Here is a 69,480-nt window from a genome sequence, read left to right as displayed (position 1 = left end):
AACAGGAGTGCATCCAAACAAGATAAGATCATCGTCCAAACGAGATAAAATTTTCACACATCACCAAATCGTTGGAATGATATAGCCTCTGACATGAGCTCTTCCGAATGAGCAAAATAATGTTGGGATCTTGTGCATCATATGTGTAGCTTCAAGAAAGCAAGTCCAGATCATGCATTAAAATAAAAATAAAATAAAATAAAATAAAAAATAAAAAATTGCACAACAAGAGTACACTTCCATGGTAAATTCATCTTCTCATAGGCTTTTGGGGCAATTTGATTTTTCTTCCTTTTTGCCTTTGTGTAGAACCTGACAGTCTGTGGGGGTTATGAAACCTTCAAGTCTTCTCCTTATTGACTGAAGATGACCAAGAGAGTAGGTCTTGAAGGCCTTTACTCAATTTCTTGAGAATAATAGAATTCTATTGTGTGTGTAAGTGCAATGAGTCACGCAAGTCTATTGTATTGTATCTCCTCTATTTCACCTTAGAGACTCCTTTTGTTTATAGGCTTGGGTTACTTGGAAAGGAGGAGAAAATTAGTCTCGTAGTCCCTGTAGGAGACGGCCAAGGGGAGCTTATTCCCTTGGCACGCAAGGTTAGGGGAGAGATAAATTGTAACGACCCAAGAAAAATGATTAGTCAATTTGGAGCTTCCGTAGAATTCATTATAAAAAGGATAATCATGTAATTAAATCAAGTTATCAAGAAAAAGAGGTAGTGAACAAACTTACAATGTATTGACTTTGATTCAACTACGTAATGATTCCATAAAAGGGTAATATGTAATAAATAAGTACGTCACAAAGATTAATTCATTAACTTCAAAAATACATATTAGAGTGCAATCACATTTGTTTAATAGAATCAATTGTGATTAATTATGTCGTGTGATATTGTCACAGACTTATTGAAGCTAATTGTATTTTTCTTTTATGTCCCTCTTTGAGCTTATGTAAATTGACCATATGATTTGGACCTCGGTTATGCATTTATTTATTTGGATTGTTTTATTTGATAAAGCATGGGCCAAAAGAATTTAATTCCTAAGTGGCTTATTACTTAGAGATGATTGGACTTATTAATTAATTTCCTAATGGATTAAGCCATTAAAGAGCTTTGGGCTTTTAGAATTTACTCCAATGGACTTAAGATGAGTTAAAGGAGCATTGGGCCTGCGGGATAAAACTCAAACCCATGCTTAAGACTAATTAGTAGTGGTATGCAAGGCCAAGATGAGTGTTTTTTCTCCTCTTGGCCATGCACCCTAGTAGATAGGGCTAGCTAGCATTCCTAGTTCTTTTATGACTCCAGTCTTAGTTCTACTATGGGTCCAGTCTTAGTTCTACTATAACTCTAGTCCTAGTTCTACTACAACTCCAGTTTATCTCCTATCCCAATCATGATTGTAAATCCAAGTTTATAAATAGAGAACCATAGTGAAGCATAAATAAGTTTCATAAATATGTTTGTTAAAGGTACAAGAACATGTAAGAGAGTCATGAGAAATATTCAAGAGAGAATATGTGGTTTTCTCAAGCTTATACTTCTACCTATTCTATTTATTTGAGAATAGTTTATGAGTCTACACTCACGGTCATATTCAGTGATAAAAAAGAAGATTCGAAATTTTAAATCGAGAACGCCAAAAGCGTGTTCTTGATCATTCAATATGCAAGAAGAATTTCAGCTAGAGTTATATAGCTCTACATGCCTAGGAGAGGCTGAATTCCAATGTAAGTACCACAAACTTGTATATTAATTAATTTTATCTAGTATTGTTTATCTTGAAGAAAAAATTTTCTTGGGATTAATTTTCGTTGCGTGTACTCTGTATTAGGGGTGAAAATAACTGCCCGCTAACCGCTAACCGTCCATAACCGTTAACCGGATAACTATTAAAACCGCCTAAAAATCGGTAACCGATAACCGCCTTTTTTTAAGGCGGTTAGCGGTTTTAAGAAAGCCGGTTACCGGTTATAATCGGTAACCGGCTTTCTTATTATATATATATTTTTTAAAAAAAATTTTATATATAAAACGACGTCGTTTTGGTGTTTAACACCAAAACGGTGCCGTTTCAATTCAGTCTAAGTCCACGCATTAAACCTAAAAACCGTAAACCAGCAATTGACTCATTGAGCAAACCAAACCCTACTGGACCTCTCATTCTCCCAACTCTCACTGCGCCGCCTCACTCCTCAGCCCTCAAACTCTCCGAATCTCCCTTCTCGCAACACTTCACCACTCGCCGATCTCTCTCTCTCTCTCTGCCCAGAAGCTCCAACGCCACCATTGGCCTCTCTCCGCCACTCTCCGTCCTCTCTATCTCGCTCTTTACGACTTTGCTAGTAAGTTTTCTTTCTTCTTCTGTCATTAGACTTAATAGGCTGTGTTTTGGGTTTCTGTTATAGTATTTGTTTGATTTGTTTGATTTATTTTAGTTTTGATTTGTTTGAGTTTCTGTTTTGGTTATTTCGTCACATTTACGGTTGTAGTGTGTTCATATTTTCTGATTTTTAGTGTGGATTTCGAATTTAGTTGAAGTCTGTTATTGGGTTTTTTTTTACTCTAGTGGCTGTGTGTAACTTCGATTAGTGGCGGAATGTTTGTTGTAGTGATTGGGTTTCTGTTTAAGGCTTGAGAATTTGCTCTATTGATGGCCAAGTTGCTTGACTGATGTGGGTGATTTGGGGTGGTCGATCATGGTGATGGTAATTTTGGGCGAGTTGTGGTTTGCTGTGATTTGTGATTGTGAGGGTGTTTGCTTCGTGTTAGCCGAATGGTGTTGTGGTGATTTCTGTGATGTATTTTCTGGGTTTTGTTGACCGAATTGGGAGGATGGTTTGAGGTTAATTATTATTATTATTATTTTAAGGTAATCAGAGAAATTTTATAAAAAGTGTAGGGGATTAGTGAGGGTAATTGTTTGAAGAAATTTGATGGTTTAGTTAACTGTGAAGAAGGAATTGTAAATTGATCTTTGTTGTGTGTTATAAATCATGGACAACTGGGGATGATTTCTTAAGGTTATTCATGTTGACATGTTGGACTAAGGTATTATAGATGGGTGTTTATTTGGATTGGTTGTTGTGATAATCACCGAATGGCCAATATGTAATTTAGTCTTGGAAGGCCCAATATTTTGTAATTAGATCAATGAAGAGTTATATTTTTTTAGCTTTTTATTTGAGATGATATTTCTTTTGTTTTGAGGTGTGATTCCTCTTCCTTTTGGTTGTTAAATAAATTTTATTGTTTATCTAATAACAAATGGCAGACACTTTGAGTGATGCAACCGCCCCTATTATGGTAGATGACAATTCTGAAATACCTTCCACTGCAAATATTGAAAGCCCCACACCTTCCCAACAGTCACAATGTAAAAAACCACATGTGAATCAATCCATTGTGTGGAAGCACTTTAAAAAAGTGGAACCGATCGATAAGGAAAACCCTAAAGCTATGTGCAGTCATTTCAATAGGTTAATAGGGTGTCACTATAAGAGAAATGGCACTTCAGCCATGATGCACCACCTTACCTATAATTGGCCAGACTCTCCACTTAAGAGATCAAAAGATTCAACACTACCCAAAAATTAAACAATGTTGCAAATGTCATTCAAGAAACCGGTAGAAGGTGGTAGTGATAACCAAATTGGATTCATGAAGTATGATTCAAGCAATATAAGAAATTTGATTGTTCGGTATTTCATCAAAAGTGAGCTGCCTTTTAGGCATGTGGAGAGTGATAGGTTTAGGGAATTGATAAATGGAATTGAACCTAGGTTCAAAGTGCCATGTTGTATCACTTTACAAAAAGATTGTTTGAAACTGTATGAAGAAGAAAAGCTTAGGTTGAGGCTTTTTTGAGCGGTAAAAGGGTATGCATCACTATCGATACATGGACATCCCTGCAAAATATAAACTACATGTGTGTTACCGCTAGCTTCATAGACTCTGATTGGACGATTCATAAAAAAATTCTCAAATTTAACCAAATTCTCAATCATAGGGGTGAAACTATTGGAAGAATGATAGAGTGCATTGACCCAGTGGGGGATTGATAGTGTGTTCACTATTACAGTCGATAATGCCTCAGCCAATGATGTGGGGATTGAGTATATGAGAAAGAGGATGAAGAACAAGAGTCATACTATTTTAGGAGGAGAATTCCTTCACATGCGTTGTGCCGCTCATATTTTAAACCTTGTTGTGCATGAAGGCTTGAAAGACTTAGGTGACTGTGTTACTAATATAAGGAACGCAGTGAGATATGTGAGGTCTTCACTGGAGAGGATGTCAAATTTTAAAGATTGTATAGAGCGGGAACAAATTAAATGTAAAAACATGGTGTGTCTAGATGTTCCAACTAGATGGAACTCTACATATTTGATGTTGACCACTGCTGAGAAGTACCAAAGAGCTTTTGACCTATTGGGGGAGGATGAACATAATAATTTTGTTGTTCCTCAACCTATTGATTGAGAAAATGCTAGGGCATTTGCGACATTTTTGCAAACTTTTTATGAAGCTACATTGAAGTTCTCTGGTTCAACTCATGTCACCTCCAATTCATATTTTTTACAACTTTGTATTATTCAAAATACCTTGAATGATGGTTGTCTCAGTGAAGATCAGGTCCTGAGTTATGTGAGTTTTAGTATGAAGCAAAATATGAAAAGTATTGGGGGACTATGGATATGATCAATTTAATGTTGTATGTTGGTTTTGTTCTTGATCCACGCAACAAGATAAAGGCATTGGTGTTTTGGTTAAGAAAATGTAATGGGCTTATGTGGGTGGATCAAATAGAGGCAAAAGTGAGAGACCTCCTGAATCGTTTAATTGAGCAATACAATAAGTTTCATGGGAGGGGAGTAGGGGAGTCATCTAACATTGTTGAAGATACAAAAAGAGCAGATGTCAATCCTATTCGTGGTGATGAAGATAAAGAGACACAATATAGGAATATGTTTTCCCAACACCTTGTCGCAAAGAATGACTTGGAATGTAGGTCGGAGGTGGATCAATATTTGTTGGATGGGTGTGAAGCAAATATTATAAATTTTGACATCTTAAATTGGTGGAAGGTTAATACACCAAAAAATATCCTACTCTCGCAGCGATAGCTCGTGATGTATTGGCCATCCCTATTTCCACCATTGCCTCTGAGTCCGCCTTTACCAACGGAGGACGTGTATTGGATACCTTTAGGAGTTCATTGTCTCCACTTACCGTTGAGGCCTTAATTTGCACACAAGACTAGTTAAAGAACCGCCCAATGATTTATGAGGAAGTGTTTCAGGACTTTATGGAAAGTTATGATGAACCTGGTAAATTTTTATGAATTAGTTATTTATAAATTCATTTCATTTACTTTTCATTATTTATTTATTTAACTCAAACTTTTTCTATTGTAGATGGGCCTAAGAATCAACATTCTCATTCAATGACAACTGACACATCTTATTCCTAGAGGAAGGTTATCATTTTTTGACTTGTCATTATATTTATATTACAATGCAATTGCTTAGTTTGTCAATTTTTTAAGTTTATAATATTTATTGTTGTTATCTCCACAGGATTTTGCTAGAAGACCGAATAGGAGTCGTGTTGTTATTTCCACAAGATTTTTTTATGTTGAGTGTGAACTTATGGACTATGGATATGGTTTGATAATTGATGGGTGTGGGTGTGTGGACTTATGGACTATTTGGATATGGTTTGTTTTTTTTATGTTGTGAATCAAACAATGTTGTGAGTGTGGGTGAGTGGACTTGTGGACTATGGACTATGGATTATTTGAATGTGGTTTGATTTTTTGATGTTGTGAATCAAACCATGTTGTGAGTGTGGGTGTGTGGACTTGTGGACTATGAACTATTTGAATATAGTTTGATTTTTTGATATTGTGAATGTAGGGGTCTAAGAGGTGTGTTGATAGTTGACTTGTGTTTTGAATATGGTGTGTTCACTTGTGTTTTGAATTTTAGATTTTATTTAAACGCATAATTACTTGCAAATTAGCAAGCATTTGGTTTCTAATTGGAAGAAGATTGTGGTTGTTCACTGATTTGGCCATTTGATTATGCTTGGCAACGTCTGTGGATGATATTGACTGAGTTTATGCTTGGCAACGTCTGCCATTTCAAATGAGACATAAGATTTGTAATTTTGTATTTTAAACTAGGCAATAGCCTAATTTAACAAATTGCATAAGAGAAAACTAGTAAAAAAAAAAAAAAGGTTCAAAACAAAATAGGTCCAATAGCTAAAAAAGAAAACAAAAGAAGAACAAAAAAAAAAAAAAAACGGTTCCGGGTTACCGGTTGGCGGTTAGCAATTTTTGCTAACCACCCAGCCGGTTACGGTTACCGGTTTTGTCTAAAAACCGCTAACCGTAACCGCATTTTCACCCTTACTCTGTATATGCACGATCACCAACACTTCCAACGTTTGTATGTTGCAAAAAATAATAATATACATTGTTTTTATTAGTATTTTGAAAAGCATTAGCTTATTAGGGAATTTGCAATTTGAAACTTGTAAAAATTGGTGTAAGGTCATTCTATTCTTTCATAAAAAGGTCATGTATTATTTGGGGTATTACACAAGGTATCACGACTGGATTCAATTTCGATTAGGCTAACTAGATTCAGAAGGCCAAACTATATCCTTACCACTTGGAGAAAGCTAGACATCCATGGTTAATTGGATCGATTAAGGCTTGATAGTAAAGGAGGCCCACGCTGGCCCATGTGTATCCAGGCCCAGTGTTTGAAGAGCAGCATGCGGGAAAGTGAATTAATAAAAAAATCAATGTCAACTAGTCTCGTTAAGACCTAAGGCACTTAGACAAAGTGTGAAGACTAGACCTAAGGCACTTAGCTAGACCTAAGGATTGTGGGATGAAGTCCCATCGGCATTCAAAAAGGTTACGTGATAACCTTCTCCACAAACCAGAGGCAGTTCATAGCATGAAGAAACAGAGTAGCAACCACCAACGACCAAATCCACCTCTCACCAGAGTCACGTGATGAATGTTAAATATTATATATTTAAACTTTTTTATTTGCATGAACTAAACTTTTAAATTTGTTATTTTTTGATTTTTTAGTTAGTTTTTGTATTTGAGATAAAATGACAATATTTTGTGTGAAATTGCAAAGAAGCGAAAAAATTATCTCAGTTTTGGCTCACTTTTATTGTGATTAATTTGAACCGACAATGATGAAAAAAAAAAGAAAGAAAAAAAAGAGGAGTACGTGTGGTACAAGATTGGAAGACATTTGTTTTGTCTAGACAAAAGTTACACGTGAACGTGTGGAGGCATTTTGAGTATGAGATGTGTTATTCTTACATTATATTATTCTACATCAATCTTATACCGAGTCACATTGGGTGTGGGCCGAACTCATGTATATGAGATTCACATATATGAAACCTAAGTGCACGAATTTCACACCCTTTTGAATATATTATTCCTAAACCTACATCAGACGGGCGTGAGAGCAAAGAGCTCTTCACGCGTTTCTCCAAGCCAGCAGCTAGAACACGACCGAATATTTGACAGGCGGATGCCTTTCTCCAGAATTTGCAAGGCAGCACTTGGAGGACCAATCACGCATTTCTTTTCACACGTTGTCTTCAAAACCCAGCAAGCCGTGCGTCGTCAGTTTTGGCAAGTCTAGATTTTTTTTCCATGCATGCACGTGAAGGCCGGACAGCAGCTACATGGGTTATTTCCAAAACCAGCAACCAAGAGACACGCATGCATGAGTCATTCCAAACAAAAGAAGAACATGTGCGGCGCAAGAGGACTTAACGAAGGCAATAATGAAGACACATCTTTCTCCAGTTTTGGCAAGGATTAGCACCGAACCAATTATGACCCAAGACACGTTCATTCCAAGCCTGGCAGCATCAAAAAGGAAAGCACCAAAAAGAGATACGTGGGTTATGTTTTGCATACTTTCCTTTCAACACGTCTTTTCTTTAGGAAGGAGCAGCTAGCAGCTAGCATCAAGACACGGCCGTGCGACTTCTTTCCATACCTGGGCACCCACCGAACTACATCAATTCTTTCCTTAAGAAGGAGAAGCCCACACACACGTAATCTCTCCTAAACTGATCTGCAGCACCGAATATTTGAGAGATATATACGCGTGTGATGCTGTCTATAGCAGGGAAGGCGGCAAGTCAGCATGTTTATAGATTTTCTTAGCCGTGCGTGAGTGCCAGATATACACGGTTTTGTTCCAAGACTTGAAGCACTGAGAGACACCTGTAGCGTGCGTGGGGGAGAGAGATACACGGACTCTTTCCGTGCGTGGGGCAGCCACACCGAGTGGGTGTGAGGGTCTTTCGCACGTTTACTTCTCGTACAATTTTTCCTTTTAGTCTTCTAATTTTTTTTTTTTTTTTTTTAATTCTTTCAATAAAAATTAGCATTTTATTTTTAGTTATGAAATATTAAATCTTCAATTAAGGTTGAAGATGAAGCATCGCCATTGATTAGATTTTATACTTTCATGCTTTGTTCATATAATCTGAATGTATGTTTATTTCAATTCAATTAAAGGATTAGAATTTTTTTAATTGATTGTTTCGATTAATATATGTATAAACGTTGGATATTCAATGTTTTTCATCCAACAGATACATTGAATCTTTTGATTTAATTTGGATATCCATTGTGATTTGGTAATCAAATGGATACATTGCATAGTTTTGAATTAAATTAGATATTCATTGTGATTTGTAGAAATTATGGATTCATTGAATTTTTCAATTAGTAATTCTATGAAAATTAGAACCTACATAAGATGTATGAACAAACATGAGAATATATGCTTTGATTTGTCGAGGTGAATTATAAAACCTTAGTAATTTTTTTTATTAATTGTTTTTAATTCAATTTTATGTAGTTATTTATTTTGCATAAAAAAATTCTAAAAATTCAGAACTAGGTTAAGATAGAATTAGTTTAAATAAAAATTAATTTTCGCAACACAATTCACTGTAGATTCGACCTCGCACTTGCACACACACTATATTGCAAATGATTCATATGCTTGTGAGTATTTTAAAACTCACAACAAGTTTTTGGATCCATTGCCGGGAAATTGAATTTTTTGTGGAAATTGATTTTTGTTTAAATTGGTTTTATTTTTCTACTAGTTTAGGTAGATTTTTGTTTTATTTTCTTTTTATTTATTTATGTGTTTTTATCAAAAAAAAAATTTGCTAGTGTGGGCTTATGGCATTATCCAAGAATGCAATGTCTAGGAAAGTCCTGGGATGTAAGAGTGTCCTTGTGACCCCCTCACTTTCTTGGGAACTAACCTGGTTGAACTTAGAATAAATTTGTTTACCCCACTTGCATTTTCTTTTTCTTTTTTCTTTTTTTCCTTTTTTTTTTTTGTTTTTTATTCAAAAAAAAAAAACGAAGGATGGTTGATATTTTATATGGGATATTTGCATGTTAAAGAGTGGGAGTGAAGCATGGAATTTCAATTTGATGATTTTAATAATTTTTTTGCACAACATGTTTCGCCTAGTGGTAAGACACCCGCTCCTACCAACTACACTCCTAATTTCACCCATATGGACCATGTTCATATTGCTCTAATCCTTATCATAGTTCGAGTAATTGTCCATCATGGGGACAACACTCCAGTTTTTCATATGAGCAAATGAACATAAATTTCTCCAGCCCGGGATTAACCAAATTTCAATTTTTACAACCCGGACTAGAGCAACCATTTTGATTTCGCGTGGCAAACTCAAGCCACGGGAAATTATGCTCCCCAATGCCATGAACTGCACCATCTTGAATATTCGCAATTCGATAGCCAAACTTCCCATCATTCATCCTACAATCAACTGGTACCACAGTCCACTCTTGAAGATACTCTCAAAGCCTTCCTGCAGATTACAGGCCAAGCGATTCCAAGCTGGAATGACAGTTTGATTATCTGGTTGCTGAATTCAACAGAATGGAGTATGAAGAGTTTCAAAGTCAGTTGATGGCTAAATGGAACTACATTATTGATGAAGATGAATCCAGCAACTCTTGTCATGAACATGTCCCGGCCACCACCATACTTGAGAGCGAGGAAATTGTGGATAACAATGAGGAGGAAGAGAAAGAGAAGCACTTAGAGCAAATTGAGCTCCCGTCAACTCCAAATTTGTCCAATGACAAGGAAATGAGTACTGAAGCTCATTTCTTCATCACAAGCCCATTTGAGACACTTCATGAGCCCCAAGCTTCAGTTCTTCAATGCCTCAAAGAGCCGTCTTATGATAAACTTGTCAAGGATCTCTGCATACAAGGTCACAAATCTAGGAATTATCTTCCTAAGAAGATCATTCGAAATAAGCAACTAGGCTACCTGAGATGATAAAACATTTTACCAGAAGGCTATCAAATTCTAAAGAAGAAAGAGTAGAAGGGATTAGTTGGACATCCCAATGATCGGGGAAAGTGCAGTAACTCTTCTTTTCCATTTTATTTTCCGCACATTTTCTTGTAGTCATTTTTCATTTCATTTGTGTCTTTTTTTCTTTTGTTTCTAATAGCAATTGACCTTGTGATCTGTGTTTCTGTGAGAAATATTGCTGTTAGTTTGTGACAGGTGTGCTCGTGTTTAAGTTTAGGGGAAACTTTGACCTTTTTCACACTTTGATGTTTCTTTACTTTTGGTAATGAATTTCTATACTACACATTGATGACAATGTGTAATTCAAGTTTGGGGGTATGGAAAAACACTCTGTCTGTTTGTTTATTTGTTTTTATTTGTCTTTTTGTTCAATAAATTTTTTTTTAAAAAAAATATATATATATATTGCGCTAGGTGATGAGTGCCAAAAAGTGTATATTTGGACCTCTTAATTTACATTAGTTAAACCTTTAGCTTTATTACTTTCTGATGTTTTGTTTAGTTTTGGTGATTTTACGTTTTTGTAGGACATAAAGAGAAAAATGGTTATTTTCAAGTGAAAATGCATAAAAGCTAGAGATTTGGAATTGCTGTGAAGTCGATCGATCGAATCTCAAGTTCAATCGATCGAAATTTTTCCGATGTCGATCGATCGAATTTATGCGGAGCTGGAATTTCAGAAACCCTAGCTAACTCTATAAATATCATTCTTTTCTCATTTTTAGAGGAGAGCCGCGGAGGAGGCCGCTTAGGAGTGCCCTAGGGGCCGATTTCACTGTATCTTAGGATTTTTGGGTCGATTTTGACCTAGAACTTCAATCTTTTGTAAGTTTATTCGTTTTTAATGCATTCTTGTAGTTTATTTATGCTTTATTTCTTCATGTCTAGCTAATACTTTCATCTAGGGTTGAGGATGAAACCTCACCAGTGAATAGAAACTGAGTTTCATGCTTGTTTATGCTATTTGAGTTTATGGGCTTGATTTCTCATTGTTCTATTTTGGTTTTTGAGATTATTTTTGGATATCTCTTGTGATTTCCGGATACAAGTGATGATTTGATATAGTTTCATTAAATTGATGGCTTGGGTTTTCATGTATGTTGGATATTCATTGTGTTTCATTCTATGGATACATTTGATGATTTAGTTGAAACTAGATATCTTTTGTGATTTGTGGAAGAATGGATTCATTAAATGATTTAAACTATTTTTGAAGCAAAAGTAGAACATACCTAAGATTTGCATATGAAAACCTCAAAATATGTGTGATGAGCATGAGATTAGGTTGTTGTGATTTGGTGAGTGTGGATTTCAAAACCCTAGACCCTTTTTTTTTTTTTTTCATTTATTTTGTTTATGTTTTCTTTTATTAAAAACCCTAAATTTGGAACTAGGTTAAAATATGATTAGTTTGAATAGAGATTAATTTTCGCAACACAATTCCTTGTGGGATCGACCTCGCACTTACATAACGCTATATTGCAAACGATTCGTGCACTTGCGAGTATATTATAATTTGCACAACACTAGGTTGTTGATTAAGCATGATTACAACGCAACTGTGGTTTGCATATCATTGGTTTGTTTAACATCTTGAACACTGCATGTCTATAGAAATCTAAATCTTTTAACTCATTTGTTATATTAGAGAGACTTTACTTGTTTGAATTGATTTTCACAAGCACATTCGCATAGGGTCTGTGAGGTTTGAAATTTGAATTGAGGAATGTGTATCTTGAAGTTTGTATGTTGATTTATTGATGAAACATTGGCTTAAATTAAAAAAAAAAAAAAAAATCATCAATTTCAGTTCTCATTGAGTAACCGGACTACTTGTCTTACTAAGCATTGAGCGTTCACGTAAAAAGATGAGAAATTCAATTTTGTTGATTGTATAAGGCTAGTTTGACTTCATAGTCTTTTTGACTTGAGTAATTAGGCCCTTAGGGATGTCTCTACATCTAGTGCCCTAAAACCATCTAATTTGGGAGTCCCGAGTCATTGGCCCAACACTCATTATATAAGTCAATTAGAAAGCTTAAGGGAGTTAAGCATTGTACAACCTACACACACACACACACACAAAAGCCAAAAAAAAAAAAAAAAAAAAGAGAGAGAGATTTAAGCCTTGGTTGTTTTCATCTAGCAAAATTTTTTATGAATTTTTTGGTACACAATCTTTGAGAAAAATTGGAACCTCATGAATCTATATTAATCACACCTTACACCTATTTAAACATGTGTTGTCTCAATTTTTCAGCTATGAGTTGATTGATTTTGGATATTTTGATGTTGATGTGATATTCATTTTGTTAAACCTACTCATGATATATATATGAACCATGTATTTGTGTGAAAATCATTGTTTATCAAACAACAAGTGCTCTAAAATGTTTGTGGGTATCATTTCTTACAAACTCTCATGAGACTTCATTCGTCCACTAGGGAGTCCTAGGGTTTAAAAGGCTTGTTGCATATGTTAAATGCAATCATCTCTCCCACGATAGCGGACTTATGTTTCTTGCTTTGATTTTATTTTTCATTTTCTTTTGCCAAGGGACTAGCAAAATGTAAGCTTGGGGTTAGGTCAAGCTACTCCAAGTTCGACACGGAGTTGGAATTCAGACGACACTATTTAGCATATGCAATAAGCCTTTCAAAAACTCTAGGACTCCCTAGTGGACGAGTGAAGTCTCATGAGAGTTTGCCAGAAATGATACCTACAAATTGTCATTACATCATATTATTGCACTTTGCGTATAAAACTATCATTACATCATATTATTGCATTGTGTGTATAAAACTGTCATTACATCATATTATTGCATTGTACATATAAAACTGTCATTACACACTATATTTGTACCCCTTAATTCACATTTGTTAAACCTTTAGCTTTTATTATTTTTTAATGTTTTTGGTTAGTTTTTGTATTTTGGTATTTTGTAGATCATTAAGAGAAAAATGACAGTTTTAAAGTGAAAAATGCAAAGTTTGGAACAAAGAACACTTTGAAAAGACCTAGCTAATATGGTTATGTTTAACCAAGTCAATGAAAAGATTAAATCAAATTTCTCTAATTCGAATCAAAATCGAATTGGATTAAATTTCAGCATCTGCACAAGTCATACTATTTTGATCATAACTTTTAGCTCAAGTATCGTATTAAGGTGAAATTAGTGGCGTTAGAAATATAATTCAGAATAATACAAATCATTGTGAAATATAATTTTCCTAATTCAAACGTCTTCTATGTTATAAGTGCCCCCACAATATAAGAACGCGAATTTTCTTACTCCGAGCAGCTGCAGTCACTCCAAATCCTAGCATTCTTTTCTTTTATTAGGGTTTTGAGGGGTAAATGTGCCATTTTTAAAATATGACTCCAAACCCTAGCATTCTTTTCTCTTATTAGGGTTTTGAGGGGTAGATGTGTCATTTTGAAAAATATGGGGTTTAACCTAATGTTTTGGTATAAAAACCCCATGATATGCACAACTTTTTCATCGATCATCGTATTATATCAATTTTCTTCAGGACATTGTTTTAGCTCTCGTCTTGTTCTTTCTTTTGTAAGTTTAAACTTGTTTTGTATTTCCTTTAATTTATTTTAAGTTATTTAGTCTCTATTCTTCCTTCTTTCTTCGTCATTTTACTTTATTTCTTTATGTTTTCATTTCAAAATTGTTCGGTGTTTTTAGTCATGAGAGGCTAAAATCCTCAACTAAGGTTGAGGATGAAACCTCATCAATGATAACACCTACATTCTTGTCATGATGTTCATAGATTTGATGTTTTTTTTATCATTTTATATTCGAGTTCTATTTCAATTTATGGATTTATTTCTTTAGATTGAGAATTTTATTTTAAGTGGATATTTGTTGTGTTTCAACCGATGGATACATCGATTGATTTCTTTGAGATTGAGATATCCATTGTGATTTGTCTGACAAACAGATACAATGGATGATTTCTACTCTAAGAGATAATCATTGTGATTTGTTTTTGAGTTGGATTCATCAAATGGTTTCACGCTTTGTTTAAGAAGTCGAATGTCAAGCTCTTTTAAATTGAATTTATGAATAAAATGCAAGAGTATGGTGTTTGATTTGATTTGGTGGATTCCGATACCTTAGTGTTTTTCTTCTTTGTGTTTGTTTACTCATTTTTATTTCTTTGTTCTTAAAAAAAATCTAAAACGCGGCTTTAGGTTAAAATAGAATTAATCTAAATAGAAATTGATTTTCATTTGTTTGCACACATTTTCCTGTGGATACGATCTCGCACTTGCATGCACTAAGCTACATACGACTCGTGCGCTTGCGAGTAAAATTTGCACATCATCATGGAAACCGTGAACCAAGCCAATAAGTTGTCTTATGGGGGAAGAAAGGATATAGAGGTTTGGTAGGTAAGGATTTGTGTAATGCCCGCAAAATATTTGACCCTTTTATATAATTTGGAATGCTACTACTATGCTTTATCGACATAATTGTGTGTGTGTGTGTCAACTAGCATCATCAAATGAATACCAACCAGAGCATCTAAATAATAGCCATCATATAATACCATAACATTACATGCGATTCATAAGTCGATAAGTGCAAACACATACCAAGTCTAAATCATATCTTAATATAAGTCCTTATTAAATAGTAAATAACTTCAGTATAATGCAAAAGGGTACTAAGTGCCATATATCCATTGTCAGCATAACCACATGAAGTCCCCCAAGCATAAATTAACACAGTAACCATAATGATATAAGTAGTTGCGATTACCTCCTGATCTGCTTGTCCATCCTCTAATCTTGGATCCTCTATAAAACATGGTTTTAAAGCTGAAAAAGGTAAGTCCACAACTTAGTAAGCAAATGCCACAAGGAATTCATTTACGAGATAAGCCATTGATATAAACACACTAGTTCAACACTTCCCACCAAGCCCTTAAAAGTACACATTTTTTTTTTTGAAAATACAAAGGGAACATAATTTATATGAACAAGGCAAGAACTAAGACATTTTTACTTTTTATGTATAAAATTCACAGACATAACAAAACATGCATATGCATATAATTTACATTGTCTTCATAACTCTTCCCTTTGGACGTACAAGTACAATTAAGCCTTGTGCAATCAAGGTTGGCACATTCCATAGAATGTCATGGTACACCCTTGTGGCCACGGGAAATGCACAACATACTGCATACCCTTATTGATCGACCAATGCTTGCCTTGGATCGCTCACTCAACCTAGGATACACGTGATGGTAGCCTCACACAGTACTGTTGTAGCACCGGCTATAAATGATACATACATACAAACATACATACCACACGAATCTAGTTTAAACATAATATGCCTTAGGGTCAAGCTCATATATCATAAAATTACACGTGTTCTCGCATAACATATCATAACATCATCATTCATATAGTATCGTAACATTTCACAACATAGTAAATATGCTATTTATTTTTGAAACATACCATAATCAAGTCTTTCATTTGCACATGAATTTTTTTTATCCAAAATAGGTGGTTCCAAACAAAGAATTTAGAAACATATGTATTCAATAAAGTATCTTGGGCTCACATCATATGAAAATACAACATTTCATGCTTTAGTAAAATTTCACAATTATCCTTTGTAAATATCCATGCAATAAGATTTGTATTTTTCACTTGCATGTTTTTACTTACCTTAAGCGTTGAACTCCTTAACAAATCTTGATCCATAATAATTGGTTTCTTTGTTTGCAAATTTTTCATATCTTTAGTTGATCTCTTAAGTATAAAACCTCAATTTACCCTATAGTATCTATCTTCTTAAAATTGCACTACGACTCATTTATGTAGTGCTTATGTCTTAAAAGCCCCTCCCATCCACTAAGGAGGCCCTCTCTTCCACTATTTCAACAAAAAAAAAAAACATATTCCACACACGCGATCGCACATGTCAAGATCTTAAAATACAACTCCATGCGTAGAAAAAACATTTCACACTTCATAAAAGTAAATAGAGAGAGCTTAGATACTTACCCTTAAAGCTTTATTTACACCTTCTTGCTCCAACAACACCTAAAGTTGTCACATTTTCCTCTATTTCTCTCATTTTCTCTCTGTCTAGGTGATTGGTGGAGTGAAAATGAGGGGAGAGGGGTGGCCACATGCCTTTAAAACCCTAGCTCCCTCATTTTTCACATTTTGGAAGCGTCTGATTTGAATGCACATTAAAATTTTGAACACGTAGACTTATCCATACAACGTTCAAAAGCAAGCTAGGGCATGTTTGGTGATTCATGGCATGTCGGATGAGCAAGAATCCCATTTTGAACGAGACTTCCTACTGTAAAATGTTTAAGTGTCCAACACGTTCATTGCTCCAATAATCCCTTGTCCAAACACCCATGTTAATTAATTATTGTCTTATTCCACTTACTTCTTCTAATCCTCGTATATACATCTACTAATTCCCAAGTTTTGAATTTAATTCTTATTATTTGAAGTGAGGTGTTACAATGTGACCAAACGAGACTATTGTTTCATCCATGGTGACCCCACACAGTGTGGCATGGCACAATGATGGGTCTCATAGAGGTTTGGCAGCAGAGATGGACAAAATAAAGCATCAAGCTAATCCCATCTTAATTTTGACTAAGGTGTTTTCGACCACTAATGCCTCATATAAGGTTTTAATCACCATTTCCTACACGTTGCACATATTAGAAAGAAATTCCAAAGGGGAGTAACCCTAAAGCATTACCAGTTTGTAGAAATCCATATTTTCTTCACCTATCTATCAAGTGGTCCACTGACTTAGGGTAATGGATGATATCATCAATCGTTTTTTGCACCACAGTTGGACGAGTGATTTATTCACCTATATAAGGTGAAACTATCCTCATAGCAAGGGCAAAGTCATCACATGAGAAACTCACAATCACAACCACAAATCCACAAAATGAGTAACACGTAACGAGCAATAAAGTGGAAAGTTGTAGTAGGAAAGTGAGAAAGTAAATATACGAGAGTAGCCTCATGGCCTTAAACACTTCCATACAACCCTAAAATAGGCTAAGCAAGTGTAGAAGTTCTTTAACCATAATCACCGACAGCACTCGAGAGGAGCCAACCTTACAAGAGGGAGGGGGATAAAGTTTACCCCACTAAAAGGCAACTGAGCCATCCATGCCACCGTTAGAAAATTGGTCATTCTATTTTGAACCAGGAAAAGGTTGTCCTTATGCCTAAACTACTTGGTCACATCCTTTCTCCCGTAGTCACTCCCTACTTTCTTTATTTCATATGTATTTGTTATGGTCACCCTCTTGAACATTATGATATTTGATGAAGTTCATGGAGTATTTGTCTTTCACTTATATCATTGTTGAACCATAATTTTGCTAAACACTTCAGTATAGAACCATAATATTATTGAACCATGTCATTTCCAAGGCATATCACTACTTGCTTGCAACAAAAATATTGTCAATATCACATGTGGGCCCTTTTGTCCCTTTTTATGAGAACTCATGTGATAACCTATTTGACTATAGGCCATAGTGCTCCGGTACCATCAATCAACCAAGTCAACATGAGTTTTGGGCTTGATTCTCCCTACTCATAATAAACCCGACCCCAATTCCAAAAAGGTCCTAACAAAACCAAGAGAAAATGATCATTTTTGGCCGGTTGATCTAACGATAGTCAATAATGAAAAAACATTTCCAACAAGGGTGCTTGACCTAACAAATCCATGCCATTCAGTTGATGGCGGGTTTCAAATCTCACATTGATCTAATAGCCCTACCACCAAACCTAGAGGCACAATGTAAGATCTTGTTATGATTTGGTGGTAAGGTGTAAGATCTTATATGAATTTTTAGTAGTCAACACCCATTGATTCAATTGTCTACAACCACCAACAACTAACTTGAGGGTTTAGTGACAACCCCTAGAAGGAACAAAGAAGTAATTTCTTTGACATTAAATACTATTCAAAATTTTCATTGCTCCAAATGTCTTACAATATTGTTAGAGTACACTAAAATGAGAACTTGATTGCTCCAATTCAAATGAAATTATTCTATTTGGTCTTTTTCTTAGCACCCTATTTTACCATTTATTTGGCAATCTATACTTATTTAACATAGAAAACTAGATCAACACAAATATATATATATATATCAATATGTTTGTTAACTAAAAGGGAAATAATGACAATTATGGGTTATGATAATGGTGCAAATTTCTTTGGAATTTCTTCAGGTACTGGAATTAAAAATTAAATATTTCACAAATTAATTACAAACGGTGTATGAATATAAGCTTTTAGTACACATTAAGATTCATATAAAAGAATAAATATATAATGTTTTATGGTGAATGAACAAATATAATTCATAATGAACCTTCTATTGCTATTTTGTAATTCCTAGGGTAATCTATCATGTAACTTTGTTTAAATTTCAACAAATATTTTCAAATTAAATGCTTTGGAACTTGTCCTATTAGCATTTATCACCTCTATCAACTCAACATTTATCATTTAGTATTTAGTATATTTTAAAAGAAATTTAACCAATATGATAAAATCAGGTTCATATAATTTGAAAACAATAATTGAGATTTGAGAAAATCCACATGGTAGAATAGCCTAAGATTTCAAAAGACATTTAACCAATATGATAAAATCTGGATTATATAATTTGAAAACAATAGTTGAGATTTGAGAAAATCCACATGGTAAAATAGCCTAAGAATCGTGGAGGATGTTTATGTGTATTGATTCAAATAAGAGAAAGACATAGAGAGAGTAGTTAGGAACTCTTTACCCGTAAGGCTTTCTCGAGATATTCTTTATAACATTCCAATAAACAACTCACGAATTGGACACTTCGAGTAACGATGGCTCCAATTATTGATTTTGGGAGGCAATCCTTTCTGATGCAAGATGAAATGACATGATACCCTAATCGGTCTTCATGAAAATACTTATGTAAGCAGTATTTAAAACTAAGAAAAATACAAGTTTCATATTCAAAGTCAGGAGATGGCCATGTGTTTTTAATTTTTGCGCAATTGTATTCAATATCTTCATGAAGGCAAAAGAAAATTTCACCAAGAAGTTTTGAGGAATCAGAAGGCATGATGGGAGGTAGAGACAGAAAGAATGAGGTAGGGGCACAATCATTGGCTTGCATACTTAGGAGAATAAGGATAAGAAATTCTATCATTATGAACATAAGTTTTCTGACACATTTCGCAACCATTCTTTTCTGACACTTTAGACACTTTCTTATTTTGAGTTTAACTCAAAATGATAATTAAGGCTTCAACAATTACATTTATATGCAAGTGAAGTGATTTTTTGTTAGAGCAAAAAGCTCAAGACAATATTTATCTTAACGTATGACTTCTAACAAAACTAAAGTGAACCAGCAAGGGTTTAATTATTTTCAATCAACTAATGAAGAGGGATGACAAGATAATTATGAAATATTATACAGAAGAATACACTTTAACCCCCCCCCCCCCCCCCCCCCCCCCCCCCAAAAAAAAAAAAAAAAAAAGTGCCCTAATATGAACTCCCCAAAATGGCCCCAGCATTAAGTGTTAAAAAATAATAAGAAGAAAAAATAAACCCAAAAAAAAAAAAAACAAAATAAAGGATTGCGTGGTCGAGCTAATGGTGGTGGTTGAATCCACTCCAAAGGGTTTGGAGTTGGTTGGACCACCCTTTTGTTTTGCTTTTTTTTTTTTTTTTTTTTTTTTGTCTTTATATATATATATATATATATATATATATATATATATATATATATAACCTTTTTTTTTCTTTCTTTTTTTTCTTTTTTTCAGTTTTCATTGTTTTGTTTTGGCACTTTACTCTACAGGGGCATTTTGGGGAGATCATGTCTTAAAAAGTTACATGTGACGCACGTGATTGGCTTCCGTCCAAAAAGAAGGTTAACTGTATTTTCCCCTAGATTATATTAATCCACCCATTCAAAAGGTAGGTTTTGTAATTTAGCTCAAAAAGCATGGTAAACATGTCATATAAGAATATATCATATTGGAATAATATGGAAAGACACTTTATGTTAAAGATGCTATTGAAAAGCCAATGTTTATAGAAAAGAAAAATTACAGAAGACAATGAACTCTTGCAAACTATGAAGAAACATTTGAAGCACATAGAATAGATCAACCTTATCGTAATAAGTTACTTTGGATGGGGTAAAATGTATTAATTCAATGCTTAAGCAACACAAAATGCTATGTTGCCCAACATTCCTTTAAGAAAGTTTTATTTAAATAGAGACGGTTATAAAATAGTAACTTTTGATTGAGATGATAAGTTAAGTGGATTTTTTTTTTTTTTTTTTGAAAACAGACTAGTGAAGCCGGCCCTAGACTTCTTGCTCATCTCCCTTTCTACTCCCCGCTCCTACCCTCCCCCTTCCATTCTGGTTTTTTCTTTTATTTGTAGGTGTTTTCCAACCAGATAAGCAATTTTGTCTTTTCTGCTATGCATCCGTCTATTTACCTCCGTGTTGTGCTGTTCATCTCCTCCCAGGCCGCTGCTGCTGTTTATTGGTTGTGTTTTTACTTTGAATAAGAGTTTTATTCTCTTTAGATCTACCATAATGGCAATCTATAAGATGGAGGTTAGTCAGGTGTGAGGGGTTATCTCTTACAGCCTGAATAGTTCGATGTGAAAGGTTATCTCTGACGCCCGATTTAAATAAATTTTTAGGATATTTGACTACCATTGTCTTAGATGTAGTCTACTCGGAGCAGATCTGCTCTTTAACTATTTTTATACATGGGTTAGTGGAAGATGAAAGTCATAGATATCACTTTATTGTAAGAATTTTGTTTGTATCTATGACTCTGTAACCTCATAGCTTGTGACTATGATTTTGCAAAACTTTATGTTCTGTGATATAAGAGTTTTATGCTCGTAATTTTTGATCAATGAAATACTCAGATCTTTCGATATATATATATTTCCTTGATTAGAAATTGAAATATTGCCCATAGTTAGGTTTATAATCTTCCAAATGAATAATTCTTATAAGAATTCGTTAAACTCAGAAGGGTCAATTGTTGTTTCTATAAATATTTCCTTCAAGAAAATTTTATTTAATTCCAGAGCTGTTTAAGAATGATAGTTTTTGATAGACTAAAATAGATAATAAGTTAATTAAATGGTTTTCATTTAAGACTAAAAGTTATCTTGCTTAGGGTTATGAGCTTCCAACTTACAATGTAATTAATAAGTTATTTTTATAAAGATTCCTCTAAAACTCAAGAGGGTCAATTTATTGTTCATATGAACATATGAAGACATACCATTTGAATGTTTTAATATATTGAATGAAAACATTCGAAGGGGTATTTCTTTATTAGTTTTTCAAAAGAAGACAAAATTGTAACCCTTTATAAAAACAAAGGTGAGTTCTCTATCATGCACGAGGATTAGGGCCAAAACTCTTGTGTTTTACACGTTGTAGGCTCGTAGTCTAAATGACGAGCTGCATCATACTCATAAATCTTTTGTATCTTAATGACTTTTTACAAGGTCCAAGTTAAACAGAGGAGGGAAAATACGATCAATCAATAACTTAGATTTCTTTCTCTTCTATTATCAACGATACAAAAAGAAAACAATATATACATATCTAATTAAGATTACATTGTTTGATTATATTCCCGAGCTTACATTTATGATAAATGATCTACTAATGTTGTTTTATTACTAAATGGACTATTTATAATACCAAGAAAGTAAAAAATTAAAATTAAAATTAAAAAAAAAAATGTTTACTCTACGTCATCATACGACCTAATTTAAGGAATAGCAATTAACAGTGCTCCCAATTAGTTTTCGATAATTTTTTATGACCAAAGAGATTGTAATATATTGGCCCAATTTCAGGGTTAAGGATCAAGTATAGGAAGTTGCAGGTGACTTTTCCTCTTTTGTTGCCATAGGATTGAAATTCAGTGTAATTCTTAGGGTGTTGAATTGGATGCAGTGTATTTTTTTGGGTTGTTCACTTCAAATAATGAGAAATGTTATACGTTATATTTTTATTTCGTAAATATCACACAAATACTGGCCATTTTCTAATTACCAAACACTAACTTATAATAAAATAATTAACAATTGCTTTAATCTTAACTAAATCAATTACTCCAGACACTAAATATTGCTCTAATTTTACTGATATTAATTTTTATTCCACATTTCTAGCATTTTTTTCAACGTTGGACATTACACATGGGTTGCTAGTGTATGGATTCACCGTCCGCTAATCATGTCTACAATATGTTGCAGGAGTTCTAGAGGACTGAGTGATGGGGAGAAGCGTGTGAGCAGGGGCGGACTTACCTTAAGCTTTGGGGTCCTTGGCAACCCCAACAAATTTTCGAGTTCTTAATAAAATTTAGTTTTCTATACTATGGCCCGCAATTATGATTTTTTTCAAACCCTTATATGTAGCTTTTTAAAGAAATTGCTAAAGATCGGGAAAGAAGTTGCTAAAGATTTCACGACTGAGATTATAATAAACGAATTTTATTCCATAAAAAAGTGTTGTCGAGTACAAGGAAAAGCTAAGTTCTTTTTTAAATTTATTTTATTTTATTTTTACTTGTCTATAGCAAATTATAAAACTTTTGTATTTGAAATGAAGTTCTTTTTAAAGATTTCATAAGCGCGTAACTTTTGTATACAGTTATGACTTGTAGCTTAGTATGAAATTAAATTTAAGATTTACCGGATTTTATTTTACATCAATGCATGCGCGCACACATTACTATTTCTACATATTTATTTATTTGCGGAGATTCGAACCCCCTAAAGCAAAAATCCTGGTACCGCCATTGCTTGTAAGAAACACATACTATTAAAATAATATATATTTCTCACGTGCTAAATGATACATTGTCACTTTTGAGACGATGGTTTGTAAAAAAATTGTGCCCTTTCAAGTGTCTACTTTATAATCAGAAAATTTAATTGTATATGACCCGAAGTATGACTCTTGTGCATTATATATTCTGCCTCGGTAATTTATTGATATCTTACATACCAGAAACTAGACAGTTTTCTTGCATTAAGTCAGTCTTACTTGGGCAAGTCAAACACCTAGTGTCCTTGAATATAGGAGGACCATAGCTTTAACAGATCAATAGTTCAACAAAATCACAGTATTTTTTAAACCATGGGCTAACCTGATTCTCTAATCAGTATTCAGAGTAACAAACCACTAAGCCAATACAACAATGCATATAGCATTGCTAAACTAGAAGGCTTAGACAACTAGCAGAGAAAGTGATACAAGAGCTAATAAATAGATGAATACACATAAAAACAAATAATTCTTGAGTAGAATTAAAGCTTAGACAGTCAAGAAATGTGATTGGTAAGATAAATTACAACCTTACAAGTAAAAGAAAACATAAACTTCAACTACATTTAGGACTGGGTAGAACCCGCCTGATTCCGCCCTGAACCAAGATTTTCAAGCTGGCCCAAGCTGCCTGGTCGGTTCCCAACTTCCCGACAGGCCTCAACTTGGGGTTGGTATTGGAAATTGATTTCTGCCCCGGGTCAGGACGGAATTCGAAATCCAGATTTCAAAAATTCTGAATTTCAACCAAACCTGACCCGAGGAATAATAAAATAGTTATATATATTTATATGTAAAACTTAAATAAATAAATAAAAAAAACTAAAAACTAAATATCATGTGATATAGTATTTCTCCCTGCTGCCGAGCGCCAATCTCCCTCCTTGTTGCCACTGCTTCCCTTTTGAGCCAATCTCCCTCCCTTCTGTGCTGATCTCCCTTTGTTTCCTTTTCTTGTAATCAGCAGTCTTGCATTATTTTCCCCCACGGAAATCTTTTCCTTTTGTTTCTGTTTGCAAATCCTGACTTTGCCCAGTTATTCTATGGGTTAACAGCATATACACTTCAGTTATATTGACTTCTTCTCGATTAGCAGCACCTAACAGTCACGTTTTGACGGTTTTCCTCTCATTAACAGCACTCTCTTTTGCTTTCCTCTTCTTTGCTTGCTCTTGGTGATGTCTTCCTTTGTTCTTAAAATTCTTTTTCCTCTTGTTTCTTCGCATGCATATATGTTGTTTGTTCTTATTAACAGCATACATACGAAGCCCCGCTGCCGCTCCCTGCAACCTGCTGCCAATCAACCTGCCATCTGCGACCTGCGACCTGCTGCCAGTACTGTAAAAAGGGCCTAGACCCAACCCAACAGTAAACCTGAATTCCAAGCCGACCTGAGATTTCCGATTATGCACGGAATTCAATACCATTCGGCTGGCTCGAAATTCAAATTCCGATTCCAACACCCCCCCGGGTCAGAATTTGGAAACCACCCATTTCCGACTGGAAGGGGGTCAATAACCAGCCCTAAGCACATTTAATATTTAGATGGTTATTTGAGTGAACATAACTCATTACTTACCAACCCACCCAGGAGAAAACAAAAAAAAAACAAACAAACAAACAAACAAACAAAAGACAGAGAGTTAAAAACAAAGGTTAACAGTCTGAGTTTGCCATACCTAAAATCTTCTAATCAAAAAGATATGCGGAAAAGTAAATTGGAGATTTTATCATATGTAAGAATTTATTGAAAAAGCAACAAGGAAACTGAGTACACAGGCTGTGTACTAGGAGACACCTAAAGAGTACAAACTGACATGTAGTACCTTTTGAGGAATGAAGGCCGCTCCAAGTGTGATAAGTCAAACCTTGCTAAACATGGAAGCAGTCCTCAGCCAGCAATCTCCATGTTTGAACTGAAAAATAAACGCCACAAAGCATAAAGCAAAAGGATCAATGATCAGATATGTATTTTTTTTATAAGTATTAATGATCAGATATGTAAAGAGGTACACAAGGCCTGTTTAATTCTGTGCAACTGAAACAGTGATCCAACCACAAAACAAGATGGTCCCCAGTAATAATAATAATATAAAAACTATATCACTACTACATGCTTGCAGTAATAAATAGTATCCTGACTTCACATATAATGAAGATAAATTAAGTGGGAAAGTAGGATCATTAGAAAGCAACGTGTGATAATAGAAAACAGATGATAATTAAGTAAAATGACAAAAATGACTGGAAAGCTTTTGCCACATGCACGTATGCTTTATGATACTACTGCTGAGGACCATTGATCGGCTACATGTAATAGGTTCTAAAGGAACAAGCAGGAAACCTTAGACAAGCAATTAAGAAGAATCCCACCCAAAAATAATGATTAAATAAGAGGGCCTTCACCTAGCCAAAATAACTATTGCCTAGAACCTACGTGTTGCATTATTAATTTTATGTTTCTTGGAACACAAATGCTAAATGCAGCTGTACGACATTTCAAAGCAATTTAATGAACGAAATTAAAGAAAAGGCACTTGAAAGTTCTCTCAAAGTACAATTGAATGCAAAGATAAACAGAGAAGCAGAAATTTCAAATCTTGTGTTAAGGGATAAAAGCTCAGGATCTATTGAAATAGAACCAACTTAAGTGCACAATATAGCCAGATGAAGCAAGGCAATTTAACGTGCACTCAGCCAACCATATAACAATCTCAGTTGGCCACAATACATTTAATCAAAAAGATACTATAAACAGAATGATCAAGGCAAAATTTTTGGAGAGAGAGAGAAGATGCTTTCTCCTTCATTATTAACTTCAAAACAAAAATAATACAAAGCTTAATATGTAATTTATCTTGTAGATTCTAGATAAGTAATTAGCTGACTGGAGCAACACGTCCAAGGGCATAAAAAAGGAAATCCATAGAAAAAATAAGTATTCTTTTAAGAAATTAGTGCTCCCACTTACATGTTTAAAAATTCTGTTTTAGCATCAATTAGGTTCAGCTAGGGAGGAAATGCGGACAATTGCAGGTCAGACTTCCTGCAGTATTCTTCACTTTTAATGATAAACTGCAAGATCAAACCACAAAATGAATCTTTATAGCGAAATCCTAAGCATGGCATACTAGAATCTAGAGGCATCCTAACACGTTCTTCTATAATAATGAATTAATTCAAAAGATAAAGGAGAAAATGAGTTCACTGTATCAAAAGAGAGCAGTATCGACAGATGTTCCAGGTTTCGTTGAAATTCCCATAGGGATTCCATTAAGGTAATCCCCAAGTGTGAATTTATTGTTAAAGGTTTAAATACAAAGGCCCACACAATATCAGTACATCATGATCTGCTCAACCTTCATCTCCCGCCTTTCTGCTATACACACTTTTAGCAGCACCTTAGCCTGATAGTAAATAGGCACCAGCAACAAGGGGAGAGGGGAAAATAGAAAAGAGCTTTTCATTCAAGTATGGTGAACCCTCATGATCAGAACAGCAAAAGAAGTGTAGAGCATATTATAATCTCAACTAAAACAAAAGCCAACAAAACTTCCCAACGAAAATGTGTAGCATCTCAAGAGAAGAGATACAAAAAAGTAAAAAGGAGAAAAATAAATAACTACTAAATAGAAGGATTATCGAAGCATCTTTGTTTCTCCATCTTTCCAGTGACATTCCAAAACTTCCCCTCAAACCAATATATCCCTATGCTAATAGAATGGTGTAGACTTCTTCTACAGATGAAACTCTCTGACAGCAGTAGACGATACTTAAACAAATTGTCCCCTTGGTACCCTTTTTCCGGAAAAAAAAAATATATATATATATATATATATGAAAGGAAAAGAAAATATGTCAAGGATCACAGACAATCTCCCAATATTGTACAGGAGCAGCCACTTTTTTCATGTTTTTCTCCACATGCACAATTTGCCCAAGCAGAACAATTGCTATGTAAACATCACATTTTCATCTAAAGTAAGAATAAATATGAATAATTTATCTTCTGATAGACCATACATTGGAAATGCCCTCATATTGAAGGCTTATTTCAGAACAATATCTAGGTTAGGTTCACAACTTCAACAAAATAGAATTCATAATCAAACCTAAAGGCCACCACTTAAACCATCATATCTGGTCAACATGCTATATCTACGTTAACAGATTTTAACTCAATCAGGGAAAAAAGAGCCACAAAAATCCAACCCAAATATGCAGCAGATCTGTCAAATCTTCTGTTCAATTAAAACTTCATAATTCCATTTTGACTGCCTTAATACTGTTCTTGGGTTTTAGGTATTTGAGGGAATTGGGTATTGTGTGTGCGTAGGTTCCTGTGGGTTTTCTTTTGTGGGCTAGCTGGGTGTTCCTATGTATACTTCATGCGTACTTAGGGGCGCTTTTCGCTTTTTTAATAAAGTTTTCTTACTTATCAAAAAAAAATACTGTTCTAATATTCTTCCTTTATTCAATCCTTAAATGAGTCAAAAAGAAAAACGAAACGCAAATATGAAATTAGAAGTCCAAACTTCAAATTTAGTATTTCAATAACTAGTGACTTGAAGAATACCTTCCAAACATATATAAACTCTTCAGCTAGCAAGAATCCCTATACCAGATCAATACTTGGGATAATTTTTGGAAGCAGTCTACATGGTGACCTTGGACATGTATCACCATATTCAGGAATGCATGTAAGCTCATTCTCCAATACCGAATAGGCTTCTGAAAATGCCTAGAGAACAAATAATGTTGAGTATTAGATATAATAAAACCAAAAGAAACACAAAAGTCCAATTTCTACCAACATCCAGGGCGTGATCACACAAAAGTAACAGAATTTTTTTTTAAAGACTTACGATAGCTGGCAGTGGATGTTCATGGATTGGCAGCAGAAAATAATTCAAATTACAGCTATAGCCTGCCAGTAACTTGGACATCAATTACTAAGAAGTAATTGTGTGCTAATGTGCCTTTCTGGACTTGGGGGCATTTCTTAAGCATAATCGATATGATGACACAAGTTTTTATGTACCATAGCCAAATAAACGGAACTTAAAGAACTTGACAATATGGGCATCTCAATTTGTTTTTTTGCTGAAGTGTTTTCACCCCAAATTCATGGCTTTTCTGCCTTAAGCTAATTGTTTCCAACATCCACTAAACCACCCCAACCCAAAAAGAAAAAACCCCAAGCAAAAAAAAGAAAAAACACATAACATAATGTTTAAACAACAAAGTATCCCATTAAATTCCAGAATTCTCCCTTAACATTTAACTTTTCTTTTTTAAATGTATTTATGATAAAACTCAACACATCAGGTCCAACTGAGTGTGCCAAATTTAAAGTTAATAATAATAAATGACTACTTAAGATTCCCATAAAGTATGATCAACAATCATGAAAGTTACATAATACACTTAAGCAGCTATCTGTTAAACCCACGTTATCGCAGTCTAATCCCTTTCTTCAATCATCATGCCATGCACACATTTATTATATCAGAGTAATAACTGCAAAAAGGAACACTGGCTTACCTTGATACACTGATGTATCCTAAAGCAATTTCTCCCCACATTATTTGTTGAAAATAGAGGATCATCAACGTGTATTGGATCAATGCTACAGTATTAAGTAGAAGATTGTCAAAATATTAAACAAAAGAGACATTTTAGGGGAATCTCATGCAAGCCATACATTCCAACATAGAAAGCAAGAGGGTCCTGCTATTACCTACAACCTCTCTCCCTTTTCATATAAACTCCACTTCCCTGTACTGAGATACGCATTTGGCGCGGATCAAACACATTCCTGGAAAATCAGTCATTAAATGATAAACAATAATTAATATATTTAAATTTTGTGTTGTAAATATTAATGAAGCGTTTGGGAACGAAAGAGAATAAGAACTCTCTTCGGATTTTTTCGGGAAACCGGGCTTTTGAATCCAACCCGGAAATCAAGCTTTTTTCAAAAACAAACCATTTTCTGAGTGGGTCCCACCTGGTCTGACGCAGGTACACCCATCAACACCCAAATAATAATTTTTTACATTAAATAATATTTTTTATAATAAATTATTATTATTTCAATCATTATTCCACACTACTTTTCATAACACCGATCACTATACACAACTTTTCATACCTCTAATCATTTCCTACTATTAAAAAACACTTTTTTTTTTGATAAGTAATGATAGTATTATTGAAAGCGTAAGGCGCCCCTACGTACACTAGAAGTATACAACAGGAAACACCTAACTAGAAAGCGAAAAAGAAGTAAGAAATTCAGCAAAGCTGATAGATAAAGGGTACAAATAAGCCATCGACCAGACATACAAAGTATGAAGAAACAACTCTAGCACCTCCTCAAGGGAGCTTTCTAGATTCTCAAAACACCTAAGGTTTCTTTCTCTCCAAATACACCAAAAAAGGCAATTAGGCACCATCTTCCAAGAAGTAGCGCTCCCTGATCTCCCAGACTTCCACCAACAAGCAACTAAGTCAAGCACACTCCTAGGCATGACCCACGCAATCCCAAAGCGTGAGAAAATGTTGTTCCATAGAGCTGAAGCCAAATCGCAATGCAGAAGAATATGGTCCACTGATTCCCCATCCCGCTTGCAAAGACAACATCTATCCACAATAATTAAGTTCCTCTTCCTAAGATTGTCCAAGGTCAAAATTCTGCCTAGAGCTGCAGACCAAGTGAAGAAAGCTGCCCTCGGGGGAGCCTGAGACCGCCACACACACTTCCATGGGAACCGAGTACCTCCAGCACACATCATAGAACCAAAAAAAGACTTCACCCTGAACACACCTTTCTTGGATGGGACCCATTTAAGACAATCTGCCCTCTCCATATTCACCGTGGTGGAGCCCAGCATCTGGAAAAAAGAGGCAAAAACATCGACTTCCCAATCATGAGCCTCTCTAATAAAGCTCACGTTCCATTGAATGGACCCGCCCAAACTCTCCAAATTATCAGCCACTGACGCATCCTTCACCCGAGCAATGCCAAAGAGATCAGGGAACACTTCTTTCAGAATCGAATCTCCGCACCACAAGTCATGCCAAAATCTGATCCTACTCCCTTCCCCCACCTCAAATCTAAGGAGTTTGGAGAATTTCTCCCAACCTTTCCTTATAAACTTCCACAACCCTACTCCAAACGCCCCAGCAACCTCTCGGGAGCACCACCCACCCCACAAACTTCCATACTTTGAGTCCACCGCGACTCTCCACCAAGCATCCCTATCCATGCCATATCGCCATAACCATTTGCCTAGCAATGCGCGATTAAACTGAACCAACTTCCTAATGCCAAGCCCCCCATTCGAAATTGGAGTACAAACCTTCTCCCAACTCACCAAGTGGTATTTAAACGTTTCACCCATGCCACCCCAAAGAAAATCTCGTTGCAACTTCTCAATGCGAGAAGCAACACTCACCGGAATAGGGAACAGAGACATGTAGTACGTAGGTAAGTTAGAGAGCGTACTCTTGATAAGGGTCACTCTCCCTCCCTTAGAGAGGTATAACCTTTTCCAACTAGCCAAACGTTTTTCAACCTTCTCAATAACTCCATCCCAAATACGAGTAGACTTGTAAGGAGCCCCCAATGGAAGACCCAAATACATCACAGGCAAATAAGCAACTTCACACTCTAAAATGCCAGCTAACCTACCCACATTATCGACATTCCCCACTGGAATAATGCTGGATTTGGCCAAATTAACCTTAAGCCCCGAGACAGCCTCGAATAAGAGCAAGAGAACTCGCAAAGACCGAATCTTTGAGGAGCTAGCATCACAGAAAATCAATGTGTCATCAGCGAACAAAAGATGGGAAAAAGAAGCATAACTCACTCTGAAACCATCCAACACACCCCCACTCACTGCCGCAGTAATCATGCGACTCAGCGCCTCCATAACAAACACAAACAAAAGGGGAGACAAAGGGTCTCCTTGCCTTAGGCCTCGAGAGCTGCTGAAAAAGCCGTATGGTGAGCCATTAACAAGCACCGAGAACTTAGCAGAAGAAATGCACCGAGCTATCCACGAACACCATTTGCCCCCAAAGCCGCATCTCCTCAACATATACAACAGAAAATCCCAATTAACGTGATCATAAGCTTTTTCTAAATCCATTTTGCAAATGACTCCCGGCTCCCTTGATATAATACGACTATCAAGGCATTCATTCGCAATTAGGATTGGGTCAAGAATCTGCCTTCCTTTAATGAAAGCACTCTGGGATTTGGAGATAATCTTGTCCATAACCGTCTTCAATCTGTTGGCCAAGACTTTAGCAATGATCTTGTAGATACCTCCTACAAGGCTAATGGGACGGAAATCTTTGAGAGACAGCTCCTGGAGTCTTAGGAATAAGAGAAATAAAAGAAGCATTCAAACTCTTCTCAAAAACTTCTCTAGCATGAAACTCAGAAAAAACCTCCATAATGTCCAAGCGCACCACCTCCCAACAAGCTTGGAAAAAAGCCATAGAGAAGCCATCCGGACCCGGCGCTTTATCACCATTAAAAGCAAACACAACCTTTCTAACTTCCTCCTCCTCAAAGACTCTCTCCAACCACCTTGCTTCTGACTCTAAGATGGCATCAAAGGAAAGATCATCCAACCGAGGCCTCCAACTATGCTTCTCAGAGAAAAGATCTTGATAGAACTGAACCACATGCTCCCCTATCTCTGCCGGATTAGAAGAAATGGAATCTCCAATCAACAAGGAATCAATAGAGTTATTCCTTCTGTTTGAGTTGGCAATGGAATGGAAGAATTTTGTGCATTTATCTCCTTCTTTCAACCACGTCACCCTGGACTTTTGCCTCCAGTAGACCTCCTCCAACAGAGAACATCTCTCTAACTCACTGACAACCTCCAGCTTCTTTTGAAGTTCCCCCTCAACCAAAGCCCTACTACCTTCCACTATATCAATCGCCTGAAGCTCCTCAAGAAGCTTTCTCTTGTTCCTCTCCACATTACCAAAGGCCTCTACATTCCACGTTTTCAACTTAGACTTGAGGGCCTTTAATTTACAAGCAAGCACAAAGCTAGGAGAGCCATGAAAGGAAAATGAGTCCCACCAATGTTTCACCAACCCCACAAAACCATCCACCTTGAGCCACATATTCTCAAACTTGAACGGCCTACTTCTTGCAGAAGAGTGAGCACAATCGAGGATAATAGGAAAGTGGTCAGAGAACAGGCGGGGAAGCCTCTTCTGAGACGCCTCAGGAAACCTATCTTCCCAATCAGGAGAGACAAGAAAACGATCAATTCTGGACCAAACAGGAGGATCACAGGAAATCGACCACGTATAAGAACCTCCAGCGAGCGGAAAATCCATAAGACCCTGATCAGAGATGAAATCACAAAAGTCCCTCATAGCAGTAACACTACCAACTCCAGATCTTTCACTAGGAAACCTAGTAGTATTGAAGTCTCCCCCTATACACCAAGGCAAACTCCACCAACTCATAATCCCCGCCAGCTCATCCCAAAGACCCCTCCGATCAACCCTGCAATTCGGACCATACACTCCCACAAAACCCCACTCAAAGTGATCGTCAACATTCCTCAAAGAAACTGCAAGTGTGAACCTCCCCACGCACACATCCACTTTCTCCACCACCCTCTTATCCCACAAAATAAGAATACCCCCTGAGGCCCCACTAGCATCCAAACAACACCAATCCACATAATTACACCCCCAAAGACTACGCACAAACTGCCTAGAAGGATCCTTAACTTTTGTTTCTTGGAGGCAAATAAGATCCACCTTCCACTCTGAGCAAATTGCAAATCCTTAAGCGTTTACGCCTATTATTCAGCCCCCTTACGTTCCAAGAAAGAATCTTCGGCTTCATGGCACTACTACTAGTCCCCTTGCCCTCCTCTTACCGCTACTCAATCCGGAACCTTTGGTATCATAGTTAATAGAGCTCTCCAAATTCTTGATCTCCCTCTTACCCTTCGTGCGTCCTTTAGCCAATTGACTCTCCTCTTTTCTCTCCTCTTCTATACAAGACAGAAAAGCTAACAATTGCAATTTATGCCCCACGAATGTCATCCCAACAATGGGATAAATCTCGTTAGCACTCTGCATCACCCAGTCCGAGTACCCCAAGCCACCCAAGTCTAGAGAGTAGGCATTGAGAGGAGAACCCACAACAACAGCCCCTCCCCCCTCCTTGAACTCCACCAAACCAACTTCCCCGGGAGTAAAGCTTCTTGAATCCTCACCCAACAGTCCAACCTGCAGACCAGGGGACACTGAATCCTCCACTGGCCCCCCCATCCATTCACAACCTTCCCCTCCAGCACTACCAAAGCATGGAACAATCTCCATATCCACCGATTGAAGCCCAAACACGTCCCCTGTCAACTCCCGAGGCACACTCAGCATACCCACACTCCTCAACTGCGAATTTACCGAGTCTTTCACCCTCACTAGACCACCCTCTAAGCACAAGACAGGGCTCTCACTACAAAACAACTGCTTCTGCTCCGAACACAACTCATCCCCTGCTGCACCGGACCCAACGAACAGCTCCCCCTCCCTCTTCTGACCCGGCTCCTCCCTCTGCACCTCCTCTGCCTCCACCAGCACCTCATAGTTGCAAAGGGGCGAGAAGGTTCTATCCAAGAGTCTGGGCTGTCCTTGGAGCTGCCCTTCATCTACACCCAGAGCTGGAGTCGAAGTCAGACAATCGGCGACTAAGCTCTGAGGACTGACCTGAGAATCATACCCCCGTGCGGCTGGATCTGAGCCTGCCGAAACCAGCACAGGTGACTCCCTCACCGGCGAACGAAGCTGGCCGTCGAGAGAAGAGGAGGCGACGACATGACCCAAAGCCGGAACCCACGAAGAGGAAGAGGCACCAGACGTCAGGTTACCGGCGTCCAAGCCCGGAGTCGAGCCAGCCCCAAGATCAAGCACCGAACTCGCATGGGCCCAAGGGGGGGGGGGAAGACTGGATCCACCTTAGCCCTCCACTCCATAACCTGGTCTGGACACTCCAAGACACCCTTTCCTTTGGAGGCCTCAGCTGAAATGGATAATGCAATATTTTTCGATTTGGGCTTAGGTTTAGATTTGGGCCGAGCCACTTTGAAACCCACCATCCGGGCCCTAGAAGAGGCTGCACGACCCAGACCACCACCATCAACCAAAGCCAATCCCTTCAGCCAAAAGTCAATCTCCTTTTTCATCCTTTCTAACGACTCTCTGAGGGCACCCACATCGAAGCTTTCACCAGAATGGCTGTTGCGTGCTGCAGGGAGAAACGTAGGTTCGGCTACACCATGCCTAGTGTCAGACGACCTTCCCAACACAACAGAGGGTCCAGCTTGAGCCACTGTCGGAATCGGAGCCGTGTCCGGAACTGAAGCTATCTCACCCGCCGCTGTTCCTTTCCTCGCTATGACCTTCGGAACCGTCTGCATGGGCACACGTTGCCGCAACTCAGGAGCCCATGCAAGGGAATTCTTCTCCTCAGTACAAATCCGCTTCGCCGGAAGAGACTCCAAAACATGATGCTCTTTCGCCAGACCAAAAACATCACTCTTCGCCGGGCAATGATCACCCTTATACCCCACAGAGCGATCTCTAACCCATCTCGGCACTCTAGCTAAAGGGCCGGTAATCTCTCCAAAAGGTGCTTCCAGCGAGGAAGCATTCTTTGCCAACACCTCAGCATAACTCCTCCTCCCTCTATGAATCGCGTGGACCTCCGAATCAACCTCCCTGGCTCTGGAACCGGCCCTTAGATACTCAGAAACCAGGCGCAATTCCTCACGAAAGCTTATCCAGCCTTTCCCGGCTCTTCCCTCCGGTATGAAGATCGAGTCCTTCCTCCGACTCCCAACAAATTCTTCTATAACCAAGAAACCGCCATGCCTATTGAAATGCCGTTGCGCAATGATCCGCGGGAATCCATACCGAGACTGATCCCAAAACACTACTTTTCAATCTCAAAAATCCAACACCCAAACAAAATTTCAAAAAGAATTTAAATTTTACTCATACCCAAACACATTTTCTTTGCCTCGAAATTCGCAAACCAAATAAGAATTCAATTCTAATTTCAAAAATCCAACACTCAAACGGAACAGTAACTCTCTAATCAAAAGAGCAAAGTCAATTTCAATAAACACTTTCAACAATGAAAGAGACAAACTTTGATATAAGAAATTGACTTACCCAAAGAAATACAGAAAATCCATCAAAAGGCTTCCAAATTTCTGCAAGATCATTGAAGTGGAAATTAGCCAAGAGCGTCAATTAACAACTATCACCACATACTGGAAACAGAAGGAATAAGAGCTTAAAATTGTGGCTTTGAATCTTGCATGTAACCAAGGCAAAAGAAATTTAAAAAATCAAATTTTAAAATTGAAAACCTTACCAAGGTAAGGTTTTCTGCTTGACAGTTGCAAATAGGTAGGTAGAGTGTTTTAGATTTATTTCTTTATACAATTATTTTTGTTGGAGGTGGGGGCTGGGCGGGAGCCTTAAATGAGCCTAATGCAACTCTTTGGCTTCGTTAGGGTGAGATTTTCATTATGTTGGAAACCACTGTAAGAATAAGAATTTTATTTCCACCTTGTCAGCTTTGTCAAGAACCCAACAAAACATCAATAATAATAATACAACTCATGAAACATGTTAAAGTTCTCAAATGTTAAACTAATAATAGGAACAGAAAACTTATCAAAAAAAAAAAATTACTTATCAATAATAGGAACAGAAAAAACTTAACAGGCCAAAGTTGTTATTGGAAATGGTGTCCAAATTGTTGTGATAGTTGAAGCATCTAGTCTTCCATTGGGATCTTTCCAAGAGCTTCAACACTACTCTTACAATCTCATAAATTAGTTTGGTCGCAAGAAACCATAAACTCTAATACTTTTTTTTTACTCGGTAAATGACCCCAAACACCCCACAAAACTTGATCCCATGATCTCACCCATCAATGCCACCATCCCATTCTTATGAGAGGTGGAGATGTCAATTTGTTCCAAAGGCCATTGGAAAACCATGAAACTTTTTTTTTATACAAGTAATTCAATTTTATTAAAAGCACAGAGGGGCGCAACTCTAGCATACAGGAAGTAACAAGAGAAACCTCTAATATGGAGAAAAGACAAATAAAAATCAAAAAACTCAAAGCAATTAAAAAGGGCAAGCTATTAAACACTGCTACTCATGTGTAGAGAGATTGGAACAACATCTAAGGAGGGATAGTAGTGTTTAATAGCTCTACAGCCCGCCAGATGATGTTCCATTTTCTCAATAATGACATTCCAAATATATAGGCCCTGTAAGAAGCTCCACCCCAAATACTTCATTGGCAAAGAAGCCACTCTACACCCAAGAATACTAGCCAAACCCTCTCCATTACCCACATCGCCTACAAGAACTATCTCTGATTTGGACAAATTTATCTTCAGCCTTGACACCGCTTCAAAACATAAGAAGAGATATAGCAGGTGATGTAGTTGTTCACAATTTGCTTCACAAAAGATCAAAGTATCATCTACAAACAATAACTATGACACTATCATCTCTTCATTATTATCCCACCGAAAATCCTGATAAGAGTTTGTATTTTTTTTTTTTGATAAATAATCCTAATAAGAGTTTGTTGTCCAACAGACATCATCCTACTTAGTGCCTTCATAACAACCACAAATAATAAAAGAGACAACGGATCCCCCTGTCTTAATCTACGTGAGCTGCTAAAGAACCAAATGGATAACCATTAATGAGAATGGAAAACCACATCATAGATATGCAATGCTCTATCCAATCTTGCATCTCTCCCCAAAGCCACATCTCTTCAACAAATATAACGGAAACTCCCAATTAACATGATCATAGGCCTTCTCCAAATCTAATTTACACAACAGTCTCTCGTTTACCAAATCAAATCCTACAATTCAGACATTCATTTACCACCATGACAAAATCCAATATTTGTCTACCACCGACAAACGCATTCTGTGAACTTGAAACAATCTTTTCCAATACCGATTTTAACCGGTTTGCCAGGTCCTTAGAAATAATTTGGGAAAACTTCACTTAACTCTCCAACCCTTATACCCCTGTAAACTTCATGAAATTACAAAATTACAATTAAATTTTTTTAAAAGAAAGAAAAAAAAAATGCAGGGGTATTCCTGTAATTTCCACATCCTCTGTTAAGATTTAACATAAAATCCTAACGGATGGGTGAAATTGCAAAAAATTGAAAGTTTGATACATTAAATTAAGAGTTTTAGAACTTTGAGGGGGAAATTGCAAAAGCAAAGAAAGTTCAAGGGAGTTAAGTGAAGTTTCTTCAAATAATTTTATACATACCACCCACTAGGCTATACGACGGAAATCCTTTATCTCCACCACCCCGCCTTTCTTAGGGATGAGGGACACAAAAGTAACATTAAAGCTTTTTTCAAACTTCTCTCGTTGATGAAACTCCTTAAAAACTTCCATAATGTCCTCTTTTGATACCTCCCAACACTTTTAGAAAAAAGCAATAGAAAACTCGCAAGTCCTGGAGCCTTATCCCCATTAAATTCTCTCATCACCTCCAATACTTCACTCTCAAATTCTCTTTCCATCCAATTTCTCTCCCCCGGATTAATGGAAAGGAATGAAAGACCGTCCAACTTTGGTCACCAATTTTTTTTTTTTTTTTTTATAAGTAATGATAGTTTTATTGAAAGCGTAAGGCGCCCCTACGTACACTAGAAGTATACAACAGGAAACACCTAACTAGAAAGCGAAAAAGAAGCAAGAAATTCAGCAAAGCTGATAGATAAAGGATACAAATAAGCCATCGACCAAACATACAAGGTATGGAGAAATAACTCTAGCACCTCCTCTAGGGAGCTCTCTAGATTCTCAAAATACCTAAGGTTTCTCTCTCCAAATACACCAAAAAAGGCAAATAGGCACCATCTTCCATGTAGTAGCGCTCCCAGATCTCCCAGACTTCCACCAACAAGCAACAAAGTCAAGCACACTCCTAGGCATGACCCACGAAATACCAAAGCGGGAGAAAATGTTGTTCCAAAGAGAAGAGGCTAGATCGCAATGCAGAAGGATATGGTCCACTGATTCCCCATCCCGCTTGCAAAGACAGCATCTATCCACAATAATAATGTGCCTCTTCCTAAGATTGTCCACGGTAAGAATTCTGCCTAGAGCTGCAGACCAAGTGAAGAAGGCTGCCCTCGGGGGAGCCTGAGACCGCCACACACACTTTCATGGGAACCACGTACCTCCAGAACCCATCATAGAACCAAAATATGACTTCACCCCGAACACACCTTTCTTGGACGGGACCCATTTGAGACAATCATCCCTCTCAAAGTTCACCTTGGTAGCGCCCAGCACCTAGAAGAAAGAGGCCAAAACATCGACTTCCCAATCATGAGCCTCTCTAACAAAGCTCACGTTCCATTGAATGGACCCACCCAAACTCTCCAAATTATCAGCCACTGACGCATCCTTCACCCGAGCAATGCCAAAGAGATCAGGAAACACTTCTTTCAGAATCGAATCTCCACACCACAAGTCATGCCAAAATCTAATCCTGCTCCCATCCCCCACCTCGAATCTAAGGAGTTTGGAGAAATTCTCCCATCCTTTCCTTATAAACTTCCACAACCCTACTCCAAACGCCCCAGCCACCTCTCGGGAGCACTACCCACCCCACAAACTTCCATATTTGGAATCCACCGCGACTCTCCACCAAGCATCTCTATCCATGCCAAAACGCCATAACCATTTACCTAGCAATGCTCGATTGAACTGAACCAACTTCCTAATGCCCAGCCTCCCCTTCGAAATAGGAGTACAAACCTTCTCCCAACTCACCAAATGGTATTTAAAATCTTCACCCATTCCACCCCAAAGAAAATCGCGTTGCAACTTCTCAATGCGAGAAGCAACACTCACCGGTATAGGGAACAAAGACATGTAGTACGTAGGCAAGTTAGAGAGCGTACTCTTGATAAGGGTCACTCTCCCTCCCTTAGAGAGGAATAACCTTTTCCAACTAGCCAACCGTTTTCCAACCTTCTCAATAACTCCATCCCAGATACGAATAGACTTGTAAGGAGCCCCCAAAGGAAGACCCAGATACATCACAGGCAAATGAGCAACTTCACACTCTAAAATCTCCGCTAACCTTCCCACATGAGCGACATTCCCCACTGGAATAATGCTGGATTTGGCCAAGTTAACCTTAAGACCCGATACAGCCTCAAATAAGAGCAAGAGACCTCGCAAAGACCGAATCTTTGAGGAGCTTGCATAACAGAAAATCAATGTATCATCAGCGCACAAAAGGTGGGAAAAAGAAGCTTCCCCCACTCTGAAACCATCCAACACACCCCCACTCACTGCCGCAGTAATCATCCAACTCAGCGCCTCCATAACAAACACAAACAACAGGGGAGACGAAGGGTCTCCTTGCCTAAGGCCTCGCGAGCTGCTGAAAAAGCCATATGGTGAGCCATTAACTAGCACCGAAAACTTTGCAGAAGAAACGCACCGAGCTATCCACGAACACCACTTACCCCCAAAGCCGCATCTCCTCAACATATACAACAGAAAATCCCAATTGACGTGATCATAAGCTTTTTCTAAATCCATTTTGCAAATGACTCCCGGCTCCCTTGATTTAATACGACTATCAAGGCATTCATTCGCAATAAGGATTGGATCAAGAATCTGCCTCCCTTTGATGAAAGCACTCTGGGATTTGGAGATAACCTTGTCCAAAACCGTCTTCAATCTGTTGGCCAATACTTTAGCAATAATCTTGTAGATACCTCCTACAAGGCTTATAGGCCGGAAATCTTTGAGAGACAAGGCTCCTGGAGTCTTAGGAATAAGAGAAATAAAAGAAGCATTCAAACTCTTCTCAAAAACTTCTCTAGCATGAAACTCAGAAAAAACCTCCATAATGTCCAATCGCACCACCTCCCAACAAGCTTGGAAAAAAGCCATTGTGAAGCCATCCGGACCCGGCGCTTTGTCGCCATTCAAAGCAAACACTACCTTTCTAACTTCCTCCTCCTCAAAGTCTCTCTCCAACCACCTAGCTTCTGACTCTAAAATGGCATCAAAGGAAAGATCATCCAACCGAGGCCTCCAACTGTGCTTCTCAGAGAAGAGATCTTGATAGAACTGAACCACATGCTCCCCTATCTCTGCCGGATTAGAAGAAATGGAATCTCCAATCAATAAGGAATCAATAGAATTATACCTCCTGTTTGAGTTGGCTATAGAATGGAAGAATTTTGTGCATTTATCTCCTTCTTTCAACCACTTCACCCTGGACTTTTGCCTCCAACAGACCTCCTCCAACAGTAAGCATCTCTCTAACTCACTGACAATCTCCAGCTTCTTTTGAATTTCCTCCTCAACCAAAGCCCTACTACCTTCCACTGTCTCAACCGCCTGAAGCTCCTCAAGAAGCTTTCTCTTGTTCCTCTCCACATTACCAAAGACCTCTACATTCCACGTCTTCAAATTCGATTTGAGGGCCTTTAGTTTACAAGCAAGCACAAAGCTAGGAGAGCCATGAAAAGAGAAAGAATCCCACCATTGTTTCACCAACCCTAAAAAACCATCCACCTTGAGCCACATATTCTCAAACTTGAACGGCCTCCTACTTGCAGAAGAGTGAGCACAATCGAGGAGAGTAGGAAAATGGTCAGAGAAAAGGCGGGGAAGCCTCTTTTGAGACGCCTCAGGAAACCTTTCTTCCCAAGCAGGAGAGACAAGAAAACGATCAATTCTGGACCAAACAGGAGGATCGCAGGAAATTGACCACGTAAAAGAACCTCCAACGAGCGGAAAATCCATAAGGCCCTGGTCAGAGATAAAATCACAAAAGTCCCTCATGGCAGACACACTACCATCTCCAGATCTTTCGCTAGGGAACCTAGTAATATTGAAATCTCCCCCTATACACCAAGGCAAACTCCACCAACTCATGATCCCAGCCAGCTCCTCCCAAAGACCCCTCCGATCAACCCTGCAATTCGGACCATACACGCCCACAAAACCCCACTCAAAGTGATCATCAACATTCCTGAAAGAAACTGCAAGTGTGAAGCTCCCCACGCACATCTCCACCTTTTTCACCACCCTCTTATCCCACATGATAAGGATACCCCCTGACGCCCCTCTAGCATCCAACCAACACCAATCCACATAATTACATCCCCAGAGACTACGCACAAATTTCCTAGTAGGATTCTTAACTTTTGTTTCTTGGAGGCAAACAAGATCCACCTTCCAATCTCTGAGCAAATTACAAATCCTTAAGCGTTTACTCCTATTTTTCAGCCCCCTTACGTTCCAAGAAAGAATCTTCGACTTCATGGCACTACTACTAGCCCCCTTGCCCTCCTCTTGCCGCTAATCAATCCGGAACCTTTAGCATCATAGTTAATAGAGCTCTCCAAATTCTTAATCTCCCTCTTACCTTTCGTGCGTCCTTTACCCAAGCGACGCTCCTCTTTCCTCTCCTCTTCTATACAAGTAAGGAAAGCTAACAATTGCAATTTATGTCCCACGTAAGTCATCCCAACAATGGGGTAGATTTCGTTAGCACTCTGCATCACCCAATCCGAGTACCCCAAGCCACCCAAGTCTAGAGAGTAGGCATTGAGAGGAGAAAACACATCACCAGCCCCTCCCCCCTCCTTGAACTCCACCCAACCAGCACCTCCTGGAGTAAAGCTGCTAGAGGCCTCACCCACCACTCCAACCTGCAGACCAGGGGACACCGAGTCCACCACTGGCCCCCCCAACCCCTCACAACCTTCCCCTCCAGCACTGCCAAGGCATGGAACCATCTCCATATCCACCGTTTTATGCCCACACACATCCCCTGTCAACTCCCGAGACACACTCAGCAAATTCACACTCCTCAGCTGCGAAAATGTCGAGTCCTTCACCTTCACCAGACCACCCTCTAGACACAAGACAGGGACATCACTACATTTCACCTGCTCCTGCTCCGGAGAAGACTTCTCCCCTGCTGCACCGGACCCAACTGTCATCTCCCCCTCCCTCCGCTGACCCGTTCCCTCCATCTGCACCACCTCTGCCTCCTCCTGCACCTCAGAGCAATAGAGGGGCGAGAAGCAACTATCCAAGAGCCTGGACTGTCCTTGAAGCTGCTCTGCTCCTACACCCGGAGATGGATTCGATATCGGAGAGTCAACAACTCGTTTCTGAGGACTGAGCAGAGAACCAATCCCCCGTGCGTCTGGCTCTGTGGCTACCGACACCAGCGCAGATGGCTCCCTCACCGGCGAACGCTGTTGGCCGTCGAGAGAGGAAGTGACGGCGACATGTACCGGATCCGGAGCCCACGTAGAGGACGAAGCCCCTGGCGTGAAGGTCCCGGCATCCAAGCCCTTAGTCGAAGCAGCCCCATGAAGAATCACCGAACTCGCATGGGCCCAAGGGGGGCGGGAGCCTGGAACCACCTTAGCCCTCCACTCCATAGCCTGGTCTGGACATCCCAAGATTCCTTTTCCTTTGGAGGCCCTGGCTGATTTGGATGCTACACTGGTATTCGCTTTGGGCTTTGGTTTTGATTTGGGCCGAGCCACTCTGAAACCCACCACCCGGGCCCTAGAAGAAGCTGCACGACCCATACCATCTCCATCAACCAAGGCCAGACCCTTCAAACAAAAGTCAATCTCCTTTTGCATCCTTTCTAACGACTCTCTGAGGGCACCCACATCGAGACTTGCACCAGAATGGCTATAGCGTGCTGCAGGGAGAACCGTAGCTTCAGCTGCACCATGCCTAATGTCAGACGACCTTCCCAACGCCACAGAGGGTCCAGCTTGAGCCGAAGTCGCAAACGGAGCCGTAACCTGAACCGGCGCTTTCTCACCCTCCGCTTCTCCATTCCTCGCCATGTCCTTCGGATCCGTCTGCATGGGCACACGTTGCCTTACAGGAGCCCATGCATGGGAGATTTTTTCCTCAGTACATATCCGCTTCACCGGAACAGACTCCAGAGCGTGATGCTCTTTTGCCAGACAAAAAGCATCGCTCTTCGCCGGGTCCTGATCACCCTTCATCCCCACAGAGCTTTCGCTTACCCATCTCGGCACTCTAGCTACAGGGCCGGTCATCTCTCCAAAAGGTGCCTCCAGCGAGGATGCATTCAAGGCCACGACCTCAGCATAACTCCTCCTCCCTCTATGTAACGCGGTGACCTCCGATTCATTCTTCCTGGCTCTGTCACCGGCTCTTAGATACTCATAAACCAAGCGTAATTCCTCTCGAAAACTTATCCAGCCTTTCCCGGCCCTTCCTTCCGGGATGAAGATCGAGTCCTTCCTCCGATTCCCATTATATTCTTCTATAACCATGAATCCTCCATGTCTGTTGAATTGCCGTTGCGCAATGATCCGCGGAAATCCATGTCGAGACTGATCCCAAAACACCCGAGAGTCTGTCACACACACCAGGGACTCGAGGATTTTAAGCAGCCAGGCCAACTCCGTTCTATCCAACAATATCGTCCTTTGTCTGCCCTTACAACTCTCCCTAATACGAATCCTTGACTCCCCTCCTACTACCACCACTTCAAAGTCTTTAGCTTCCACCGACCAGCTGCTCGAGAATCCCATTCGAAGTTTACCGAAGAATCCAATTGAGACTCAAAAGAATTACCATTTGATGTGCTAAGGGTGCTTTTTCACTTAGGCTATGCTTGTGTTGCTTTGGTAGGAACTACTTAGTTGAGAGTATAAACATACTGCCCTACGAGTAGTCAGTCGCTATGGTCAACAATTATACTATCAAGAATGCAACTATTTGTAGAAATGCGCAATATCTTCCTTTATTCTGTTGAGTCAAAATACATGGTCTCGTTTACAACTAAAGACTCCACCAAGTTATTCTTCTATGTGAATTTGCCAATCAATGAAAGAAATTAGTATTCTTAAACGAGAGAAGGACCCTTGACTTCAGCCTCCAACTTGCTTCTTTAAGAAGGATAAACCTCTCCAGCTCTCTAGAAATATCTTCCTTCCTCAGCGTTTCATCTTCAGTTAAAGGTCTTTCCTCTGCAACCATATCCAGCTCACAAAAAACTAATGGAATTCCTAAGATTAGCATGTTTTCTATAAATGACTAGGAACCACAAAAAAGTACCAATGTCATACTAAGGCAAATGTAGAATTTCAAAAATTAATTGGTCTGCTCAAGCATGTTTGACAAAAGATAGTTTCAAGCATGTTTGGCCTGACATGTCTCTAAGGGTGGTAAATATGTGCTCACCCATGGCTTCTAGACCTTGGTATCAGTCAACCCTTCCCCAGGGTGAAATTCATATACATTATTACAATTCATGAGCAAACAAACATAAGGACAATACCAGCAAAAAAAAATGCCACCATATACCATGCATCTAGAGGATGAAGCTTCCAACATGTTTAACTATGTAAGGACCAACAAGGTGAGGCCTCACATCGAGGCCTTTCAGTATGAAGTAGTTGGCTGTTTACATATCACATCTCAATTACTATGAGTTGCCTAATTTCTAATAAGCATGTTGGACATTTTGGCCCTTCCATTATCCAGTTAAGAAACTTTAAAAGCTACCATGAGTCAAGGAAAATGGTAGATGCAAATTACCGTCTAAAAATACATGATGAGTCAGATTTTCAAGAAGGATGATGTATCTACTAAATAAAATGCCCTCAACTTAGCACGAACCACTTTAATAGGTCTAATGCCAAGGTAATTATATAACATGTTATATTACAGAAGACTATTTGCTTTTTGTTAACCCCCATTGAAAAATAAAAAACGCAAAAGAAGATTTATAAAGCAAAATAACATAAAATGTGTCATATATCATCAACTGAAAAATAAGGAACCTTCCACAACTAAAAGAACAAAAAAGAGTTGAAATATTGGTAGTTACTTGGTTAATAGGCCGGCCAAGATGATGCTCATGCTGAAGAAAACGAGTAATTAGTAACACCTGTACAAAATGTCACAGTAGAAAGGTAAACTCATGCAAAATCGCTACTGACTAATTTGATTGTGCCCTTGACAAGAAAAATGTCGAACTTAAAAGACCAACCAAAAGAAGGGTGTGCATCTTGTTTCGAAGAATTTAACATGTTTGTTCAGGTTCTTTGGTCATGGAACATGCTAGTTCAAAGAATATGATTAATGCAACAACACTCACCAAACAGTAGGAACTTAAACCACCAGAATATGACTGGTCGAGGCTGCGATCTGCCAAGAACTGTTTCAGTACAAAAGCAAGGGGTGTAGCAGCTGGAAATTGCTCAGTCAGCTCCTTAACCTGTGACAGAAACAATTGATATGTTGAACTTGAAGTGCAATTTGGAATAAAAAAAAAAAGATCAAAAGTCTATTTAGAAATGCACACAAAGTCAAAGCAGAAAACACAGAAAGGTAAACGCCATCAAACACCAACGGCTGATGAAATAAAGAGATCACAGTGATGTGCTAACTTGCACTCAATTCTATCTACCTAGCTTCAGCAACCTTACAGAAAATTTCTGCCTTTCAAAGGAATATTTTATCAACTTTTTATTTTTACTTGCTATGTTTTTTGGTTGCTTGGGGGGTTAGGGAAAGGGGCACAGGTGTTCAAACTAATTTTCATATAACATTTCCAAACCAGCCTATCAAATCACAATTAAGGGATCTCAACAAGCCTACCCTCATACAAATATGTTGGACAAGTAAGATACCATACTTTCAAAACCTCAAGTACTATGAGAATTCACAATTAAAATTTGCTCCTAAAAGTGTCCATATCCCAATTCTGACATAAAATATCCATAGCGATTAACTTGAATTATCATCGTTAAACACAAGCAAACAATCAATCGATATACATACATCATCACCGTAAGACTAAATGTGGCACCAGTAATACGAGGTTAACATACAAACAGAAGCTAAATCTATAAATTACTAAAAAGTGGTATACCGAACAATGAACATGCACTATGGTTTTGGAATGTCAATTCCTGTACTTAGGACAGGAACTTATTCACACCTAAAGCTTTCAACTGAAACATCAATCTTTGGCAAACAAGTCCTGATGTTCCTCTAAAGTTGGTTTCTAGTAAGAGACCAAGAAACCTAGAGACTCTTCAACAGTGAGACCCTTTGATAAGTCACACAAAATCTATTCGCCTAGTTTCTCCTTTACAATGTCAAGATTAAGCTAAACTACAGCATTGTTATTGATTAATTGCAGTCAGGCAAACCTTACATTACCATCTCTGTTACTTATCAAAAAACATTACCATCTCTGTTAGCTTTTAAAATGAGTGAATACTTCATCGAGCCTATTTAAATAACATTTATTAATTTTTCTTCAAAATTCACTGAAATGTGGGTCGAATATGAAGTACAGAGTCTAATAGGCTATCTATATTCCAAACAAAATTACCAGTTCTGTAGTTTGGAGTCCAGTATGTGATGACGACTTAAAACTGATGTCAATACGAACTGACTTTGAATCATTAGCAGTATGATTTATCTGTGTGCATTTTGTCAGGACAGCATCCTCTAAAACAACTGTCTCGGATTGAACATTATTGCCTTGTCCACCAGTCACATGAGTTGCCTCCTCCTTAGGTGATTGTACATTAGAGGCAGAAGAGGTGATAAGATCATGAGGAACTTCCACCACAAGCATAATAATAGGTACCTACGAGCAAAGGGGCACCAGTATGAGAAGATACATGAAAAGAAGTGGCTAAGATTAGAGAAAAGGAAAAATAGCAGAGTTCAAAAGAAGAGGCATTACAGCTGTATTCTCCACAGTCTTCAGAGAATCATTTTTCACCCACTCCTGGTTGGCAAGATACCTGGCTGCATGCTGAAAGACCAATACAACCAATCTTAATCTTGCATTCGACAACAAAAGTAATATAACAGAGCTTGAAGAAAATAGGGGAAACATTTCCAGTTCAACTGCCAAAACAACAGCTAGAGCAACAACAACAAACAAAAAGCGGGGGTGGGGGGGCGAAGCATGGCGTGATCAAACAGGATTTATTACTACCATCACTAACAATTATGGATAAATAAAGTAGAAATAGCAAACTGCTATCAGTTTATTAAAATATCATGAACATAACCACAACAATCGAGTATCATTAAGTTCAAGCACCCCTTCTTACGAATCTAATTTAATTTATGCTTACATCAATAGTGGAGAACCTAGCATTTCGAAGTAGATATGTATGCCATGCACCACAAACAAAATTCAAGAGAACTAGGTTTAGAATCCATATTAAAGTGTTTTAGACATAACCAAGAACATGCTGATTACCTTAACGCAACAAGTCTGAACCTTATGAAGAAATGAATGACATCAATTCCATCTAAAATATAACCTCTAATGCAATTTGTTTCCTTTCATTTAACCTATTTTTTCATCTAATAGTCGGTCCTGAGTGATATTGTCAATTTGACTCTGTCCCATGGGTCAATGAATCTGTGTGCAATATTCCTCCACTTGCAACAATAGTAGTAGTTTAAAACAAGAATGTGCATCTTTCATTGATTGGCTAAATTGTTATCCTGGGACGTGAGAGAGATAAATGTCTGAGGAGGGTGAGAAACTTGCTCAGAGAGTGGAAAGTTGATATTGTCTGTTTTCAAGAAACTAAGCTTGAAGTCGTCTGTAGTGTTGTGGTAGGTTGTGGGGCTACCATCATGTGGAATGGTGTTGTTTGGATGCCAGAGGGCCTCAGGTGGTGTTTTTGCTTATGTGGGATATGAGGGTAGTGGAGAAGATTGACGAGTGCGTAAGGGAATTTACCTTGGCTGTCACTTTTAGAAACGTTGAAGATTAATTCACCTTAGCTTTTGTGGGTGTCCATGGCCCTAATTCTGATAAGAATAGAAGGCTCCTCTGGGAGGAGTTGGTTGGCTTGCTCAGCTGATGGAACGAGCCTTGGTGCATTGGGGGTGATTTCAACGTAATCTGATTCCCTTGCGAGAGATCGGGAGAAGCTCATTTATGTCTAACTACGGTGGAGTTCTTAGACTTCATTTTCCATCAGGCCTGATGTACCTACCTCCTGTTGGCGGCACTTTTACTTGGTTGAATAATCGGGACTCACCATTTTTGTCCAGAATTGATAAATTCCTAGTCTCTCCAGCGTGGGAAGCCCAGTTTCCTGGTGTGTCCCATATTAGGTTTCCTAGACTTTGCTCAGATCATTTCTCAATCCTCCTTGACTGTGGAGACTTTATAAAGGGTAGCAAGTCCTTCAAATTTGAAAACATATGGCTAAAGTCTGAAGGTTTTGTGGAGACAGTGAAATAGTGGTGGGACTCTTATAATTTCCAAGGCTTCTCAAGCTTCATGTTAGCAAGCAAGCTTAAGGCTTTGAAAGTTGATTTAAAAAGATGGAATGAGGAAGTGGTAGGCCATGTAGAAGAAGAAGAAGAAGAAGATCCTTATGGAAGAGCTATGTGTTTTTGACATAATAGAAGAGAGGGACTTAGGTGTTGAGGAGAGAATGAAGAAGTCACAAGTTGTCAGCAAGTTAGAAAGATCCACTCTCGTTGAGGAGGTGAATTGGAGAGAGAAATCTAGGGTCTTGAGGTTAAGGGAGGTTGACAAGTGCTCGAAGTTTTTTTACAAAATAGCTAACTCCAACAGAAGGAAGAATTCACATTGACTCCTTGTTGATTGATGGTACAACTTCTACCAACCGGCTGTAAATCAACGAGCATATATCCAATTTTATTAAAAGTTACACACTGAGCAGTTCAATTGGAGGCCTTTGTTGGATGGTCTTTCCTTTGATTCTATTGGTGAGGCTGAAGCTAATTGGGTGGAGAGAGAGTTTGAGAAAAGGGACATGTTGGAGGTAGTGAAAGCTATGAATGGTCACAAGGCGTCGAGCCCTAACGGTTACTCTAAGGCGTTCTTCCAAGCTTGTTGGGCTGAATTAAAAGAAAACACCATGAAGGTCCTTCGTGACTTCCATGAAAGAGGTAAGTTTGAGAAACGCCTAAACCCGACGTTCATCACCCTCATCTCGAAGATTCTGTTAAATCATCACTTATCCCAAAAATTGGATCTGATAGAAATGATAAATCTAATTATTGAATTAATATTCTAATAATCTCTCTTCCGTATGAGCTTAAATTCTACCTCAGTAAATGATGTCCAACATGTGAAATTTTTAATTGAAATGGGAGGTGAACGACAGAGACAGGGTTCAAACTCAAGTAGGGGTGAAAACCTGGTTACAGCTACTGGTTATTGGCTAAAACTGGTAACTGTAACCGAGGTAACCGGTTGGCCAAAATCTCCAACCGACTTTAGTAACCGAGTAGCCGTTTAACTGGTTATTTAATAATCGGCAGTTACCAGTTGGTACCCGGTTGTCCGGACCAGGTGCTAAAGATTAATATAACAAGCAAAAATAGAAAATAAATAAATAAATAAATTTAAAAATCAAAATATGCCCCCAAAAAATAAAAACAAGCAACAAAAATTATGCTTCCAGAAGTTCCAATGCATTAATGAAAAATTTTGCAAGTTTCAATCTAAGTGATGCTACATTGACATCACAACGCTATCAACACAAGTTTTGAGGAATCTTCTTCTTGTTTTGGGTTAAACATGTACATACGATTAGAGGAACCAGCTGATCAACTGGAAGAGTGTTTTTAAAATGAAGCAATGGACAATAAATAACACTTTTGAAATGGAAGGAGCATAATAAAGTTGATAGAGTTGATGGCACAGAACACAAAAAGAAGCAATGGGTCCGCCTAGTTTTGATTGGCACAATAAAAACAAGGCAATTTGGTTTTGAAATGCAAAATGTCACAAGGAGAAGCTAGGAGATGACCAAATGCTGTAGAGAGTGTGGCAGAAAGTAAAGAGAAAAAGATAGGGGTGTAAAAGTGTAAAATTCTAAATTTTATTATTTTAATTTTTTAAATAAATAAATTCTTTTATATATATATATACCCGCTTACCGGTTATAACCGGTACCGGTTATTTTCAACCGGGTACCAAGGCGGTATACCGGTTTGCCAGTTACCAGTCAGTAGGGGTGGGCGCGGGCCGGATTGGGCCGAATTTGCATGTTTCCCACAACCCGCCCCGCAGTGGACGGGTTTGAAAATCAAGATCCGCAACCCGCATAGTGAATGGTCAACCCGCTGGGCCTTGGGTAGTGCGGATCGGGACGGGTTCATGCGGGTTCGGGTATTTTTTTATTATTTTTTTTATGGGCCCAAAACCAGAAAAATAATTCACAATCTTGTTAACCCAATTCAAAATTTGAAAATCCCAATTGAATCAACCTCACCAGCAAACAATAACAAGAAGAAAGAACTAGAATTACCAACAAACCTAATTGTAAATAACTTTTTTATTCTTTTATGTGATTGTAGATTGAATGAGTATGTGTATGTGAGAATATAGAGATGAAAGTGTATATAAAAATGGAATAAGAATAGAGATGAAATGGATAGTGCAGAATTGAATGAAATCAAAGGATAGAGATGAAATGGATAGTGCAGAATTGAATGAAATCAAAGGTACACAATCTGGGCAATTCGTGAGTCTTATAATTTTTTTGGAGAAAATTTGATGAAATCAAAGGCACACCCCTAGTCATGATTCTTATAATTTTTTTAGGGAAAATTTGATGGTACGAGTATAAAGGGATTGCGGGGCGGGTGTGTGGGTGAGAAAAAATTTAATACCGCAACCCGCCCCATAAATCACGGGTTGGCATATTTAGGATCCGCATTTTTTTAGAAATGTCTTATATCCATTATTGACGGGGCGGGTTGGTGCGGGGCGGGTTCGCGGGTGCGGGTGGGTTTTGCACACCCCTACCAGTCAGTACCCGATTACCGGCTAGCTTTACACTCTTAAACTCAGGACTTTTACTCTAGTACCATGTTAAATCACCATTTATCCCAAAAGCTTAAGTTGTTAAGAAATGGTAAATTTAATTGTTGACCCCAAAGATTTTCACCAAATCAGTCTAGTGGGTGACATTTACAATATTATTGTTAAGATTCAAGCAAACAGGCTTAAGACGGTGTTGGAGAAGATTATTTCTAAGTCACAAAATGTGTTCATTCAGGTTAGGCAAATCTTAGATTTTGTTGTTATTGCCAATGAATGCCTTGATAGTAGAATAAAGGTGCGTTTGGGACTGCGATTTCGTAAAGAAAAAGTGCGATTTTAAACCAAATCGCAAAAAATGAACCATTTGGAAACTGGGTTTTTAAAAAATTGCAATTTGAAAACGCAAAAAAGTGCTTATTTAAATCGCAAGCAATGTGGTGCTTTTTTGAAAACGCGGTATTTTAAAAGGTTAACCTGCGATTTTAAAAGCCAAACTGCAATTTTGCCAAACGCTTAATTGCATTTTTAAAAATCACTTTTTTAAATCGCACATTTTTAAATCGCACTTTTTGAAATAGCAAACCCAAACGGACCCTAAGATCTGGTGAACTGGGTGTTATCTGCAAAATGAATTTAGAAAAAGCTTATGATGATGTTAATTTGAATTCTCTGTTGTACATGATGAGGAGGTGCGGTTTTGGGGGGAAATGGTGCTCTTGGATAGCTCACTATATTTCCTCGATGCATTCTCAATGTTGGTGAACGGCACTCCCACAAGTTTTTTTAGTAGCTCCTGTGGCCTGAGACAAGGGAACCCCATGTCTCCTATGTTCTTTTTCATTGTAATTGAGGCATTGGGTAGGATGATTTCTGCTACAATGAGTGGGGGTCTGTTGTTTACATTCTCAGTGGGGACAGGGATTGATTTTTCTCACCTTCTGTTTGTTGATGATACTTTGATTTTCTATAGGGCTAATCTAGATCAACTTCGTCACCAGCAGAGCTTATTCTTATGTTTTGAAGGTGTTTTGGGTCTGAAGATAAACTTGGTTATGTCGGAATTGGTTCCTATGGGAAATGTTGATAATGTGGTTGGGTTGGTTGGTATTATGAGCTATGAGGTTTCTTCTTTGCCTTTGAAGTATCTTGGTATACCGTTAAGAGCCTCCTATAAGGCCAAACATATAGGACGGTGTTATTGAGAAGATAGAGGGTCATTTGGATAGCTGGAAAATGATGTATCTGTCCAAAGGTGGTAGAATTATCTATTATCAAGAGCACACTTTCCAACTTACCCACATACTTCATGTCCATTTTTCCTCTCCTTGTGAGTGTTGCAAACCGTATTAAGAAGCTTGAACATGATTTCTTATGGGGTGGACTAGGAGAATAGTTCAAATATCACCTGGTAAATTGGTCTAATGTTTGTTCATCGATCTCTGAGGGAGAGTTGGGGATTCGAAACTTCCAGATGTTCAATCATGCTCTCTTAGGAAAATGACTTTAGCGCTATAGGCTTGAGAGAGAGGCTTGGTGGATGATGGTGGTGGACTCTAAATTTGGTAGTTCTTGGGGTGGGTAATGTTCTAATAAGCCTCTTGGAACGATTGGTGTGGAATTATCAAATAATATTATGATAGGTTGGGGAAGTTTTCAAGTCATACCAAATTTGAGGTGGGAGATGGCTCCAAGATTAGATTCCTGACATGATCTACGGTGGGGAGATATGGCCCTTAAGGAAGCCTTTCCAGATTTATATGGTATTGCTTGTGTAAATGATGCTTCTGTTGCGGCTCTCTTAGAGCTTTTTAATGGTTCCATTCAGTCGAATGTACACTTTGCTAGAGTGGCTCACTATTGGGAAGTGGATGTCTTGGCCTCGTTCTTTAGGGTGTTGGTTTTAGCTAGAATGAGATGAGAAGGTGAAGACAAGTTGTGGTAGGTCCCCTCCAAAAGATGGATGTTTGGAGTTAAATCCTTCTGCATTGTCCTGGGTTGTTAGATGGCTTCCATTTCCCTTGGAAGAGTGCTTGGCAAACTAAGATTCCTTTGAGGGCAGCCCTTTCTGCTTTGGTCGGCAGCCCTAGAGAAGATCCTTACCATGGATAATCCAAGAAGTGACACATCATAAGAGTCGATAGGTTCTACATGTGTAAAAAGAAAGGGGAGTCTGTGGACCACCTTCTTCTTGTGCCATGTCGATTATTTTCTTTAGTCAATTTGGGTCGTCTTCGGTTATGTCTGGACAAGTAGTTGACTTGTATGCTTCTTCATGGACTGTCTGTAGCACTCAAAGTGCTGCTATGTGGAAGATGGTGTCTTCATACCTTTTGTGGTGCCTTTAGAGGGAAATGAACAACAAAAGTTTTGAAAACCGTAAGAGGACATTAGAGGAGATTAAACCGTTATTCTTCAATACACTGTATCTTTGGATAGCTGCTGTTATTACTCTTTTTTATGATTAATTATCATGACTTCCTTGTTCTTTTTGCTCTTAATAATTAGGCGTTTTCTTTTGTACACTTCCTGTATTCCTGAAGGCGCCTTATGCTTTTAATGATATTTCAATTGATTTATCAAAAAAAATGTTTAGTATCGATATTAGAATTGCCATAGCATTCATACTGGCCACCTTTGAGGAAAAAGAAAAAAAAAAACAAACAAACAAACAAAAAACAAAAAAAGGAAAATCCTGAAAAGAAATCTACTGGTATCAATTGGTACCAAATGACAAAATTCCAAATCAGATTTGGGCCAATTATGTATGTAGGTCATGTATCAACATTCTTCTACTACTACTAGCACGCTTACTTTTTTTTTTTTGATAAGTAATTGCAATTTATAAAAATAGCGTAGAGAGGCGCAACCTTATACACGGGAAGTATACAAGAGAACTCCTAAAAGGGACGAACAGAGAATAATTTTAAAAAGTCTACATAAGTAAAAACACTCAAGCTATGATGGGACGCTATCCAAATATATAACGTATTGAGCGACAGCTTCCGCTTACTTGGGACCCTCAAATGACTGTCCAGACTGCTAATGATAGTTACCGTAAAATAAATCAATTATGTAGGTCCAATTAATTGAAGTAACACCAAGTCTAGGAGATGGCTCTTTAAGTTAGGGGTGAGATGAGATTTAGATGGGATTTAAGTTGAATTGAGTGATTTGAGCTTGACCTAAAGTAGTGGACCCAAATATATCTCTTAATTCCGTCATCAAGCTCCATCCAATAACAGAAATTCACTGTGCAGTGAAACTTTAACTAATAAGTTTGGCTTCAATTTACAAGCGAGGCCAATAATCTTCTCTGTTTTCTCATATCTGATGACTTTTTTAAACTGTGTAAAGGACTAATAGTAGATATTGAATAGGATCACTCGTACAGAGAGCAATGCTATTATTCTCCATGAAAAGAAAGACTTTATATGAAGTAGGTTTGAGCACAACAGTAACTCATAAATGGCCGTGTTCTTCAAACAGAGTTAAGAGGATAATGTATACCAACAAAAGATCAACTTACACCCATAGCCCAAATGCTCCAACTACACTTTTATCATTCCCCATTTTCCAATTTTTGTGCCAGTTATTAGAAAATTTGACAGGCAGTTAGTTGCCAAGGAAAAATGGTTGATGAGTTGGCAAGTAGTTAGTTTATTTTCAACTTCTACAAGTACCAATAATACTTTTGTTATGGGTGCCATTGGTTCTCTAGTAATTCAATGTGACATCCATGAGATTTCCCTTAATCAGATAGTATAGAATCTCGGTATATTTTTAAAACTGTTAGAATCTTAATAGAAGATGCTCAATTTTAATTTCATAATGCAAAGAATTTAAGAATATATAGTTAAGAACACCAAAATGAAGACAACTCATAATACCAGCTGTTTTGCCACAACGGCTGTACTACAGCAACACCAATATGCAAATTTGTCAACATACCTGAAGGCATGTTTCTTTGATACCATTACGACCCTCCAATATCCCCGCTTCTTTAATAGGTTCCTAAAGCAAAAGTATTGCAGATAAGTTTTTTGCCATAAAAGTACCAGAACAGGAGAAAATAAGAATTGAATCAAGAAAACTATTACCAGGTTCCTCACTGGAGGGAGACTAACCACAATGTCCACATCACTTGTTGGAAGGGACAAACCGGTTGCATTTGAACCAAAAATATTTGTCCGGGACCTGGGCCATAGGACCTGAAGAGATCGTGTAACTCGCTTGACTGCCCAATTGATGTAGGGCTTCCTGGCCATATTTGCTTCAGCAACCTTGGATACCATCATATTATTCAAACAATCAATGACTTAACGTCACACACATGAATAGAATGAATAAGGACAAAGCTAAAGATTTTCAAATAGAATTGTGCAAGGAGATTTTGGGCCAAAAAAAAAAAGGGATTGGCTTTAGATGAAAGCAATAATGACGACAATGACGGAGATCACAATAATGAAAAAAGCCTAGTACCTTCTTGCAGAATGAGTCAATCTCATCATGAAGGAGGCTGTGCATCAAAGAAAGAGAAGCCTTACGTGTAGGACAGCTCTGTAACTCTGGCGGTTGCACAGGGAATGCAACATCTGGCTGTGTAATGATATTCCTATCAAATACATTGCATTGCAGAATACCAGAGTAATTTTAAAAATAAAAAACATAGATATTTTCTTACATGTTCCTGATCACGAGCTAGCTGGGACATTGCAATCAGCCGATCCTGCAGCAAAGCTGCAGGTAGAGGCTGAATCATTGGACGAGCTGAAAGATTATTAGCTCTCCAAGGCCAAACAACTTCGGCACCATCCACACGTAAGCAAGCTTCATCCAAGTTATTTCCATCATGGTACCAACCTCTCACACCCCAGTGCCTTGGGCTGGAACTACCAGATCTTACAGTTGGAAAACCCCTTTGTTTTCTGGAGTCACTGACAGGAGAGGGTGGCGGTGGACGTGGAGCCCTTGGGACACAAAGCACTACAGGTGATGGTGGTCGCTTTATCCGAGGTTGCTCCCGCCTAGTAGGCGGAAAACACGGGCTTTTGTGTTCATGACTACGCTTAAACTCAGACCTTGATCTGTCCCTGGACATATTTGGAACATTAATTGGCCGCAAAATGGGGTAAGGAAGTGAATCTCCTGTCTTCCCTTCAACATCACTAGGTATAGTAGACAAAGAACCAGAAGCTTCCTCTTCAGCCACTGTGTCTGCCAATGTTGATGCGGAATGCAACATCTTGCCAGGTACTTCATTTCCCGGGATTACATAACCAAGGGCCTGGTGTCCAGGCCCCAAAGGATCAAAAGTAGAATTGAATGAAGCCGCAGTTGGTGAAGTCAAACCGTTTGTACTATATGAAGAAGAGTAGGCAACCATGTCATCAACAGCCCTAACCATGTCAGCTTCACGCCAAGCCCATGAGCTATCATCAGAACTAAGGGAAGGAGGTCGAGAGAAACCTGTCCCTGGATGATCGGAAGGATTCCAGTACATCACACCACCACCAAAGTATTGATTATAATCTATCCCAGAAACAGCATGAACCTCAACTTCTTCCTCCGATATGCAGTGGCTGTCACATTCATCTGCTAGTTCCTTTGTATTTGTTAGCAAGTCAGTTAAATCCCCAGAATACTTTCTCTCATCATCAGTGGTCATTGCATTAAGCTGAAATCTTTGAGTGGTGAAACTTTGTGGAAAAGTAGATTGCAGCCTTGAGATACATCCAGAATCATAATTACAGGTTACTGAGGGAGCCAATCCACAAGCACTTCGAACCATGGGGGGCCAATCTAAACTCATTGGTAATGGCCGAGACAGAACTGGGTTACACCCACATTCAGTTGGAGAGTTTCTGGCATGATGCATTGAGGGTAGGAAGGATTGCTGGAAGTGATTATGCCAGTGCCGACCAACATCCAGATGCAATCGATCAGTGGCAGCTGGGAGAAGCGAGTTAGCAGAGGGAAAATAAAAAGGAGCTACATTGGGCCACTCATTTGGAGGGCGCTCTGAAGAAGTTGAGGGTTCAGTATCATATGAATTTAGACTCTCTTGCTCCCTAACCAGAACAGATTCCTCTTTTACATCAAAAGCTTGGACTGGTTTATCAGGAAAAGTTGATTTCACATCACATTCACTTCTATTTGCAGAATTCTGAAAGTTGATGTCTTCATTGCTGAGAACATTATCAAACTCCAATGCAGGCACGGCAGGAGGTATTCCATTACAATTTAAGGTTTCTAATCTGGAAGGTATGGTTTGATTTTCAACAACATTGTTACATAAACTATTCTCTGAACCTATATGACAGAAACTTTCACTAGAACCATTAACATAATCTCCTTGAATGCTTTGGGTGGCACTCGCCTCCCTAGTAGGCACATCAACAGAACTACTAGAAAGACTTGAACCTGATGCAAAGAAATTATTGCCAATTGTATTATCATCCGTGGCATAGTGGGTGGTTGGATTATCAGATGCTCGACCAGACTTTGCTGCCTCATCTTGAGAGACAACAGAGAAAGAGGACTCTTCCATGACTGATCTCTCAAAATTTCCCAATTCCACGAGATTGTTAAACCCAGATTTTTTATTTTTGCTTTTGTCTTTCCTACTCTTCCTTGCAGCAGTTTGAGCTTTTCCAACAACCATTCCTCGGGCATGTTCCTGATGACAGGTACCAGTTATAAACCATCCAAACGATTAATGTCACACAATAAACCATCAATAAGATATATGATCCAAATGAGAACTTAAAGAAAAAAAAAATGGAAACCATTTGAACAGCTGATGTCTCTCTGTAAGTCTCCTTCCCCTGAGATCTATTAGGTACCTTTTTGAGATCCACCAAATCCCCCTTCTCTTTATGTGCAATTGCACAATCAAGATCCTGAAATGTTATTCGGAACAATCATAACTAAATATTCTCAATGTGTGTCTGTACGTAAAATTACTTAGTGAATTTGTAAAAGAGTAACATAATATCTTGAGAGATTGTTACAAAGAAAATCATCTAGAGATGATCTAAGAACAGGACTTACCTTTTTCATATTTCGGTTCCTCCCCTTTTTCCTACGACTACAAGCACTGAGCTTTTCTTTGGATTTATTAGGTAATGACTTCTCAATTCCCTCACCCAGAAGTTCAAGTTTTGTGCAATCAAGTGAAACAACCATAAGAAATCCTCGCAGTTTCCTTAGTATACAGTCAGAAATTGTACAAACAGATCCCAACGTACTAAAAAATAGCTTCCCAGTATCATACTCACTGTATTGACATGTTAATATGATCATAATGATATCCTTGAGCACAAGCAAACTAATAAATGCACTGACTACGGAAGTAGGCTTTCCAGAAAGAGTAGCAGGGATAATGGTCGAGCCAAATTCAGCCTCTGCAGTCATACTGGGGATACTCCTTTGCATTGCCACAGTATAATTGCATCTCACACGACGATCTGCCCCTGCACCAAACAGCCACGTCTCATCCTCCAAACCACCAGTTGCTCCCTTCAGAATCTCATGAGTCTGAAAACTTAAAGCAGCCAAAAGTCAGGCTAAAGTGCAATAAAATGTCTAAAACCAGCAACAAGGTGATGCAATTAACAACTCACAGTACCCAACGAAGATGTCCTTTCTAAGAGAAAAACTACAAATTTCACAAGGTCAAACTCAAAAAGAACACTCAATTGAAGGTACAATCATGTGCCATTTAATACAAGAGAACAAAAAAAATTACAAATGGCCATCACTATTGAAAAATCAAAACTTAAGGAAAAACAAAATCTGATGAAAGAAAACATTTGTAAATTCCACAAACTCTCACACTGAATGTTAGTGTTATTTCACAAAACGTGCAAGATACTTAACTTCAAAAATTCTCATCTTTACTCCACAAATTATACGTTGGGATTAACAGCTTTGCCTACTTTCTAAAGAATTGTGTCAGGTATGATCTAGTCTACCTATCAAGCATTCGCAACTCTGCCAGATGACTAAATTAGACAACTTACTGGATAAGGCACGTAAATCTGCAATGTTCTTTATATATCCGGCACTAATGCAAAACCAAGAAGAAATCTGATCCACCCATTTCAAACATAGACTATTATCTAACTTACCCTTTCAACTGCGACTTTCTACAAAAGTGATTCACTCTTAGTCATCCCTCAAAATATGTACTTCGTCTACTTAAAACCTCTCCTCAACTAATAATGCATATTACCAAAGCATCCCATGCCTCTATATTTTGGTAGTTAACAAATCCATTCTTATTCCTATACACCCAAAATGCCACATTGTACAATCTTAACCAAAATCAGATAGAAAAAACACTGAACAAATAAACAAAGTTCCTGAGAAAATACCAACGCTTTTGCCGATTTCCCCAACGCCACCGTCAAAACTTTCCTCCTGGTCGTGGCATCCAAATTCGCCCACCAATCCACGCAGCCCTTCTTCCTCCAATACATATTGGCCGCCACGCCAGCGACACTCGCCTTCTCCTTCAACTTCACCCCTCTTTTCCTCACCCCATTACAATTCAACCACGCCAGCCTCAGCGCCACTTCCAACCGATTCGCCACAAACGCCTCTAAGCTGTAATACCCTTTCTCCTTCAACCACTCCAATTCCACCCAATCCGATCCCAACTCGCTCTCGTCGCCTCTCAAGAAGCCCCCATTCGATATCCCATCCATAGCCCCCACAAACCTCTCCAAATTCTCAACCAACTCCTCGCTCACCGTCACCGCATCGACGCTCTCGATCGAGCACGAACACGCGGTGATGTCTTCGCCTTCGGCGGAGGAGAAGAGCCGAGTAGAGTCGAAGATCAGCCGCTTCGACTCGTCGGACTCGGCGACGCGGGAGAGGAGGCCACGTGACTTCCTGAAGCAGAGAGCGGGGAGATCACGTGAGGGGAGGTCGGGGAGGGCGATGAAGGAGCCGTGGCCGTGGGATTGGAGCTTGCGGAGCATTTGGATGAGGATTTTGACGAACTTGGAATCGACGGCAGTGAGGTGAGCTTGGCGCTGGTGGACGGTGAGAGATGAGAACCATTTGAGAATGGAGGACCTGGTGGGGCTAGGATTAGGGCTTGGAGAGTGGGAGTTGGAGTGGTAGAGAGAGATGTGGGAAGTGAGCGAGTCGATGAGTTGGGTGTGAGTCATGGACGAGTCGGTGAGCGACTGTTTGGGAGGGAAATCTGGGTTTTGTTTTGATTGGGACATATTTTTGTTTTTGCAGGTTGCAGAGGCCATGGCAGTAGGAGATCTGGAAGGTGGAGAAAGAAGAAATGCGAGGCGGTTGCGGGTCGTTGAAAGCGGGTTTGTTCGGCCCCCTTCGGTGGAGCCCGGATTCGGTTCTATATATTGCGGTCATTGCACATTGCAGTTGGTCCTGTAATAGAAATTATCTTTTTTTTATTATTTATTATATAATTATTTCACACATTAATATTGGGAAATAATTTTTAGATTTTTTTAATAAAAACTGATTCAAGAATTTGTTGAAACTATCACATCAATATTATTAAATAATAATAGCATAAAAATATAATTTTTAGCATTACTCTTTTATTAATGTTAGAGTGATGCATGCTATAAACCATATTTTTATTCTACAATTTCTAACATTACTCTTTTATGATTAATGATCGTCGACAATTATTTGCACGAATGATAGAAAAGCCACCATTTGGTTTTTTCTTCTTCTTCTTCTTATTATCTTTTCTTTTTAAAATTTAATTTTTTTGAATTTTTTAAGCTTTTAATTTATTTAACTTTTTAGTTTTATATATTTATATTTTTTATTAATAGTGACAGGTATCGTCATTTTATTGGCGCTGACATGGCATACTAACAGAATTCATAAAGTGTTTTGACAAAATTTGACTACAGATTTTTGTTGATTTTGATTTGTATTGAGTATTACGAATATGTGCTACGTATTTCTTGATTTTTATTTTTATTTTTTTGACGTATTTCTTGATTTGATTTTGATTTATGTTGAGGATTGTCGCTTTTGCTTATTTCTTGATCAATTTCTTTTGCATTCATCCTTATTTACCCATTTTATGTAGGAAAAAATTGAACATTGTTAGAAAAAAAAGATTGATTCTTGAAGTATGCATAAGAATTAGAAAATTGCCTTTTTATTTGTAAGTTTTTGTGAAAAACTTTTTGTTGTGCATAATGCATATTTCAAAAGTTAAATCACATTTGTCTAGGGTTATTGGACGTGATATTTAAATTAGTCCAAAAGTATCTCTTGAAATTAAATTAGCAGCACTACAAGCTATTGGCATTACTCCCACTAAGAGGGCTAAAATTGTGGCAACATCCAGTTGAAGTTTTTTAAGGGACATCATAGGAGTAAAGTGAATAAACAATTAGCTAAATTCATCATGTTGGAAGAAATGTCAAATGGATGCCAATTATCAAGAAAGAAAATGAGGAATATGTTACAAATGTCATAAAATGATTCAAATAAAACAGGTTGAAAATAAATATAGACTCTTATGCAACCTCAACTAAAGAGATAACCAAATATGCAAGGCAGTAAAGATAAAAAGAGAAAAAGACATGTCACTAAAATATTAAGTAGAAATTTATTTTTTAAAAAAAAATTAAATTTAAATTATTAGTGACGTGTCATTTTGGCACGTCACTAAATTAGGGACGTGCCATTTTGGCACATCATTAAATAGTGATGTGCTAGAAACACTTTTTTTTATTTAGTTTTCTAAAAAAAAAATTAAAAGAATATATATATATATATATATATATATATATATATATATATATATATATATATATATATAATATTTAAATTTAGTGACTTGTCAATTTTTTTGACACGTCACTAAATGTAGTGATGCGCCAAAAGTTAACATGGCACTAAATTTAGCGACACGTCACCAAATGTTGTGACTTGCCAAAGTAATAGTGATGTGGCAATTTTTAGCATGCCACTAAATCTCAATTAGTGACATGGTGATTAATGACGTGCCAAACACGTCATTATTCACACGTCACTAAATCCCAATAAAAAAAAAAAAACAACTTAAATTTTTGTAATGACTGCTCAGAAAAAAAAGATTAAATATGTACTTTTAGTCAAACACTACCATCTAATGTTGACAGAATGGCTAAATTGAAAAATTTTGCAACTTTATTGGGTGCAATTGACACTTTTTTTTCACTTTGAAAATAATATTACAAATTGATGTAAACTTCGGATGGGTAAAGTGTAATTTTCTCTTATTTATATTATTAAATTAGCATTTGATTTATATTATGCCGTTTTACTCTGCATTAAGTTTTAGAAACCGTCAAAAAAAAAAAAAAAAAAAAAACCATCCATAATTATCAGTTTTTTTTTTTTTTTTTTTTTTTTGTAGTGTTTGGGTGAAAGATTGGTAGGCCATAGTACAAGTGTTTCTTTATTTGCAAAAAAAATGATTATCAAAATCATTTCCAACTAGACGTTGAGAGACGTACAGTCCGACCACAAGTGTTTCTTTATTTGAAAAAAAATGATTTGTCAAAATCATTTCCAGCTAAACGCTGAGAGACAGTCAGACCATCCACAACTCACATTTCTTTTGTTGCAAAATTGAAACATCACGGTTGAATTTTTGAAATGGGCTTCATATTTTTAGTTTTTTACAGTTTTTTTTTTTTGTTTGAAATGGGCTTCATATTTTAGTTAGGCATAGTTCTAGTAATTGTTCCACTTAATAGACATAATACACAATTATTTGTATTTCTTTACTGTTGTTGTTGTTTTTTTTTTACCTATTGGCCTTGCAGTTGTGTCATGACAAATTGACAATGATACCTTGGTAACAACAATATCATTTGGAGTTGGTCAGTAAATTCAAAAAAAAAAAAAACTGTAAAAAACTAAAATATGAAGCCCATTTCAAAAAAAAAAAAAAAAAACTGTAAAAAACTAAAAATATGAAGCCCGGCAGCCTGCAGTAGCATTGTATGCTAAAAAGGATTATTTTATATTTTAATAAGTAAGAAAGATATCATTAAAAAATGCACAACACAGTAAAGTACACATGGAGAATACAAGAAAAGCGGCTATGAAAGAGAAAGGGAAAAAAAAAAAAACATTAAAGCTAATTACTAAATATTGCGTTAATGTCTTCTAAATTATTAAAAATTGTCAATATCTCATAATGACACAAATACCCTAAATAAATAAAAAAATGGAGGGTCTTCACTTTTTTCTTTTTTCTTTTTTTTTTGAAATTCATGGGAGTAATTTTGTCGTTTTGAAAATTATGAAGGGTATTTTTGTGAGACAGTTTTTGAAAGTTTGGGTTATTTTAGGCATGCAATGGGATTCGGTGGTGCTGTCCTAATTGTTTGTTTGCTATTCTTTTAAACCCTTTTTTTAATGCAAACAATTAGTAAAACCCAGCTGATTAAGTTAATTGGAATCGATCATATTACACATTTCCACTTGATTGAGTTTAGCATTTTGCAATGGACCTCCGCAGCCGTAGGCCAATTTTGACATGGCTCTCAAGCTCTCCCGAAGTTGCCCTGTGGCTTTTATTCTCCCAGTTTGTTATTTTTGTATTGTGATTTTGATTCTTATTTCTTGGTTGAGTAATGCTACATATCATCCCTTTGTCCTTCCAAAATTGATGTGCCTTGATGAGTGACAAAAAGTGTATATTTGGACCCCTTAATTTACATTAGTTAAACCTTTAGCTTTGTTACTTTCTGATGTTTTGGTTAGTTTTAGTGTTTTTGCGTTTTTGCAGGGCAATAAAAGTAAAATGACAATTTTCAAGGCAAAAATACATAGAAAAGCTGGATTTTCTGAAGTGCTGAAAAAGTAGATCGATCGAATTTAAAGTAGATCGATCGAAAAGTAGATCGATCGAATTTAAAGTCGATCGATCGAATTTTTGCGGAGCTGGAATTTCAGAAACCCTAGCTAACTCTATAAATACCATTCTTTTCTCATTTTTAGGAGAGAAGGCCGCTTGGGAGCGCCCTAGGCGCCGTTCTCACTGTAGTTTAGGGCTTTTAGTGTTGATTTTGTCTTAGAACTTCAAATCTTTGTAAGTTTCCTTGATTTTAATGCATCCTTGTTGTTTATTTATGCTTTCTTTTGTTATGGGTAGCTAATATTTTCATTTAGGGTTGAGGATGAAACCTCACCATTAAAGAGAAATTGAGTTTCATGCTTGTTTATGCTATTTGAGTTTATGGGTCTTGATTTCTCATTGTTCTACTTCGATTTTTGAAATGATATTTTGATATCTCTTGTGGTTTCCGGATACAAGTGATGATGTGGAATAAGTTTCATTAAATCGATTGCTTGGTTTCTTCATCTATCAAAACATTGGATATTCATTGTGTTTCGTTCGACTAATACATTTGATGATTTGGTTTAATCCTAATATCTTTTGTGATTTGTGCAATGAACGGATTCATTGAATGATTTAAATGATTTTTGAAGCAATGTAGAGCATACCTAAGATTTGTATGTGAGAACCTCAAAATATGTGTGATGAGCATGAGATTAGGTTGTTGTGATTTGGTGAGTGTGGATTCCAAAAACCCTAGACCCATTTATTTTCATTATTTTTGTTTATGTTTTCTTTTATCAAAAACCTCTAAATTTGGAACTAGGTTAAAATAGGATTAGTTTGATTAGAGATTAATTTTCGCAATACAATTCCCTGTGGGATCGACCTCGCACTTGCATAACACTATATTGCAAAACAATTCGTGCACTTGCGAGTAATATAAGTATTAAAATTTGCACAAACAAGTTTTTGGCGCCGTTGCCGGGGAATTGTTTTGTTTGTGGAAATTGATTTTTGTTTGAATTGATTTTATTTTTCTACTAGTTTAGGTAGATTTTTGTTTCTTGTAATTGTTGTTTTGTTTCTGTTTTACGTTCTGATATTAAAAAAATAAAAAATAAAAATAAAAATAAAAAAATATTTGTGTTCCCGGTTCTGTTTCTGCTGTTTTTGCACTTTCTGAGTGCCCCGCGAAGTCGATCGATCGAGTCTCAATTCGATCGATCTATTTTCGATTGATCGAGAAAACATTCGCCCTACATAAAGTCGATCGATCTAGAAGTAATTCGATCGATCGAGTTTCGATCGATCGAACCTTACTTCGATCGTGCAAATTTTCTAAGCAGCAGAAAACCAAAAAAAAAAAAAAAATCAGCTTGTTTTTAGTTCATTTTTGTTAATATTTTGTTTCTGTTTTACCTTATTTTATTGTTTGTTTTTGTTTGTTAGTTTATTTTTAATTCTTCAAAAAAAAAAAAAAAAAAACACTTGGTTCATTTCTTTTGTGGGATATTTGCATGCTATAGGGTGCAAGTGAAGCATGGATTCTTACTTTGATAATTATTGTGATTCTTCTGCACAACATGCTTCACCTAGTGGTAGGACACTTGCTCCAACCAACTACCCTTACAGTTTCAACCCACATGAACCATGTTCATATTGCTCTGATCCTTATCACAGTGCTAGTAGTTGTCCCTCCTGGGAACAATTCTGCAATCTGTCTTATGAGCAAATGAACACCAATCTCTCTAGTCCGGGATTTGATTCAAATTCCAATTTTTACAACCCGGACTGGAGCGACCATCCTGATTTCTCGTGGCAAGCTCAAGCCATGGGAAATTGTGCTCCCCAATTTCAGGAACTGCATTATCCTGATTATCCACAGTTTGATAACCAATCTTCCCATCCTTCATCCTACGTTTATCCAGCCTCTTCTTCACAGTCCACTTTGGAAGACACTCTCAAGGTCTTCATGGAGCTCACAGGCCAGGCTATTAGTGACGTGAAGAATGCTACTATGGTAAACACTCAGGCGATTGCCAGGATAGAAGGAAAGCTTGAATATCTGGTTGCTGAAGTCACCAGAATAGAGGAAGAAGAGCTTCAGAGTCAGTCGATGGTTGCAGGGCACTACATGATTGATGAGGATGATGCTAGTCATTCTTGTCATGAGCATGTCCCTACCATCACCATGTTTGAGAATGAGAAAATTGTGGATAGCAATGAGGAAGAAAAGGAGGAGCACCTTGAGCAAGCAGCGCCCCCGCCAAATCCAAATACATCCAATAATAAGGAAATGAGTACTGAAGCTCAATCCTTCATCACAATCCATCTTGAGACATTTCATGAACTCCAAGCTTCAATTCTTAAATGTCTCAAAGAGCCATCTTATGCCAAAACTGTCAAGGATCTATGCACACAACCGCGCAAATCTAGGAACCATCGTCCTAAGAAGATCCTTCAAAGCAAGCAAGTTGGCTACATAAGATGGCGAAACATTCCTCCCGAGGGACATCAATTCTTAAAGAAGAAAGGGTGGAAGGGATTGGTTGGACATCCACATGATCGGGGAAGGTGCTGTAAATTTTCTTTTACCTTTTTGTACAGTTGATTTCTTTCATTTTTATTTCTTTTCATTTTACTTTTATTTCTAACAGCAATTAACCTTTTGATGTTTGTTTCTATGAGAAATGTTGCTGTTAGTTTTTGTTGACAGGTGTTTTGGTGTTTAAGTTTGGGGGACGCCTTGACCTTTCACACCTCGATGTTTCCGTATTTCTGGTAATGTATTTCTACACTACACATTGCGGACAATGTGTGATTCAAGTTTGGGGGTATGGAAAAACATTCTGTCCATTTGTTTGTTTGTTTAATTTTTCTATTTGTTTAGTTATTTTTAGTTGTCTTTTTGTTCTGAAAATGTTTTAATTAAAATATATATATATATATATATATATATATATATATATATATATATATATATATATATATATATATATATATATATGTTGTCAAGTTTGAGTTAAGCCATAGCTGTGGTTTGCATTTCATCGGCTTGCTTACAGTTTTGAACACATCATGTCTTTGGGAATCTGAATCTTTTGACTTATTTTTGGGCTAGTGAGACTTCACTTGTTTGAGTTGAATTATCACGAGCACATTAGCATGTAATCTGTGGGGTATGAATTTGTGCTTAATTGTGTATTTTGAGAATTGTTGGATGACTTATTAATAAATAACCTTGGCTTGCAAGATATATATATATATATATATATATATTAAAAAAAAAAAGAAAAAAAAAAGAAAAAAAAAGAAAAAAAAAAGAAAGAAAGATCATTTTGAGTTTTTCACTGAGTAACCGGGCCTCTTGCCTCACTAAGCATTGAGTGTTCGTGTCAAAAGGTGAGAATTTCAATTTGGTTAATTGTATGCCTAGTTTGGCTTTGTAGCCTTTTTGACTTGAATAATTAAGCCCTTAGGGATGTTTTTACATCTAGTGCCCTAAGACCATTTGGTTTGGGAGCCACTGGCCCAACACTCGTTACATGGGTCAATTAGAAAGCTTAAGGGAGCCGAGCATTGCACAGCCAATATATATAAAAAAAAAAAAAACAAAAAAATATATATAAATAAAATAAAATAATTTGCATATCTTGCCTTGGTTGTTTCATTTGATAGGGATTCCAATGATTTTTGAAGTACTTATCTTGAGATTAAAATGAAACCTCATAATTGCATGTTGATTTCACTCTACACTTTTGAGGAAATGTAATGTCTTAACTGTCCATTTATGAGTGATTTGATGATTGGATCCCCTGTTGATGTTTATGATGGGGTTTGTCTTTTTAAGCATGCCAATGACGTATGAACCATGGTTTGGGTAAAACTCTTTCTTGTTGACAGCATAGTGTTTGAATGTTTGTGGGTATCATTTCTGGCAAACCCTCACGAGACTTCACTCGTCCACTAGTGAGTCCTAGGGGTTTAAAATGCTTGTTGCATACGCTAAATGCAATCGTGTCTCCCACGAAAGAGGACTTATGTTTCATGCTTTGATTTTGTTTTTCATTTTGTTTTGTTAAGGGACTAGCAAAATGTAAGTTTGGGGGTATTTGATGAGTGACAAAAAGTGTATATTTGGACCCCTTAATTTACATTAGTTAAACCTTTAGCTTTGTTACTTTCTGATGTTTTGGTTAGTTTTAGTGTTTTTGCGTTTTTGCAGGGCAATAAGAGTAAAATGACAATTTTCAAGGCAAAAATACATAGAAAAGCTGGATTTTCTGAAGTGCTGAAAAAGTAGATCGATCGACTTTAAAGTAGATCGATCGAATTTAAAGTAGATCGATCGAATTTAAAGTCGATCGATCGAATTTTTGCGGAGCTGAAATTTCAAAAACCCTAGCTAACTCTATAAATACCATTCTTTTCTCATTTTTAGGAGAGGAGGCCGCTTGGGAGCGCCCTAGGCGCCGTTCTCACTGTAGTTTAGGGCTTTTAGTGTTGATTTTGTCTTAGAACTTCAAATCTTTGTAAGTTTCCTTGATTTTAATGCATCATTGTTGTTTATTTATGCTTTCTTTTGTTATGAGTAGCTAATATTTTCGTTTAGGGTTGAGGATGAAACCTCACCATTGAAGAGAAATTGAGTTTCATGCTTGTTTATGCTATTTGAGTTTATGGGTCTTGATTTCTCATTGTTCTACTTCGATTTTTGAAATGATGTTTTGATATCTCTTGTGGTTTCCGGATACAAGTGATGATGTGGAATAAGTTTCATTAAATCGATTGCTTGGTTTCTTCATCTATCAAAACATTGGATATTCATTGTGTTTCGTTCGACTAATACATTTGATGATTTGGTTTCATCCTAATATCTTTTGTGATTTGTGCAATGAACGGATTCATTGAATGATTTAAATGATTTTTGGAGCAATGTAGAGCATACCTAAGATTTGTATGTGAGAACCTCAAAATATGTGTGATGAGCATGAGATTAGGTTGTTGTGATTTGGTGAGTGTGGATTCCAAAAACCCTAGACCCCTTTATTTTCATTATTTTTGTTTATGTTTTCTTTTATCAAAAACCTCTAAATTTGGAACTAGGTTAAAATAGGATTAGTTTGAATAGAGATTAATTTTCGCAATACAATTCCCTGTGGGATCGACCTCGCACTTGCATAACACTATATTGCAAAACGATTCGTGCACTTGCGAGTAATATAAGTATTAAAATTTGCACAACATGCCTCTTAAAATCACCATTGGATCAAAATACAAT

The 69,480-nt window shown here is 37.7% G+C and overlaps 1 protein-coding gene and 1 long non-coding RNA gene across 9 annotated transcripts; both read right to left on the bottom strand.

Moving 5' to 3' along the window:
• Positions 1 to 14,987: 14,987 nt before the first annotated feature.
• LOC133880355 (uncharacterized) lies at positions 14,988 to 19,857 on the bottom strand. Its single transcript, XR_009902245.1, has 2 exons — positions 19,288 to 19,857; positions 14,988 to 15,289 (listed from the first exon to the last, which is right to left on the bottom strand). It is a non-coding gene; the product is annotated as an uncharacterized LOC133880355 (long non-coding RNA).
• A 3,985-nt stretch (positions 19,858 to 23,842) lies between these two features.
• Positions 23,843 to 60,711, bottom strand: LOC133879662 (uncharacterized). Of its 8 annotated transcripts, none has more exons than XM_062318314.1 (18): positions 59,728 to 60,711; positions 58,403 to 58,888; positions 58,138 to 58,251; positions 56,034 to 58,028; positions 55,832 to 55,948; positions 55,450 to 55,632; positions 55,301 to 55,363; positions 47,261 to 47,332; positions 46,901 to 47,161; positions 45,656 to 45,775; positions 45,386 to 45,445; positions 35,608 to 35,648; positions 29,117 to 29,194; positions 28,921 to 29,005; positions 27,953 to 28,117; positions 26,348 to 26,451; positions 25,203 to 25,292; positions 23,843 to 24,950 (listed from the first exon to the last, which is right to left on the bottom strand). In XM_062318314.1, the coding sequence occupies exons 1-15, from the start codon at positions 60,619 to 60,621 to the stop codon at positions 27,992 to 27,994; spliced, it is 4,695 nt and encodes a 1,564-aa protein (XP_062174298.1). In that variant the 5' UTR covers positions 60,622 to 60,711; the 3' UTR covers positions 23,843 to 24,950; positions 25,203 to 25,292; positions 26,348 to 26,451; positions 27,953 to 27,991. The 8 variants fall into 8 exon arrangements, with proteins under 8 accessions (XP_062174298.1, XP_062174299.1, XP_062174301.1 ...); XM_062318315.1 differs by having other exon boundaries at positions 23,843 to 24,900; XM_062318317.1 differs by having other exon boundaries at positions 23,843 to 24,767.
• Between the last annotated feature and the right edge of the window lie 8,769 nt (positions 60,712 to 69,480).

The sequence above is a fragment of the Alnus glutinosa genome, chromosome 10, assembly GCF_958979055.1.
Source record: "Alnus glutinosa chromosome 10, dhAlnGlut1.1, whole genome shotgun sequence".
Classification (NCBI taxonomy): domain Eukaryota; kingdom Viridiplantae; phylum Streptophyta; class Magnoliopsida; order Fagales; family Betulaceae; genus Alnus; species Alnus glutinosa.
Note: the sequence above shows the minus strand (reverse complement) of the source record. Positions and strands in the feature narration are given on the sequence as shown.

Excerpts from the sequence above, each read along its gene's own strand:
- LOC133879662 (XM_062318314.1), bottom strand. The coding sequence starts at position 60,621 with ATGGCCTCTGCAACCTGCAAAAACAAAAATATGTCCCAATCAAAACAA. Across the intron at positions 58,029-58,137 it reads AGACATCAGCTGTTCAAATG|GAACATGCCCGAGGAATGGT; the intron begins GTTTCCATTTTT and ends ACCTGTCATCAG. Across the intron at positions 29,195-35,607 it reads GATTTTCTGTATTTCTTTGG|GAATGTGTTTGATCCGCGCC; the intron begins GTAAGTCAATTT and ends CTGATTTTCCAG.